This window comes from Olea europaea, unplaced genomic scaffold, assembly GCF_002742605.1.
Source record: "Olea europaea var. sylvestris unplaced genomic scaffold, O_europaea_v1 scaffold307, whole genome shotgun sequence".
Taxonomy (NCBI): Eukaryota; Viridiplantae; Streptophyta; class Magnoliopsida; order Lamiales; family Oleaceae; genus Olea; species Olea europaea.
Window position 1 is genome coordinate 486,316 of NW_019249416.1, and position 72,089 is coordinate 558,404.

Sequence of the window (72,089 nt, forward strand, 5' to 3'; positions counted from 1 at the left end):
TGTCAAATTCAATTTCAAATAGGGATTTAAATGAAATAAATTATTTTATTGGGGATTAATTTATTATGAAAAATAGTTAGAGGTTTAAAATGGATAAAACTTAATTTTAGGGATCTACTTATATATTATTGGAAGTAAAGGACTAGATGTTATATTAAATTGAAGAATAAGGACTTCCTTTGCAAAAATGAGTTAGTGGAGTCCAAATGTCCGAATTTTAATCCCATTGCCTTGATTTTTCATTTGCATACATATGTATAGAAAAATTTGAGATGGCCGAGAAGAAGATCCGAGAGAAAGGAAGAAAAAGAGAAAGAAAAGAAGGGAAAAAAAAAAAAAAAGAGAGGAAGAAGAAAGAATGAAAAATAGAAATTTTTTGCCAAGTTGTTAGAAAATAAGGACTCTATACTATTAGGTTTGGATTTCTCAATTTTGAAAGGTAAGTAAAAAGTTACTTATTGTCAAATTATGTTTAATTTTATAGTTGTTAGATTTTTAGACTAAATTCAATTTTATTAAAGGAGTTAAATATAATAAACTATGAAATTGAGTAAAGTGAAAGAAAACCTAGTTTTAATTATTAAAGAGACTATAGAAATCGTCTAAACGTGAAATGATTAAGTTTGAGTATCACCAGTTTAATTATTGAGATTACTTAAAATAGTTAATTCTTGATTTAAAAGTTATATTATATTATATTATATTTCAGGGGGCGATACGGACATCGGGACATCGTACCATTCGAGTTAATTTTGGTGTAGAAAATTCTGTGAGTGGAAAAATATAAATATTTCTCAAGTATTTATAAATTAAGTCTATTATCAAAGTGGGTGCATTTATCTGTACTTATGTATTCGATTATATGATTATTATGGAAATCTCTTTTATTATGATACATATGGAATTTCACAGATTATTTATTGTACATTTGTAATTTGGTATATGAGACATGTGATATTGAAATTTGTTTGATATGTGAGACGTGATATTGAGATCGATAAGAAAAGTACCCATGATTATGTACTTTTTTTAATTCATAGAGGGGTCTTGGCCATGTTCTATACTATACTGAGGGGTCGACTGGGGATGAAGGGGTCATGAACATGTATATATAATTCACTGAGGGGCTTTGGCCGTGTTTTAGAATTGATTATTAGAGGTCTTGAGACTTGCTTTCGTTCACGGAGGGGCCAAAGGCCCGTGGCGAAAGTTCTTAGCCCAAGGGGCGGATTACAGATTTTAGTCAGAGTGTACATTTTTAGTGAATTTTTCAGTATATTTGATGTGATGAGATTATAGCTTGATTACCAGCATATATTCATTTCATGACTCGAGATGCTATTTTATCACGTTATGTGAATGTATCACGTTTTGGTTATAATTATATGATATTATCTTGTGAATTATTAAATGATATAAACTCGATTTTCGATAAAAATGTCAAAATGAAAAAGTATAATTATTTTCGAACTTCTCCACTCACTGAGCTATCAACTCATATATTTTTCTGTAATTTTCCTATAAGTGGAAATTGATTCTTTTTAACTGGAAGAACCTAATGATTTCCAAATGAGAGCCACACGACATGTTGAATATTATAACTCATATTGATGAAGAATGAAGTAAATATTTTGAGCCCATCGCATTATATTTTACATAAGTATTTGATTTTGTTGCATTTTTTGAAATAACTTATAATTAGCCTTGGTGATAAATTTGACATCTAGTCAGTATCTATCATCAGCACACGTCACGTTTGGGGTCCACTAGGATGATTCGGGACGGGTCTTGTCAAAGTGGTATCAGAGCATGGTTTATAAAGTTTTGAAAGTCTTCATATTTCAAACATTGGCATAGCATGCATCATTCAGTGTGTATGATTACATGTCGTGGTGGCAGAAATCACAGTCTCTCTAGCTCGAATCTATGGAACCAAAAATAATAGAAAAAATATTTTTTAAACAGATTTAGAAACGACTCGCATGTAAGTATGGTAGTTGTAATGATCTGATGATTGGGAATGTTATTAGTTGTTGGGTTGGAACTATGTGTATATGTAACCTATTAAGATTTGAATAGATTGTGATGATTTTGCGGGGCATTCGAAGTTACAAATGTTACAGTTACTTAATTATCAATTTATATGTAGAATTAAATGATTTTTTTTTATATATACACAGGAAATTTTTTTTGTTAAAGCTTGTACAATAAATACAAGGAAATGATATGATGTGTGATTGGTGACAATCATTGGAGAATTTTAATTATTTTTGAAGCCAAATGATCTTTAGTGTTATCAAATTTTGTGGTGATTTGTGGCCACTTATATGGGATGATAATAGAAATCAAGATGGTGTATATTTATGCTATATGATAAGAAATTGTGGAAGACAAAATGATGATTTGTTGATTGATAGATGATAATGTGTTATTGTATATTTTAGGCATCGAGGAAATTAATGGTAATTCCAATTATTTTGATTATTTATGAGTTGTTTGATTTTAAGGAATGTGAGAATAATAGGGATGAACTTCATAATGATTACTTTTTTATGGGGTGATTTGTTGCTTTATAAATAGAATAAAATAGATAAATGCATTTAGGTATGTTTATATAAAAATAAAAAAATAAAAAAATAAATTTAGAGAATGCTAGAGTTGAAATTTATTGAGATTGGGAAATTAACATGCGCTATATTGATGTATGAAATGTTCACGTGATAAATATAAAGATTATTATCCTGTGATATTAAGGAAAATTGACATAATAAAATATTTTAGGTCATACAATGTGACGATAAATGCCAAGGTTACATGTTCATAGCATGATATGGTGGATAGCGTGTAAATGAATATAATGGTTGTCCTATGGCCAAATAATGTGATGATAGATTTGGGTTATTAAGTTAATTAATTTTGTTAAGGCCATTTGTTGGATTATTGTGTTATATTCCATACAATTTGGAAGCGTTGAGTTAAATTTTGAAGTTAAGATGAATTTATTGAAATTTTAATGATGTAATTTCGAGGCCATTTTCAATTGTATAGATCATGAATAAAGTATTCCGTTCTTCTCAAAATCTACACGTTATGGAACAAATGATGATATGTTAGATAGCTTAAAGTCTAAGACGATGATCATGTAAATTTTATTCAATTGTGGAACGGTATGTTTAAGTTATAATCTTAATTGAAGGTCTTTGGGCGATATACAAGAAAGCTTATGCATTGGCGATAGGCTGATGGCCTCTTTATGGAATAAGAGTATAGATTTTCATGAATTAAATGTTATTATTGTCTCTTTATAGAAAGAAAGAACAAAATTTGTATGTGTATAGAAATGTATGTCAAAAGTTTTGCTATTAGGAAATATTGAAAAAATATTTTCTCTTATATCTAAAGATGATAAACAACTGATTCACGATAATGATTTATGTTATGGTTTAGAAAATGTTCTCTAAGTGGAATGATAAAATATGGATTATGTTGTAGATTGATAAAGAGATATGATTAAATCATGATATATGGTTGATTATATTGGGATTGACATTTATAAATTGTGGCGTTATCACATGGTGGGAAGATCAATACTTACGGACCACGTGAGGTTAAGGTATATTTATATTAAAAAAGGAGCCGAACTTGAAGCTGTGTATATATTATCGTTAGGTGATAAAATGAAAATTTAAAAATATCACATATTTATATTAGGATGATATTTAAGGTATCGGTTCAACATGTATTCCGTATGTTCGAGGGTTAGTCAATGGACGTCAAATTTAACTAATGCTATAAGGTCATCAGTGGAGTTGGTTGAAAATCTTACATATGAAGAAAAATCAATTTGGATCTTGGATAGGAAATGAATAAATTTTTTGCAGGAAGTCTATTCCGCTAGTTAAAGTTTGTTGGATAAATCATAAAAAAAAAAAAAAAAAAAAAGAGTTATCATTGGCCAAGTATTCAAATATATGCTCTATATCTTAGTGTTCAAATCCTAGTTGATTGAATTTCGTGGACGAAATTCTTTGAAGGAGGTAAGATTGTTATAACCCATTCACTCATAGTCAAAGTCAAGAAAATTATTTAGTCAAAGTCCAAAATTCAATTGGTTAAAGTCAATGTCAAATAGGAATTTAAATGAAATAAATTATTTTATTGGGGTTTAATTTATTATGAAAAATAGTTAAAGGTTTAAAATGGATAAAACTTAATTTTAGGGATCTACTTATATATTATTGGAAGAAAAGGACTAGATGTTATATTAAATTGAAGAATAAGGACTTCCTTTGCAAAAATGAGTTAGTGGAGTCCAGATGTCCAAATTTTAATTCCATTGCCTTGATTTTTCATTTGCATACATATGTATAGAAAATTTTGAGACGGCCGAGAAGAAGATCTGAGAGAAAGGAAGAAAAAGAGAAGGAAAAGAAGGAAAAAAAAGAGAGGAAGAAGAAAGAAGAAAAAATAGAAATTTTTTGCCAAGTTGTTAGAAAATAAGGGCTCTATACTATTAGGCTTGGATTTCTCAATTTTGAAAGGTAAGTAAAAAGTTACTTATTGTCAAATTATGTTTAATTTTATAGTTGTTAGATTTTTAGACTAAATTCAATTTTATTGAAGGGGTTAAATATAATAAATTATGAAATTGAGTAAAGTAAAAGAAAACCTAGTTTTAGTTATTAAAAAGAGTGTAGAAATTGTCTAAATGTTAAATGATTAAGTTTGGGTATCACCTATTTAATTATTGAGATTACTTAAAATAGTTAATTCTTGATTTAAAAGTTATATTATATTATATTTCAGGAAGCGATACGGACATCGGGATAGCGTACCATTCGAGTTAATTTTGGTGTACAAAATTCTGTGAGTGGAAAAATATAAATATTTCTCAAGTATTTATAAATTAAATCTATTATCAAAGTGGGTGCATTTATCTGTACTTATGTGTTCGATTATATGATTATTATGGAAATCTCTTTTATTATGATATATGTGGAATTTCAAGGATTATTTATTGTACATTTGTGACTTGATATATGAGACATGTGATATTGAGATTTGTTTGGTATATGAGATGTGATATTGAGACCGACAAGAAAAGTACCCGTGATTATGTACTTCTTCTAGTTCATAGAGGGGCCTTGGTTGTGCTCTATACTACACTGAGGGGTCGACTGGGAGATGAAGGGGTCGTGACAACGTATATATAGTTCACTGAGGGGCCTTGACCATGTTCTAGAATTGATTATCAGAGGTCTTGAGACTCGCTTTCGTTCACGGAGGGGCCAAAGGCCGGTGGCGAAAGTTCTTAGCCTGAGGGGTGGATTACATATTTTACATTTTTTGTGGATTTTTCAGTATATTTGATGTGATGAGATTATAGCATGATTACCAAATTATATTCATTTCATGACTTGAGATGCTATTTTATCACGTTATGTGAATATATCATGTTTTGACTCTAATTATATGATGTTATCTTGTGAATTATTAAATGATATGAATTCAATTTTTGATAAAAATGTAAAAATGAAAAAGTATAATTATTTTCGAACTTCTCCACTCACTGAACTATCAATTCATATATTTTCTCGTAATTTTCCTACAGGTGGAAATTGATTCTTTTTAGCTGAAAGAGCCTAATGATTTCCAAATGAGAGCCACACGACATGTTGAATATTCTCATATTGATGAAGCACAAAGTAAATATTTTGGGCTCATCGCATTATATTTTACATAAGTATTTGATTTTGTTGCATTTTTTTTGAAATAAGTCATAATTAGCCTTGGTGATAGATTTGACAACTAGTCAGCATTTATTATCGGCGCACGTCACGTTTCGGGTCCACTAGGGTGATTCGAGATAGGTCGTGTCTGGGAAAAGATAGAAGCTGACCAACCTAATTAAACTTCTACATAAATCTAACAACTTCAATGGAGTGAGAAAATTTGACAATAATCGAGTTCCAAGTTTACATTCTTAGGAGCCTCCAAATAACTGGTCTCTACCTATGGTGACTCTTACATGCATCACATTGCACTTCCCAATGTTTCAAATGACAATGCTAATCAGTTAGTAAGGTGTGTCGGGGAAGGCCTTACCTTTTTAAAACTTATAGATAAAAGCCTAGATAAAAATGGGGATTTGGCAATCATCAGAAATGCAATAGATGTTGTATAGATAGGAGTTGATTTAAATTCCAAGTGGCAAGATAAGGATCTCCGCAAAATATGTCTCCATAGCAGAACCTCCAAAATAACATTAGAAGAGCTTTCGAATGAAGCTAAAAGGACAGTTAAGTAGTTCCTCAGAGAAGTAAAAGATTTCCTAATGGATAACCCTCTAACTTGGCCAGTTAAGATTATGGCTGCTAACTCAATGTACCGGATCGGTCGTACTATTTTGCTGGCTAGAGGCAATAAGGAAATTGATGAGGGACTGTTTGACCATTTATCCGTTATGATTGTGGATATATTGGCAGCTTCACTTACAAATTTACCACATGTCATAACTATGAAATGCCACCATAATTCCCAAAAGAAAAGGCAAAAGAGTGTACATAAAGCTGCCCTCCTTCTTGGTGAAACAAAAGAAATTCTAAAAATTCTCCAACAGCGTGAGATACCAAGCTTGGATCCTGATGAAGCAACTTATATTGATGAGTGGCGTACTTTTATCGAGGAAGATAATGGGAATTCTATGGCCTCAATTTCGAGTATTGGAAGTGAAACTCAACAATCCAATGAAGAACATGTAGCTATTGAACTTCACAGCTGAATGCTAGAACACAAGCGAGTAGGCAAGAAAGTTACATAGGTTATGTGCAAACTCTGCATGATTCTTTCATCCTATATATACACTTTGAGCTGTAATAAGCAACATGTTTTATCTTTATTTCCCTAATTATGTTTTATTTAAATTGTCAATTGTAACTATTTGCTAGAAATAAATTAAATGCTAAGGGGAAATTGATCATAAACTAAAAAATGTGAGGACAAAAATGGGAAACTGAATGTTTAAAACTTATTCCTACATTTTAAATTATATTGGAGATAAGGTAGGTGTCATTGACGTGGTTAAAAGCTCTCCTAATGAATTCTGTCCAAGCTCACCATCTTCGAGCCAAATGCATGTCGATGCAATGTAGGCTATACGACACAAATGTAGAGTGTTGGTACACAAGTATTTGGTAGTTTACAAGTTTGAAATGCTCGATAAAGATTGCTAATTCTAGTTAATGATTGTGATTGAGTTGGACAATTAGGATTTTATCTGATTAATTGTGTGATGATGATAATGTTAAATGTTGGAAACTTAAGAGTTAAAAACATAGCACTGTTTCATTTTTACCATGAAACCTTTTTCTTTTTTTGGTTCCAAGTTTGTCACTAAATTCTCTCTCTCTCTCTCTCTCTCTCTCTTTTATATCTCCCGACTAATGGAAAAGCGTCTTGTTGGAAATCGTACTATCTTTTTAAAAGCATTCAAAAACACGACATATAAATCAATTGGATTAAACTAGTTGTATACACTTGGTGTGCATCAAGTTTGACACTCCAAGTGTTTTCAAAATCTGTGCCATTAATTGTTTAAATTGTTATGATGATCAATGTCAAAAAAAAAGCCACATCACAATAATGTCAAATTTAATGTAAAACTTAGTATACATGTAGCTAGATTGAAATAAATCAGGTAATTGGAGATAAAGTAGAATATGGGACAAAATAATAGTCTACAATACCAAGCACATAATATTTATCGTAAATTTCATCAGCATGCTCACTAAACTTTTTTCCTTCGAAAAAAATTGATTACTAAATCAGGGGCGGACCCAGACCTCTAGTATTATGGGGTCAAGATTTTTAAAATAATTTTTTTAATAAACAACACAATATCAATGAAAAGAAGTTTATATGTATTTTGACACTTTGAAAACGTTATATAATTACATCATTATTAATATTATTAAATAAATTTTGCTACTTGTATAGTTTTGTTTATCATTTCATTGGCAAATACTGAGCTAACATTGAGTAAATTAAATTGAATATAGAAATTAAATGAATTGAAGTAAAATTAAAATTTAGTTCAGGAAGTAAATGAAATTCAAATTTAAAGCAAATATAATTCAGAAGTAATTCAAATTGCATTTAATCCGTAACGACCCTAAAAAATTTACGTCATATTTCATGTAAGACTTCCGAATGAAAGAATACAAATTATATTGAAAAATTTATCGTGCAAAAATAATAATTAATTGAATTTTTTAAAAGAAAAACGAGTTAGACGTCTTTTTTGAGGCTACGTTTGATACATATTTAACTATTTTCGATATCCATTTGGATCATTCGATATGAAAACAACATAGTTTTCGAAACAAACTTTTACATGGCATAGACGATTTGTGGATTCAGATAGCACATAATAGCAAACGAATTTTTAAAGTTAGGATATTATCAAAATTCTCAAAATACTAGTTTCAAACGCTATATTTTAACATGTTATAACTTTTGCTATAGTTGACCACTTCGCATGCGATTAATAAGTGAAAAACTAGGTCACGAGCACTTCAAAATGGTATTAAGAACACAATATTTTGACTTCATTTGACATCCCGACGAGTGTATTAAAAAAGATTGTAAAAAAAAGGGCCAAAATTTTGTGGAGTCATTTGACCCATGTGGGTCTTCCCCTGTACTGAATATTAATTTGTCTCAGTTGAATCAGTGAACTCCAATTTAGTTTCAACTAAATTACTAAAGTGCAATTTTGTTTCAAATTTCGACTTGGAAATTGATGAAATTGCTAAAGTGGTAGTCACATCCCAACAAATTTTTCACGTAATCATCACATAACATATCTACTTAATACAATAGCACATCATAAAAGTGTTAAAACACATAAAACAGACCTTTTTTAAAACTTTTTAATCTAGAAACATTGTTCCGGAATAATGATGAAAAGCTTATTATTTCTATTTATAAAAATACTAAGTTGAGCCGTAGAAAGAAAATATGGAATAATAATGAAAAGCTTAGATTAAAATGGCTTGATTTATGTAAAATGTCTCAGATGTCAATACTATGATTATATTTTTTGTAAACTTGACAATGGAACCTATTTTTTACCACTTCCAAAAGATGAATTGAGCAGTAATTAGTTTTATTCTGCACTTTCTCATGAGGAATAGTTTGACCTTCTAAAGTCATGAACCACACACTATCTTATCTTAATTCTAAGCGGAAAATTTTGTTCTGATGCGATGTCTCTTCAGTGCATCTCTTTCATGATTTATTGTCACAGACCCACAGTCCATTATAGTTACATTTTGGTGAATTGTCTATATCCTTTGCCAGGAAAAATACAGTGCAAAAATTACATTCGGACACTAAAATGTGCATGCAATTATTTTGCAAAATGAAATTGAATAGAATTTTCATTTATAATGATGTAGAAAAATGATAATTTATAAAGAGATAAAATGAAATTAGGTATGCTGAATGCAAATCTTCTTAAGGTATATTTGACCCTTGCACTATTGTTAACAGGATCAAACATAGATGTCTATATCCCAAGATCCAACATTCTTCCAAAATTAATAAAATATAATATTGATTTTGTTTGATGAACTAAAGCTTAACCCTACTCTTCTAAACTTGATGATATCAAATACTAAAATATCAAACACCAAACCTTAAAAAATAAGTTGAAAATTTCTCTGTTGAAATTTGGAGAGAGGAGGAATTTAGAAATCAATTGTTTTGAGATTAATTTGGTGGGTAGAAAATAAAAATAAGGGGATCTAATTCATGGATTTCAATCTGAAACGATTGCATCTTTTGATACAAATACGTTTGGACCATTAGATCACACCATGTGGTGATGGATAGATCGCACCCTACACAAAGGTTTATGACTTTTCTTTATACACATCTTGCACTTGAATAGTCATACCTAATCATAACAAACACAACTCTTCAATATGCACGTGTTGCATTTAAAAAGTTGTATCTAGTAATCACACCCAATAGAAACTTAATCCAATTCACATGTATTAAGATCATTAAACCATTAATTCCAACTGTAAGGAAAATTCTACTTTGGGGAAGACTTATCTCCAGTTGCCTCAAATTTTCATTTTTTCTTCTGCATCACGTATATCGGATGGTTCAGGGAAATTTAAGAGTTTCTTTCTCTGTCTTCTTGAGTAGGATTATTTTATATTTGAAATCTTAACTGTTCCATCCAACTTTAATTTGGTGCAATCACATCTCTCATAGACATTAAATATTGATGGCAGTTTGATGTATCTTTTGTTTTTAGTTAACTAGTCAACACTGAAAGTCCATTGCATGTTAATATAAAATACTGTAAAAGTAATATTTGAATATGCGTGAATGTTAAATAATTTAGACATAATACTAGGAATATATACATGACAATGAATGTAAAATTATTTATTTGATTTCTCGCCCTTGTTCGGTTCAATTATTTTCAAAATACATTTTCCCTCTCTTATTTTCAACCACACACTCTTCAATAAAATAATATTGCACGCAAACATAAAACTTTTTTTATTTCTTAGCCACAAATTCTCCATCAAAATACTATTCAAAAATGCATTATTTCCAATAAAATAAAATAAAATGGAGCTCAAACATGTTCCATTTAAATAAAACTGGATAATAATTAGCATACATGGACGTGAATAATGAAATGCATTTGTAAATGTAAAATTCTACTTAACTTACTATTAGAATTAATAACACTGAAATGCATAAATGAAAATGAATATTAATTAAATCAATGTGAAGTTAATTATTTGAGAATTAATAGTACGGAATCCATACATTAATAAAAGTATACGGGTAAAATGAATCTATCAAATGTACATGTATATTGATGGTAACTAAACGGTTGAATAAATTTAATATATATTGAAAAATGAAAAGTAAGGTATTATTAAAATAATTAAATTATAGTAGGGCTGAAATTGTCTATACACATTGTTGGAAAAATATGGTGCAATTTTTTTTTCGGACACTAAAATGTGGATTCAATTATTTTGCAAAATGAAATTGGACATAATTTTAATTTATTAAAAATGTAGGGAAAAAAAAAAAGGAATTTGTAAAGAGATGAAATGAAGTGAGGTAAGTTAAATGCAAATCTTAAGACATATTTGGTCCCTGCACAAGTGCTAATAGGATCAAACGGACGTTTGTATCCTAAGATACAACACATCTTTCAAAATTAATACAATACAATATAAATTTTGTTCTACGAATTGGGAGGTAGAGGAAGAATTTAGAAATAAATTATTTTGAAATTAATTTGGACGGAAGAAAATGACATCAAGAGGGTTCAATTCATTTTAATGTGTCCGTTCGGAATGACTTCATTTTTTGGTACTAATTCATTTGGATCATTAGATCACACCATGATGTATGGTCTAATTCGCACCATACACAAAAAGGTTTATAACTTCTCATTAGGCACCTCATTTACTTGAATGGTCACACCCAATCAGAAAAATCATGACTCGTCAATATGCACCTGTTGCATTTGAAAACTTGTGCCTAATCATCGCACCAAATATAAACTTAGAGCCGGTTTGTCTCCCTTTATTTTAAAAATTAAAGAGTTTTGAATAATAGTTTTGGAGAACGTATAGTTATAAAGTAATGAAATTTTATTAGTTTGTGTGGAGAATATTTTATTGTATAAATGTGTGGTAGAGAATGATATTGTAGCATACAATTTAAATTTTTTAAGGTTGACAAACGGGGGCTTATTCCAATTCACATTATTAAATCACTAATTTCAAACATCCTGGAGTCTGCAAAAGAAAAATTTTGCACTAGGGAAGACCTGTCTCTTGTTCTCTCAGTTTTTCTATGTTTTCTTCTGTATCACATTTCTAGGATGGTTCAAGAAGACTTATTGTTAATTTCTTGGTCTTCTTGAGTCAGTTAATCTTATTTTTGAAATCTTAATAGAGGTGCAATCAAATCTCACGTAGAGATTAAATATTGATGGTGATGAGATGGTATCTTTCATTACCTAGAAATACACTGCCTAATCAAGTCGTGGTTGCAAAATTTGAAAGTATATGCCACTTGAATAGGATTGGAAGATGACGATTTATTTTCAATTTTGCAACCACGACTAGATTAAATGGCATATTTATCTAGTTGTAAGACACGTCAAATTAACACATTCACACAAGATTGGAATGTAAAATCTCGTAAGAGGACTAATGGAATGTCTAAAATTTCAAGTAAATTATGTTTGGCGATCTGAGTTAGACGAATTAAAGTTGAGTGGTTTGATTGAGATATCTTTGAAAGCTTAGTTACAATAATGAAATTATCATTTCCTAAACTGTTAGAAGACTTGGACTGCCCTTTGAGGACTCAACTGTTTAGAACTTTTTGAGAACCACAAAAAACAAATTTAGAACAATTGAAAGACTTCAAGAAAGCTTAACAAAATCTTTTGATCAAAATATTCAAAAATTTTATATTAAAGACTAATTTAAAATTTATGTTACGACAATTAAGAAGTGGTTACAATTAATGTTAAATAACTTTTTTCTAAAATTAAATATTATAATTATTAAAATTAATTTTTTCTCAAAATGATATATGTTATTGGTAGCGTTGGCTTGATTGTGGATGGTCCTGATAATTGATGAGGAATGGAAAAATTAGTCCATTAAATAGCACGGTGGAAAACTAGAGAGAGCTCAATTTCAACACCCAACCAAGACCATGTGCCGAGTCAACTTGTCATAACATTGCAAGGAAAATTGAAGCGAAGGTCTCTAACTTATTGAATTGGTGGAAACAGATCCTGAATTTTTTTTTTCAATAAACATTAAAACTCAAAATTCAATAAGTAAAAATGACATTCGCGAAGAGAGAGAGGAAAAAGAAGAAGAAGAAGAAGACGATGTAAAAAGCTGTCTACATTCAAAAAAAATATTTTAAATGGAGTGACTCAACAAGATTCCTTATGCATCATTAGATGTGATTTATTTTTAAGGAAATAAAATACATGTATGTTGGAAAATTTTTGGGTACAAACTCATTTGGATCATTAGATAATACCATGATGGTCTAGATTGCATCCTACACAAATGTGACTTTTATTATGCACCTCTTGCATTTGATTAGTCATACACCATTCGAAAAGGATAAAGCCACTTATACATCATAATTGTACATCATCCTTGTTGGCAAGATTTGATTTGAAAAAAAATTTATTTTTTTAAATTGTCCAATGGTATGTTGCCATGTGGCACAATTTTTTTGAAAAAATGATGTACAAGCAGATTGATTCAAAAAATCATGACTCTTAGATATGCACTTATTGTATTTGAAAAATCTCATCTAGTCATCTCATTCAATGGAGACTTCATTCAATTCACACATATTAAGATAATTAAATCACATTTATTAAACCATTAAATTCCAACATCCATGGTGTTTGTGAAATAAAATTTTACATTGTTCTCTCAGTTTTTCTTTGTTTTCATCTGCATCACATCTCTTCTCGGATGGTTCAAGAACACTCGAGTTTCTTTCATTGTTTTCTTCAATATCACATTGTCTGCTTAATTGGTCCACCCAACTTTAATTTGGTGCAATCACATATCATGTGGACATTAAATATTGATAGCAATTCGATGTTTCTTCCATTTTTAGGTAATATACAGCCTAATCAAGTCATGATTGCAAAATCCGAAAGTATTTGCCATTTGAATATAATTTGGAAGAACACGATTTATTTTCAATTTTATAGCCACAACTATAGATTAAGTGACAATAGTTGTAAGACTTGTAAGACACGCTAAGTTAATGTTCACGAAGGATTGAAATTTTAAGTTTAGTAAGAAGACATTAGAACGACTAAAATTTCAAGTAAATTGAAGTTTGATGATCTCATTGAGATAAATTAAAGTATAGTGACTTAATTGAGATCTCAATGAAAGTTTAATGATTTTCTCACATCATTTTAAATTTTAATTGAATTTATCACATAATATCAGCTAGATCAATTTTATAGCAATAGTAATGCAAGATCATATTATTCTTTTGAGAACCATGACAAACGTTCTTAGAAGAAAATTGTAAGGCTTTAAGAAAGCTAAACAAAAACTTTAAAAAAAGTTTGATCAAGATATTCAAAATTTGTATATTAAAAATTGCTTTAAAGTTTATCTCACGAAAATTAAGAAGTTACAAAATGTATCTTTCTAAAATTAAATATTAAATTTATAAAAATAAACCATAATTGGCTTCATTGTGGATGGTCCCAATAAGTATGAGGAATGGACAAATTAGTCCCGCAAAAAGCATGGTAGAAAACTATAAATGGGTCAATTTTCCACACCAAAAACCGTACGCATTAGGAATACCAAGTCTCTATTGGGTTGGTGGAAATAGATTCCAACAAATAGAAAGGACAGAGAAAAAACCAGACGTGAAAAAAAACAGACATTAAGCCCCAGTGTTTTTTCCCTTTTTACCCAAAAAAAAATGCGTTCTTTCTACCAACATAGGGTCCCACATGCTGACACCCATTTGAAATTGACGAGTTTTCCACCTCTCATAATTTTTACTGATAGTAAAGGAACTGGAGTGTAAAAATCTGTCAGTGGAATGGACAGGTAACGGCACTATTTTGTCTAAAATGGGAGTGGAAAGTGGGCAACACATAGGGGCTAAAGTTAAAAAGCAAAAGCCGAGAAATAGAATGGACAGAGGAAAAAACAGACACGTGAAACTTTATGTCCTGATTCAGTCTCGACCCCCATTTTGTAAAAATGAAAATTGGTAGAATAGTATTTTTTTTAAAATGAATTGTTGAAATAAAAGGAAAATTTTTTGGTTTATATGTAATATTATTTTATAGAAGAATATGTGGTTGAAATTAGGAGAGAAACAAGACTTATATTTCCTTATGCACCATTCGATGTGAATGACTAGGACAGATTGATTGGTATGTTTGTGAATCACAAGATTAAAAGTTTTTGGGAGAGAAATAGAATGAATTTCGGAGACAAGTTAATGGATTCAATTCAATGCAGCGCGCTATGTAACAGATTGAATGAATGCAGGGATGCCTGTGACTACGTTTATGATGAAATCGATTATATACAAAACAAATTGGAGACCCCAATGCCATGGATTGGCATGTATATTGCAGCAGCTTCTGTACTCTGCTCCCTTGCAATGGCAGCTGATGCCTTCCATGGTTTTCAAAGTAAAAGGCTATGGTTCCCATGTAAGTTCTTATCTTTCAATGCCATGTCTTTGACACTATTAGCTGTCTCATTGAAACTACCAGTGGATCTTACTACTAATATGTTGGGGCTTCATGAAATCATTGCACGGGTTAGTAGCCTTGTTTTCATGTCAACTGCGATGTCAAATTTTATAACATCTTTGGGATCTATGGACGATAATGAAATGCTAATGTTTGTATCCACCATATTCACATGAGTCATTATGTTTATATTGATGGTACTGGCGAAGAAATTGTGGCAACGGGTTTTATCTTTACTTCACTTGCTATGTTTGGTTCTTCTGCTTTGACCGCTCTAACTACCATAAGTTATACAGAATTAGAGTACCAAGAAATGCTCAAAATAGATTTAGATGAAGAAGAAGTGGTCGGGTCAAAATTTCCAGTTGACAAATTGAGACTAGTGGTAAATAAATATTGGATGATGGTAGTAACTGGATGCCCCCAGTTTGTAATGGCACGTAGTGTGACTTACACTGCTTCAGGATTGATGTGTGTATTAGTTGCTCTCACTTTAGCAGAAGTTCACATTCGGATGTAAATAGTATACCAAGGAGATGAGATGACTTATTCTGCCTACAAATGGTCAATTAAATGGATTCTATATTGTTAGGTCTAAAGGTGTAATTGGCGATTCTATAGACAAAAGGACTAAATTGTAAATTTGTAAAAGTCAGGGACTCAATTGTACAATGTTATAAAATTCAAGGATTTAGGGTACAATTTAGCAAAGTTGTGTGGTAGGGACTAGGGTTTGAGTGTTAGGTTAAAATCAAGAACATGGCGTCGGAGGTTCGTTAGCTGTTCTCTGCCATCGCTCGAGCGAAAAGAAGCAGAATGGACGTCGCTCGCTCTTTGCCCGGACTTCGCTCGAGCGAAGTACTGTTGCTCGCTCTCCACTCGCTTTTCGCTCGAGCAACAATGTTATATGGAAAATCGTATTTTTGATTTTTGGAAAGTTTGACACGGCCTAGAACTCCAAATTGCCCCAAACTATAAATACAAAGGCCGTGAACGAAAATAGGATGTTGCTTCATTGTACTGTCATATTAGAACACTTTCATATCATTGTGAAAAGATCCAAGAACACAACCAACTGGAGAATTTACCAATCTTATTCTTGTGATCTGGCAACCAATATTTTGGGGAAAAACATCAAGTTTGTGAAGACAAAACACCAGTACTTCTTCATCTGTTAAGGAAGGGACTCTCTCAAAGGGGGATTGAGGGAGGTGGACGACAAGCACAGGAATTGGATAAGAATATGAGGTTCTTGGAATTCCACTTGGTGATACAATCAGCTAAAGACCAGGAGGCTGCATTGGACAGCAGATTGGGCTGCAGGTGGTAGATCGGAAAGCTAGCAAGAGACTAATAGGTCTACGGCAGTAGATCGTGAGACTAGAACAGCGGGTCTGACTGGGTACGGAGTTTGACAGAACTTGTACTGACTGAATTGGTATAGTGGAACTTACTGGCTTGGTCCCGGAGTTTTACCCACGTTGGGGTTTCTCCGTCATCATATCGTGAGTTGTGTTTTTTATTATATTATTTACTTTACGCAAACCGACAGTTCAGCATAGGAATTAACTGGACTGTATGTTTAATCACCTAGATAATTAATTATAGTGATGTGTTGCTTTGATTAATCAATTCCACAGTGAGGTCGAATAATAAATTGTTTGGAACATAAACTTGGCAATATTTAAAACTTGAATTTGACGTAACATAACGTTCTTCGTGAATTTCCAAGTGGTTGTAGAACGTTCCCTGAACTTTCATATATGTTCTGTCAATTGGAGTGGCATTCGGTACTATCGCCCCTGCATTCAGATGGTTTAATGCAGCTTGGTATAAATGTTCAGATTTAAGCAGGAAAAGCTTCAAAAATGAGATGAAAATCGAGACTTATTGGATTCAAGGACTTGTGGACTGGAGAGAAAGCTCATTACCTTTACAAGTTCGACACCACAAGTGGAAAAAATTTCTTCATTCCCTAAGAAGACTAGTTCTGAATTGCTACCTTGGAGTACAGATTCTAATGGATTAGGCAAGCAAAATTGTTCTTCTCATTTCCGCCTCATTCTTCCTCCACATCAAGAAGCTGAAGATATATGTTATTGGTGCTTCTAATAATAACGGAGGATCAGAATCTGGTGGCGATGCACAGTTGGACCTTACTCGTTATGTTATTCTACTTCCAGGAGAACCTGGAATTCCCAAAAAGACTCTCAAAAACTTCTGGAATGAGGTGGACAAGATGACGGAGAAAGGGAAAAGACAGAAGCCGATCAACCTAATTGAATTTCTACATAAATCTAAAAACTTCAATGGGGGTAGAATTTGACAACGATCGAGTTCCACGTTTACATTCTCAGGAGCCTCCTAACAGCTGGTGTCTACCTTTGGTGACTCTTACATTCATCGCAATTGCACTTTCCAACTTTTCAGATGACAGTGCCAATCAGTTAGTCAAGTGTGTCGGAGAAGGCCTAACCTTGTTAAAATTTATAGATAAAAGCCTGGATAAAAATGGGGATTTGGAAATCATTAGAAAAGCAGCAGATGTTGTATGGCTAGGAGTTGATTTAGATTGCAAGTGGCAAGATAAGAATCTTCGCAAAATTAGTCTCCAAAGCAGAACCTCCAACGAACCACACTACACCAAAAACAGGTTTTCGCAACAGGCAAAAAATGTTGCGAAAGACTTACGGCAACGTTCAGGCGTGTGCTGCAAACCTTAATGTTGCTGTAGAGTATAAATATACGACAACATTCATTGAACGTTGCCGTAAACCTTTATGGCAACGTTCGTTGAACGTTGCAAAATAAGGATACAACAACATTCTTTGAACATTGCAAATAACCTTTTTGCAACATTCAAAGAACGTTGCCGTAGGTCATTTACAATTTTCTTTTTTTTTTAACGTTGCAAAAAGATTATTTGCAATGTTCAAAGAACGTTGCCGTAGGTCATTTACAATATTTTTTTTTTCCTATTTGTATAGCTATTGACCAAATCAACCACAAAATAAAAAAGAATTTTTTGGCTTGCATAAAACTGATTTAATTTTATTATATCCATACCAAATAGATAAAACATATCATTATAATAAATCGAAGAAAATTTTTTATTTGCATATTGCCCATCAAATAAACATCTTACACTCCTCTTAAACAAAAGAAAATTATTGTATAAAAGAAGATAATTTACAACTTGCTGTTTTCAAACTGTTGGGTTGGCTAGCTCTCAAAAATCCTCCGCGTTGCTTTCTTCTTGGCCTGCATCTTTCATATAGAAAAGAGCCTCCCACCTTGAAGATACTTGATACTTCGCCGTAATGCAATCTTTTTCTTTTAAATCTTCTTCTTTTAATACACATTATGGCAGAGATTCATAACGTTTAATGAACTCCATATCGTTTGCTAAATCAATACCTCAGGTGACCTTCGCTGGCAATGGATGCATCCAGTTTTGGAGTTCCATTACGTGCTGCTTCTTGCTGTTCCAAAGCTTTTGATTCAAAATATTCAAGCCATGCAGCAGCATCCTGCAATTACATGGTATATCAGTTACCCTTTCATAACATTCTTCAAAATTAATTACCTATTGATATGCATCTATTTGTAAATCAAAGCTAGTACATTTATGTATTTGAAGATGCTACTTCCCATAATAATGGGCATAGAAGTGCCTGACGGAAATTTTAGTGAGCATAAATATCTTTGACATGAAGAAGAGTTACTAGTTAAATAACTCTCTGTTATCTTTCAGTAATATAAGCCTCATTCTTTCCCTTTCCCTAGCTTTTCTTGTATCAAATAAGGTATCAAAAGGTATACTTTCCTTAAGAAAACTCTTTATCTTCTCCTTCCACCACATGGACAAGACATAGCTCAAAACAGAAAAACCAGAGTACAAGTGTAGCCTGATGGTTATAGAATTTACTGTAAACCAGTAAAGGTAAACCATGAGAGAGAATTTTGTAATTACCTGACTACAAAGATCCTCTGCTCCCAGTTTATCTTGAAGAATTTGTAATGTAGTTTGTTCATGTTGCACACTGAGGGAATATGCGTCCATTAATGAAAGAGTTATGGCTTATCCATAATGATGACTGGAACATATAAGAGGAACCTATGATATTGATAGAAGATTAAGATAATTAGAAAAGAGAAGAAAGGCTAGTGCTGTTAGAAGACTCTACACAAGGAGTGTAATAACAAACATGATCCGCCAGAATATTGTTTTCTAGTGCTTTTAAAATTTCAATCCGCCAACTTTTCCCCAGCATGTCCAATAAACAAAGCTGGACAGAAACTATTGAGAAAAAGCATAAAAGTAAGTTATCATTTAGCATTCTCCCAAAACCCAACTCAATGAAGTAAAATTTTTAAATTACTGCAAAGATACGATTCGTGATTCTATAGAATGATGGATAGTTAATCCATAAGCATAAAGGAAATAGTTAGGTATTGCACAAAATAAGTGAAACATGTGTCGTGATTCAGTAGTGAGACGGAATAGTTAATGAACCAACATACATTAAATAGTTTAATATGCACTAAAAAAAACAAATCAGCAGGTTTACGAAATCAGCCTCTTTCAGTTCTGTGCCAGTGCGAGGTTCCCCTTCCAAATCACATGGTTGATAGGTCATTGACCCATTCTATTTTGAGCTATGTTGACTGATGAAGGCTAATCCATCATCTAGCAACAAGTTTGCACTCAACCTTATCTATCGCTACATTTATCAAAACATCCAAATTTAAAATAAGGCTCAGTACAAAATTATTGATTAACGTAAATTCAAGAAAAATATTAGTTCATTTTAATATGATATAATATTTTTTTATTTGTTTCTTAGTATCCTACCAGATTTACATAATTAAATGTCTCATATAATGCAACATGAATTATTTTATAATAATAGTAGTAGTTTAAAAGTTAATCAGGTACCATTTTATAATTTTTATTATTGTTGCTTGAATTTTATGAAATCATAATCGTGGCTAATAGCCTAATACCCCTTTCAAAGGACATTAGGGCCTTGCCAGAAAGTTGGTGAAAATAATTAGAAGACAAATCTTTTCGCAGACAAATGAGATTCATTTTTTGAAGAAATTGGGTGACAAATTTTGGCTCTTGAAAGTGGTATAAAATTTTATTAACAGAGAATATACATATATAATGATATTTTATATATACATACACAACAAAAACATACAAATATACATAGCCATTCGAGAGGGCTAATCTCTCTGCACTCTTTACTACTCAATTTTCTCTCCCTTTCCCAGATCCCGCCTTCTCACATTTATAGGAATCCTAAACACTAACACAATGCATGGATGCAACGGGATTGAACCTGGCAGATGGACACCAGATAAGAGGAAGAATCACAATCTTTTGGATGCAATAAGTAGGAACACAATCCATGTATATCCAAAGAGCAGGGTAGCCATTATGACTACACTAGACAATAAATCAGAAACATACTTTGAAACTCAAAATCAAGCAGTGAAAAGGAAAATTATAAGTATCTTAAATTTTTTAGGGTAAAAATCACCAACCAGAAAATTAATGGTATTTTTAAAAGATAAGTTTTGGCGTAAAAATTAAACAAATTACAACAGATAACGCTTCGAGAATTGTCCTTTTCACTCAAATCAACCAGTGAAACAGAAACATCAGCCATTTCAAGTAAATATAATAAACATTAATTTGTAACAATCCGAGAGAGCAATAGACAAATTTTAGACTGTACAGTGCACGAAGTGGAGTAGGTCGGACGATTGCAGTTCAGCGGGGGGTTTGTAACCGGACCGGAGGTGACTGGCGAGAAATAGGCGAGTGAGCCACCGTGTAACGGCGTCTAACAGCAAATTCCGTTCCAGTGAAGCAAGTATCAGTTAGGGCAGTGAAGCGCAGCTATGCAGCAGAGAATGGGGGGAAAGCGTGAGAAAGCGTTGAAGATTTATTACCACGAAATGCTTGTGGCGGCTCCCAGAGACGACGGCATCCACTGCCATTAAGGGGAAAAAGAGTATTGTAAGAGAGGAAGTGATGAGAGACGACTAAGAGGCAGAGACGATGGTGAGGGAAGAAATTAGGTTTGTGGTTGTGTTTTAGACTTTGGAGGCTAAATTTACGTCTTTTAACAAACTAACCGGGTCCGGGTCGGGTCGGGTTCAATGGCAACGTTCAATGAACATTGCTAAAACTGATCAACGACAACATTCATTGAACGTTGCTAAAACTAACAACGGCAACGTTTATGTGAACGTTGCTGAACTTATTAATGGCAACATTCAACGAATGTTGCTAAAACTGATCAATAACAACGTTCAATAAACGTTGCTAAAACTGATCAACGATAACGTTAATTGAACGTTGCTAAAACTATCAATGGCAACGTTCATTGATTGTTTCAAAAACACTATAGCAACACGCATTGCACGTTGCAAAAAAGAAAATAACAGCAACGGTCTGTGAACATTTGCAAAATAGTTTTTTAGCAACATTCATAAAAAAAAAAAAAAAAAAAGACGTTAAATCTTAATTTTGTCAACCAATGGCAACATACATTTGCTGAACGTTGCAATAGACCCTTTTTAGCAATGTGCAATTAATGAATGTTGTCTTTTACATGTTGCAAAAGGCCTTTTTTCTTGTAGTGCCATTAGAAGAGCTTTCCAGTGATGTTGAAAGTACTGTTAAGAGGTTCCTCAGAGGAGAAAACAATTTCCTAATGGATAAACCTCTGAATTGGCCAGCTAAGATTATAGCTACTAACTCAATGTACCGGATTAGTCGAACTATTTTGGTGGCTAGTGGTAATAATGAAACCGATGAGGGACTATTTGACCATTTATCCATTATGATTGCGGATATATTGGCAGCTTCCCTTACCAATTTACCACATGGTATAATTACAAAATGCCACCATAATTCCCTAAAGGAAAGGCAAAAGAGTGTTCGTCAAGCTGCTCTCCTTTTTGGTAAAACAAAAGAAATTCTTCAAATTCTTCAGTAGCGAGAGATACCAAACTTGGATCCTGGTAAAGCAACTTATATTGATGAGTGGCGTACTTTTATTGAGGAAGATAATGGGAATTCCCTGGCCTCAATTTCAAGTATTGGAAGTGAAACCCAACAATCCAATGAAGAACATGTAGCTATTGAACTTGAGAACCTACGCTAGCAGGCAACAAAGTTACTTAGTTTACGTCCAACCTTTGCATGATTATACCATCCTCCTCCTTCTATGATTAGCATTGTTTTTTCAATTATCTTGTTTTATTGTTGTGTTGTTATTCTTGCTTTGTCCCTCGGTTGTTATAGAGTGTGAATGTTATTCATTCTGGATTTTCTTCTGAGGATGAGTTTATCACTTCTTATTTGCACTTTTCATCCATGATATGGATTTCTCTCAGACCTCTTTGAGCTGTAATAAGCAATGGGTTTTATCTTTATTTCCATCATTATGTTTTATTTAAAATATTGATTGCAATTATTTGCTGGAAATAAATTAAATGCTAAGGGGATTTTGATCATAAACTAAAAAATGTGTGGACAAAATGGGAAAACAAATGTTTAACACTTTTTCCTACTTTTTAAATTATATTGGAGATATGGTAGGTGTGATTGACGTGTTTAGAAATGCTCCTAATGAGTTTTGTCCAAGTTAAACATACTCGAGCCACATGCATGGCGATGCAAAGTAAGCTATGGGGCACGAATGGAGAGTGTTGGTACACAAGTATTTGGTGGTTTACAAGTTTGAAGTACTCGATGAAGATTGCTAATTTTAGTTAATAATCGTGATCGACTTGGACAATTGGGATTTTATTTAATTAAACATTGATGATAATAATATTAAATGTTGGAAAATTAGGGTTTAAAACATAGTTCGTTGCCTACTTTATATCAATGTTTCATTTTATTTTTATTTTTTGCCACGAAACAATTTTTTTTCCCAAGTTTGTCACTAAATTTTAATTTTTCTTTTATCTCTCGAGAAATGGAAAAGTGTCTTGTTGGACGTTGTATTGGGAATCTACTTAATAATGCACAGCGGAAAATAAAATAAGTTTTGATTCCCACCAAGAATCTCTTTGTGTTTAGATAGATATTGTACATTTCTTTAATTCTGCAAATTCATTTGCTGTTCTTTTGTTCCAATAATCTTGATCTGTCACCCACAATTGTTCAATTGTCCAGCCTCTAATGAAAATCCACATATGGAACAAGATTGAAAGAGAACCAGTGTTTACTTTTCTTGTACTAACGAGAAGAATGAAGAAGTCTCTCTAATTCCAAACCCTAGCCACTTATTTATATATAAGCCCAAACAGGCTTAACCCATCTCCTGACCCAGTCCAATATTCAATTAACTCATTTAATTTAATTCGGTCCATGAATTAATTAATCTACGTAATTAATTTAGTCAACGCTTGTTAAATTAATTGATCGATAAATCTCAATCTTCTAGTTCTCCTTTTGTTTGTGGCTCATTAGGTTCCCAATTACGATGTCTAACGACGTGAAATATTATTTTGATCTAATCTAAATTGATAAATCAAAACATCCTTTTAGTTTATCACAGATCCACATTCACCGTCGCAGATTAACATTTAACAATGTGTCAAGGCAATACATGTGATGAGAAATGTCACATGGTATGACAAAATCAATCTCGTTCGTTTACTGTGAAGTTATAATCTATTCGTCAATATGATCTAATCAATTACGAGACATGGAAGTATGTTAATCCTGATTATTGATCATAACGTTCATTCCACTATTAAGTAAATATAAATCGAAAACTCATTTTCGACTTCTGAATATACCTTGGCCAAAGATTTCGTTATCGACTTAATTGAATGAAATGTAGATCATAATCTCTTACTATTTAAGAGTGACAAATCCTCTTTTGGTCATTCACAACTTTCATACAATTCTTGATATACTCGAACAATGTAATATTAGCGGCCCTTGGCAAAGCAACATCCAACACCACCAAAGTATAACTGTCCTCATATAAGGCACCATGATGACCTCAAGTCAAATGACCAATTTTACTACCTAACGTTAGAGATTAACCACTGGTGCTCAGATAGTTATCCATGTTGAATCTCTCAACGTGTCTCCAATGTTTTGTTCTATAACTGTAGAATCCCGAATTTTTTTAATTAATTCGTATATATTTTATTTACCATTTAATAGGAATGCAATGTTTGGTTAAGTCCTTATGCAAGTTAATTGATTATCTCTATAGTTGTTTTAGATCTATATGGACATCTTATTAGTTGAGGGACCGAAGTGAAAATAAATATCGAATTCTTTTATACTTTATTAAATGGGCCAAATAGTTAACTATTGAAGAAGTTAGATTACCCTACCAATATTGGGTTCATTTTGAAGCTCATAATAAATGGCGAATTATGGACTCGGGAAGAATTTAATTTGAATAAGTTAAACTCGAGTTATAGCCAATTAAGAAAAACTACTTAGTTAATAAGATTAGTTGCCAATTCGGACTAAATTACTGTATTAATATTAGGCTCACTAGATAGCTCGTAATTAATCATATATATTAGACTCGAGAAAAATTTGTTTTGGATAAGTCGGGGCCAAGAAATTATCGTTTAAAGAAGTTGATGGAAGAAAAAGAAAATTAGTTTTCAATTTAATTAAAGTCTTCGAATGAAATCGTGTTGTTGCCAAATTTTTTTTTTTTTTTTATCTTGTAATTGTGTATCTTTGTAGGCATGGTAGGTAAGGTAGGCTTTATTTTAATATTAGTTTGCTTTGATTTTGGAGAAAGAAAATGGTAGGTTTTACGTCTTTGCCTTGATTTTGGTGAGTTGTCAATTAGTTGTAATTTAATATCAATTAAATACTTAGTTTTTTGAGAATTTATAAGAGGAGCATATCACGTGGAATTTGAACTTTTTAATTGATAGGAATTATGCATGCAATTTATACACTTTTTTTCACGTGTCCATAGAATTATGCAATCATTGTGTCTCTTGCCAAAAATCTAATAAGGAATCTCCTAATTAGTTTATATCAATTAGGGAATTGGACCAAATTCTGGGAAACTTTGGACGAAATTTTTGGGGTAATTAACCGAAATTTTTGTGATTTGTTCTAAAGTGATCACACCACACCACTTTTGTTCTACTATATATATGACATAAGACCTAAAGCGTTTTACAATTAATTCCTCATTCTGCAGTACGCTTCAGTCGTCCATTATCTCTCCCTCTTTAAAATATTCCTCCATATTATTAAGATTTTTTTTAAGGCTTTGGAATTGCAATCACGTTTTTTGCAATTTTGTCCTCCACTTTCATCTTCAAAAGGTGAGATGCTCAGTGCTATTAGTGGTTTTTCCACATCTTTTCAAATGTGTTATTATGTATGAATTTAATTACTTATATTCAGGCTCCTAGGGGAGAAATCATGATATATTTTAAGGCACAATTTAGCCTTCACGTTATTTTGCAGCGCTTGCTAGAATTATCATTTGTCATGGTATGATAATTCTCATTGTATATTGATAAGAGAATTTATTCGTAATTTCATATTTGACTTGAATATGGAGTAGCAATTATCTCATTGAGTATAATTCATTATATTCATCCCCTTTATTTACAATTTTCAGGTAAGAATTAGTATACTGGACGGCGGTGAATGGATTTGCTATTGGACCAACGACTCATCGTTCATGAAGTACTTTAACTTTCAGAAACACTAGAATTTTAATAATAGTGGGTTTTTTTTTTGACTCAATTGTGAGTACTTTAAAAATTTCAATTAGTTCTAATTGTTCTAATAATGTTTGATGAATGATATGTTTTCAAACATTCCGCATATTTTAAATTTATCTTTTGATTAAACGTTATTCAAATTATTTTTTTTTACAGAATTTTTTGTTATATTAAAACTATTTATTTCAAGCCCTCTGATATATTTATGTTTCGAAACGTTTCAGGTTATTAGAATTCGGGGCGTTACAATAACAAAACATCTATGCGTTCATTTAAGTATTATCACACTTTAGTTTATGAGATCAGCTACTTACTTTACAAATAATAAATGCCACACGTGGTGATCCATCCTAAATAACGATATTCGTTTCTCGTTATTACTTACGACCACGGACAATTTAAGATTCAATCATATATAATTTGTATCTCATAATCACAACTCCTTATGATTAACAAATTATCAATATTTGAATTTATGGACTCTATTATTTAATTTAATTGAATATTAATTAAATAATAGATCTGTCATAAGATTACATCAATTATATATTAAAAGTGATTATGTCCAAAGTTGATTGGACCTAGGCATAACACTTACACATTGTACTATCATTTTGAAAGTATTCGAAAGCACAACATAGAAATCGATTGGATTAAACTAGTTGTATACACTTGGCGTACATAAAATTTGACACTTCAAGTGTTGCCAAAATCCGTGTAATTGATTATTTAAAGTGTTGTGATGATCAATGTCTAAAAAAATGCCATCTCATAAGAATGCAAAAACTTTGTGTACATGTAACTAGATTGAAATCAATTGGATAATTAGGGATAAAATAGAATATTGGACTAAATAATGGTGTACGATACCACCAACATAATATTTATTGCAAATTTCATTAGTGATACTCACTAAATTGATTACCGAATTTTAATTTCTCTCAATTAAATAAGTGAAGTCCAATTTAGTTTCAACTAAATCACTAAAGTGCAATTTTCTTTCAAATTTCGACTTGGAAAGTGATGAAATTGCTTAACTAGTAGTCACATCCCAACAATGTTTTCACGTATTCATCACATAACATGCCAACTTAACACAATAGCACGTCATAAAAGTCTTAAAAACACATAAAAAAGACCTATTTTAAACTTTTTAATCTAGAAACATTATTACGGAATAATGATGAAAAGCTTATTATTTCTGTTTATAAAAATACTAAGTTGAGCTGTAGAAAGAAAATATGGAATAATAATGAAAAGCTTTAATTAAAATGGCTTAATTTATGTAAAATGTCTCAAATGTCGATATTATGAAAGATCAAAGACGGATATAGGGAGGGCTAGGCTGGGCTGGGCTGTAGCCCCCCCCTCTCAGGTCCAAGAATTTTTTTTAAGGAATTTTTTATTTTTTTTGGGGTAAAAAATCAGTTTTTTATGTGTAAAAATTTTTTTTCCACATGGTAGCCCGATTTAAAATTTTGTAGTCCGGTCGTAAATCCAATCCTGGATCTGTCCCTGTGAAAGATCATATATTTTTTTTGTAAACTTCACGATGGAACCTATTTTTTACCACTTTCAAGAGATGAATTGAGCAATAATTAGTTTTATTCTGCACTTTCTCATAAATGAGGAATAATTTGACCTTCTAAATTCATGAACCACGCACTATCTTATCTTAATTCTAAGTGAAAAAATTTGTTCTGATGCAATGTCTTCTTCTGTGCATGACCCATAGTCCATTATAGTTACATTTTGGTGAATTGTCTATATCCTTTGTTTTATGTATATATATATGCACTAAAATGTGCATGCAATTATTTTGCAAAATGAAATTGAATAGAATTTTCATTTACTAAAAATGTAGAAGAATGATAATTTATGAAGAGATAAAAATGAAATGAGGTATGCTGAATGCAAATCTTCTGAAGGCATATTTGACCCTCGCACTATTGTTAATAGGATCAAACACAAACGTCTATATCCCAAGATACAACACTTCTTCCTAAATTAATAAAATATAATATTAATTTTGTTTGATGGACTAAAGCTTAACCCTACTCTTCCAAACTGGATGATATCTGTTATTATTTGGGTTGCCTCGCTATTTCTAAAGAATTGGGCCTTTCTAATTGGTTTAGTACCCGGCCCATTACCAAAAACGTGTCCTTGCAAATAACGCTTTGGCCTCCCTCAAGTGACGCCATCTGCCGTACATGTGGCTTCTTGGCCGCCCTTGATCTGTGATGATTGGTTTTGAGTATTTAACTCTGGGCTCTTCATTTTTCGGCTGTGCAGTTCTTTCTTTCTCTCTCGAATGTTCTATCTGTGTGTATGAACTAGGGTTCTTTCAAATTGGTAACCATTCATCTTCGTGATGATTTCTCTGCAATTTAGTGTTTAGAGTTGTATACAAAGTCTTTGTGTAAGGTTTAGTGTTACCATATTTCAAATAGAGAGGCTAGAAGGAAATTGAAGAAATCTGTAATTTCTTCATACATTTGTACGGTTCTTGGTGATTTAGTGGATCTAGAGCTTAATCGCGCAGTCGATGCTCAACGGGTGAGTAGGTTTTTTTGACCGAACATCCGGACCCTTTATAGGTGAAAAATTCTCTGTGTTCTTGTTTCTATTTTCTGAAATCCGTTTTAAATTTCTCAAAATCGAACAAACACGTTGATGAAATACCAACAAGTGGTATCAGAACTGGTTTCGAAAAATCTTTCTTCTAAATCTATTGAAATCTCATTTTCTGAAAACCCTAGTTCTTCGATCTGCTAAGAACCAACTGCTGGTTGGATTATCCTTTTAAAGGAAGGGTTATTTTTGTGGGAAATTGTTTCTCCCTTACTCGGTACTCTAGGGTTTGTACAAATTTTTTAAAAAAAGGGGGATAACTGTTAAATTTTTTAAAAACTCGTACTTGACTCGGTCAGATCTACTATCCCTGATGAGTTTTTTGGTTAACTCTGTTTTGAACTCATACTGAGTCTTGTCGAGCTGAGTCAACTCGTTTCGATTTTTACCGAGTTTTCTAACTCATTGCTGAGTGCTACTGAGTCTCTGTGACTCGTTGATTGGCTGACCTGTGCTGACGTTCTTGAATCATTTCTGGTAATCTGACAGTATTTTCACTCTGAAATCTTGAGATTTCAGATTCCGGTAACATTTGAAACACCCTTCTTAATTCTGAAATCTATTTTTCGGTTAACTTGAACACGGTCATTAAAGTCAGTAACCTGCCATTGCTTTCCTTTGTCCAAGAACCCTTGAGGATCTGGGAATCTGAGGGAGCCGCGAACTCTAGGGTTATAACTCCTTAGACCAAAGTTCCAACTAACTCCTGTATAAAGAAGATTTGATTCTCTGTAATCTTTAATAATTGCATGATAAGCAGAAAAATTAAATATCTAATTTGTACTGTTTTTCATGCACTGCAATTGTATTATATAACTGTCTGCATTCATCTTGTGTATTGTACAACTGTTATTTTGTGAGTTTATTTGTCAATATGTCTACTATACAAAAATTTGAAGTGCAAACTTGGAATGGTACTGGGGATGTTAGCCTTTGGCGTCAAAAAATGAGAGCATTATTATTGCAACATAGGTGTGCTAGGGCTTTAGATGGCATCTGGGTTGCTGAAATCAGTGCCTATAGAAGGCAAGAACTTGATGAAATAGCCTGGAGTACTATTTTTCTACATCTCTCTGATAGTGTAATCAGAAAGGTTGGGAAAACCACTGACACTCAGGCTCTATGGACTAAATTGGAAACCTTGTACTTAACTAGGACTATGCCTAATAAATGCTATCTACTTAGGCACTTTTATAACTTCAGATTTGATAATACATTGAATCTAGAAGAAAATATTGATAAATATACCAAACTAATCCAAGATTTAGATAATTGTTATGAGAAAATCTCAGATGATCAACAGGCTGTTGGTCTATTAAATTCACTTAGTGAAAGATACAGAGATATCAGAAATACTTTAGAATATGGGAGGGAAAGCCTTACTGTTGATATTATCACAACTGCCCTTAGAAATAAGGAACTTGAACTAAAGTCAAAGTTCAAAGATACAAAAATTGGTGAGGGACTCTACATAAAAGAGAAACAAATCCAAAATAAAAAGAAGAATGTATGTAATTACACTTCTTCTAATAAGGGCAGATTTCAGAAACCAAGATATAAAGATAAAAATAAAGGTCAGAATAAAACCAAAAACCAAGTCAGGAAATGTTACTATTGTGGAAAGACAGGACATCTAATCAAAGACTGTTTTAAGAAAATCTTTGACTCAAAAGGAAGAAACAGTCCTGATGATACTGCAGCTCTAGCCTGCAATAATGAACTTGATATTCAGGGTGTTGTTCTTGCGAACACACCTATGAGAGACCCAAATGAATGGGTTCTTGATTTTGGATGCACATTCCACATGTGTCCTGTTAAGGAATGGTTTGCTAAATTTATTGAACTCAATGGAGGTCAAATTCAAATGGGTAATGACATGAGCTGTCAAATTAAAGGCATTGGAAAGTTGAAACTCAAGTTAACTAATAACTATTTACTTGAGTTAAATAACATAAGATATGTACCTGATTTGAAAAGAAATCTAATATCCCTAGGGGAATTAGATGACAAATATCATATTATGATTCATAAAGGGCTTATAAGTATAAATAATGACCATGAGGAAGTCATCACCTCTCATAAGACACATGGTATTTACACTATTATTGGTGAACCTATTTTAGGTTCCACCTCCACAGCTGTAAATCCTAAAACAAATCAATCTCTAATCTGGCATAAAAGACTTGGTCACATTTCAGAAAAGGTCTTCTTCTCTTAAATAAACTTGGCTGTTTTGGAAAAGATAACATTGAAAGGTTAGATTTTTGTGAAGACTGTATCTTTGGAAAACACCAAAAACAATCTTTCAAACCTGGAATTCATAAAACATCATCCATTTTAGAATATTTACATGCTGATCTCTGGGGACCAGCCTCTGTAAATACACTGAGTGGTTTTAGATTTTATCTACTAATTGTAGATGATTTTTCAAGAAAAACATGGACCTTTCTGTTGAAACAAAAATCTGATACCTTTCAAATCTTTAAACAATGGAAGTTGATTATTGAAAATCAAACCAATAGGAAAATTAAAGCACTTAGAACTGACAATGGACTCAAATTTTGTAATACTGAATTTGATTTCTTTTGTAAAGAAAATGGTATATTAAGGCACAGAACTGTGACATACACTCCGCAACAGAATGGTGTTGTTGAAAGAATGAATAGGACCTTATTAGAAAAGGTCAGATGTATGTTACACAGTTCTGGCTTACCAAAATTTTTCTGAGGAGAAGCCCTCAAAACTGCAACCTATCTTATAAATAAAAGTCCATCAAGTGCTATTAACTTTCAAATACCTGAAAAATTGTGGTCATGAACTATACCAGATTACAAAAAATTAAGAGTATTTGGCTGTGTTGCCTATGCTCATCAAAATGAAGGGAAATTGGAACCTAGATCGCAAAAATATGTCTTTCTTGGTTATGGAGAGGAAACCAAAGGATATAGACTTTGGGTGAAGGAACAGAATGGTTTCAAAGTTATTATAAGCAGAAATGTCATATTCAATGAAAGGGATATGCCATGCTTAAATTCATCTGGACCAAAATCAAATGAATCTACAATCATAAAAGAAACTGTTCTAAAAAATCAAATTGATAGCCCCATTGATCATAATGATCAGATTGAGGTGGAGACCACTCAATCTGAAGCTGAAAGTGATCTACGTGAACCTGTATTTGAATCTGAAAATACATCTCTTACTGATTATCAACTAACAACAGATAGGGAGAGGAGAAATAGAATACCCTCTACCAGATTTAATACTGATGAATTTGTCACCTTATTTTCTGGTCTAGATACTTTGAATTCAGAACCAAACACCTATGAAGAAGCTGTTAGTTGTCCTGATTCAAGTTTCTGGAAGGAAGCTATGGATGATGAAATGAATTCTCTGATAAAAAATGAAACTTGGGTCTTGGTAAATAAACCAAAAGACAAAAGGATAGTTAATTGTAAGTGGATCTTCAAAATAAAACAAGGTGACTCTAACTCAGAACATAAGAGGTATAAAGCTAGATTAGTAGCAAAAGGCTTTATCCAAAAAGAAGGTGTAGATTACAATGAAATTTTCTCTCCAGTTGCTAAATACACCTCAATCAGAATCCTTCTTGCATTAACTGCACATTTTAACTGGGAATTAGAACAATTGGATGTCAAGACAGCTTTTCTTGATGGAGAACTTGATGAAGAAATATACATGAACCAACCAAAGGGGTATCAAATAAAATCAAAAACTCAACAGGTTTGTTTATTGAAAAAATCACATTATGGGCTTAAGCAAGCTCCTAGGCAGTGGTATATTAAATTTTACTCTTATGTGAAAACCTTGGGGTTCATGAAAAGTAATTATGATTCCTGTTTCTTCTTCAAGGGATCTGGTAGTCCTGAATTCATTTATTTGCTATTGTATGTTGATGATATGTTACTTGCATACCATGATAAATCTGAAATAGAATCTGTCAAGTTTAAATTGAAATCAAAATTTGGAATGAAAGATCTAGGTAAAGCTAAAAGAATTCTAGGAATGGATATAGAAAGGGACAGAAATAATTACATGCTATGTTTAAAACAAGAAAACTATGTAAAGAAAATTCTAGATAAGTTTTCTATGATTGAATGTAAATCTGTATCCCTACCCCTTGCACATCATTTCAAAATATCATGTGATCAGTCACCAAAAACTGAAGAAGAAATTGATAGAATGAAAAATGTTCCATATGCTAATGCAATAGGATCTATAATGTATCTTATGGTATGCACTAGACCAGATCTAGCTCATGGAATAAGTATTTTGAGTAGATTCATGGCAAATCCAGGTGAAACTCATTGGCTAGCAGTTAAATGGATGCTTAGATATCTAAAAGGATCGTGTCAACTAGGAATAAATTTTAAAAGATGTAATGTAGGAATAATTCTGAAGAGTTATTGTGATTCAGACTTTGCTGGAGATTTAGACAAAAGAAGATCTACTTCATCTTATATTTTTACTTTGTGTGATAGCTGTATCAGTTGGAAATCACAACTGCAGAAATTAGTTGCATTATCCTCAAAGGAGGCAGAATATATTGCTGTATGTGATGTTGTTAAAGAATGTATTTGGCTAAAAGGGTTATTAAATGAAATTAGTTTTCAAAATGATTCTGTAAAAATATATACTGATAACCAAAGTGCTATACATTTGAGCAGAAATCCAGTATATCATGATAGAACAAAGCATGTTGACATAAAATTCCACTTCGTGAGAAACATGGTTGAAAAAGGTATGATTTCTTTAGTCAAAATCCCTACTGACTATAATCCCTCTGATGTAGGTACTAAGATACTTCCTTTAAACAAGTTCAAAAATTGCTTAATGATTTTGAATATCTCATAAGATTGACAGTTAGTCATAAACTAGAATCTTAAGTCATGTATAGAATTCAAACTAATTTCAATTTTTTTTTTTACAGGTTATGAGAGCAAATGAAGCTAGTGCGATCTCTAGATCCATTAATTAAACAAGAAATAGCTCATCAAGGTGGATTTTGTTATTATTTGGGCTGCCTCGCTATTTCTAAAGAATTGGGCCTATCTAATTGGTTTAGTACTCGGCCCATTACCAAAAACGTGTCATTGCAAATAACGTTTTTGGCCTCCCTCAAGTGAAGCCATCTGCCGTACACATGGCTTCTTGGCTGTCCTTGATCTATGATGATTGGTTTTGAGTATTTAACTCTGGGCTCTTCATTTTTCGGCTGTGCAGTTCTTTTTTTCTCTCTCGAATGTTCTATCTGTGTGTATGAACTAGGGTTCTTTCAAATTGGTAACCATTCATCTTCGTGATGATTTCTCTGCAATTTAGTGTTTAGAGTTGTATACAAAATCTTTGTGTAAGGTTTAGTGTTACCATATTTCAAATAGAGAGGCTAGAGGGAAATTGAAGAAATCTGTAATTTCTTCATACATATGTACATTTCTTCGTGATTTAGTGGATCTAGAACTTAATCGCGCAGTCGATGCTCAACGGGTGAGTAGGTTTTTGTGACCGAACATCCAGACCCTTTATGGGTGAAAAATTCTCTGTGTTCTTGTTTCTATTTTCTGAAATCCGTTTTAAATTTCTCAAAATCGAACAAACACGTTGATGAAATACCAACAATATCAAATACTAAACTATCAAACACTAAAACTTAAAAATAATTTGAAAATTTCTCTATCGAAATTTGGAGAGAGGAGGAATTTAGAAATCAATTATTTTGAGATTAATTTGGAGGGTAGAAGATTAAATTAAGAGGATACAATTCATGGATTTCAATGTGTCTATTTGAAAATGGTTGCATCTTTTGATAGAAATACATTTGGACCATTAGATCACACCATGTTGTGACGGATACATCACACCCTACACAAAGGTTCATGACTTTTCATTATGCACATCTTACACTTGAATAGACACATCTAATCAGAACAAATATGATTCTTCAATATGCACATGTTGCATTTAAAAAGTTGTGTCTAGTAATCACACCCACTAGAAACTTAATCCAATTCGCATGTATTAAGATCATTATACCATTAATTCCAACTGTAAGGAAAATTCTACTTTGGGGAAGACTTATTTCTTCCTGCCTCAATTTTTCCATTTTCTTCTGCATTATATTTCTCAGATGGTTCGGGGAAACTTAAAGAGTTTCTTTCTCTCTTCTTGAGCAGGATTATTTTACATTTGAAATCTTAGCCCTTGTTTGAGCTACATTATTTTAGAAAAATTGATGAAAAATGTATGGTTAAAATATAAGAAAAAGTTTTGGATTTGCGTGTAATATTATTTTATTGAAGAATGTGTAGTTAAAAAAAATGTCAAATCACTATTTAAGAATATATTTTTTCCAAATAATGTGGATCAAACAGGGCCTTAATTGGCCCATCCAACTTTAATTTGGTGCAATCACATCTCTCATGGACATAAAATATTGATGGCAATTTGATTTATCTTTCGTTTTTTGGTAAATAGTCAACATTGAGTGTGCGTTTCATGCTATTATGAAAAAAAATAAAAAGTAAAAATAATATTTGTATATGCGTGAATGTTAAATAATTTATAATTTACACTAAGAAATATATAGGTGACAATGAATATAAAACTATTTATTTAATTTCTAGTCCTTCTTTGGTCCCAATTATTTTCAAAATATATTTCTCTCTTTTATTTTCAGTACACATTCTTCAATAAAAGAATATTACACGTAAATCCAAAGTTTTTTTTTAAACCACACATTCTCTATCAAAATACTATTAGAAATTTCATTTTCCAAAAAAAATAAAAAAAAATGGAGCTCAAACATGCTCTAATGAAGTAAAATCGGATGTCAATTAGCATATATGTACGTGAATAATAAAATGTATTTTTGAATGTAAAATTCTAATTATAAGTTAATTAGAATTAATAACACTAAAGTGCATAAATGAATATGAATATTAATTAAATGAATGTGAATGTTAATTAATTGAGAATTAATAATACGAAATCCTTACAATAATAAAAGTATACATGTGAAATGAATCTATCAAATATACAAGTACATTGATAATAACTTAATGGTTAAATAAATTAAATGCATACTGAAAAATAAAAAACAAGGTATTATTTAAATAATTGAATTATAATAGGGCTAAAATCGTCCAAAAATAATTCTTACTTGATGTGATATTTAATTCCAAATTAAGTAAAAGTGGGAGTAAATTTATATACATGGACGTGAATAATCAAATATATTCTTGAATGTAAAATTCTAATTATTAGAATTAAGAACACTGAAATGTATAAATGAAGATGAATATTTAATTAATTGAGAATTAATAATAGGGAATTCACATATTAATGAAACGATATAGGTGAAATAAACCTTCCAAATGAACATGTACATTGATAGTAACTTAATGGTTAAATAAATTAAATACATATTAAAAAAAAAGTAAGGTATTATTGAAATAATTGAATTATTATATGTTGAAATCGTCCAAAAAATTATTTTCACTTGATGTAATATTTAATATATTATAGATATGTTACCTAATCAGGTCATAGTTGCAAAATTTAAAAGTATACACCACTTCAATATAATTTGGAACACGACAAATTATTATAAATTTTGTAACCATGAAAAATGGTATTGACTCATTAGTCACATAAAGAGTAGGTAGAAGTAGGTCAATCGGAATAGAGTCATGGTAGATAACTAGAAATAGGTCAAGTTTCAACACCCGAGACTGCGTACCAAGTCAACTTGTCCTAACATTGATGGGTAAATTGAAGTGAAGGTCTCTAACTTTTTGAATTGGTGGAAACAGATCCCAACTTTTTATTTTCGATTGACATTAAAAGTCAAAAGTCAATCAATAAAAAGGAAATTCATAGAGAAATACAACCAACAGTATGAAGAGCTCTGCTTAGATTCAGAAGCAGCAGATTTGTTAAAATCAAGCCCTTGTTTGAGCCCCAGTTTGGGGAAAAAAATACATTTTTAATAGTGTATTGATGGAAAATGTGCAGTTAAAAAATAAGAAAAATTTTTGGATTTACGCATAATATTATTTTATTGAGGAATGCGTGGTTGAAATGATGTCAAAATACTGTTTGAAAATGCAATTTTTTTTTTTTCAAAGAATGGGGCTCAAACAAGGACTAAGGATTAAAATTTGTTATATAACAAAAATGAACCCAACTATCCTTAATAAAAATTCAGTGGAAAATAGAAAAGAATGGCAAATAAGTACTTAACAAATGGGTTGTAGATGGATTGCATGAAAAATTTGGTGCAGTATTTTGATATTCGGCTCTTGTTTGGTCATCTTTATTTCCAAACTACATTTTTCTATATCTTATTTTCAATCACGCATTGTTCAATAAAATAATATTACACGCAAACTTAGAACTTTTATTTCTTTTTTGAGCACATATTTTCCATCAAAATATTATTCAAAAATGCATTTTGGGCAAAAAAATTAGGCTCGCTCGGATATGGGTTGTAGTCTGCTCCCTTGCAATGGCAGCTACGCTTTCCACAGTTTTCGTAGTAAAATGCTGTATTTCTCATGTAAATACTTCTCTTTCAATGCCATTTCTTTGACACTATTAGCTGTCACATTGAAACTACCAGTGGAAGTTATTGTTAATATGTTGGGGATTTATAAAAACCTTCCTCGGATTAGTAGACTCGTTTTGATGTCAACTGCAATGGCAACTTTTATGACATCTTCGGGATCTGTGGACAATGATGAGATGGTATTAAACCTAGCTGCTTTAGGCATTACGATAATTACAGTCATTGGCAATGTTTATGTCCCTGCATTCAGATTGTTTACCGCAATCCAGTTAAAGTGATCGGATATAGGCAGGAAAAGCTTCAAAAACGAGTTAAGAATCAAAACTTATTGGAATCGAAGACTTAGGGACTGGAAAGAAAGCTCACTACCTTTACATGTTCGACACTACAGTGGAAAAAAATTCTTCATGCTGTAAGAAGACAACTTCTGAAGCATTCTTGGAGTACAGATTCTAATTGTTTGGGCAAGCAAACTCGTTCTTCTCATTTCTGCCTCATTATTCCACCGCATCAAGAAGCTGAAGATATTTGTTATTAGTGCTTCTAATAATAACGGAGGATTGAATTCTGGTGGCGATGCATAGTTGGATCTTACTCGTTATGTTTTTCTACTTCAAAGAGAGCTTAGAATTCCCAAAGAGACCCTCAAAAACATCTAGAATGAGGTGGACATGATGACAGAGAGAGAGAAAAGATAGAAGCCGATCAACCTAATCGAACTTCTACATAAATTTAACAACTTCAACAGGGTGAGAGAATTTGACAATAATTGAGTTCCAAGTTTACATTCCCAGGAGCATCCTAATAGCAAGTCTCTACCTGTGGTGACTCTTACATGCATCGCAATTGTACTTTCCAACATTTCAAAATTACAATGATAATCAGTTAGTGAGGTGTGTCGAGAAAGGCCTTACACTGTTAAAATTGATAGAGGAAAACTGGATAAAAACGGGGCTTTAGCAATCATCAGAAATGCTGCAGATTATGTATAGTAGGAGTTGATTTATATTTCACGTGTCAAGATAAGGATCTCAACAAAACAAGTCTCCACGGCAGAACCTCCAAGGAACATTAGAAGAGCTTTCGAATGAAGCTGAAAGAACTGTTAAGCAGTTCCTCAGAGAAGTAAATGATTTCCTAATGGATAACCTCTAAATTGGCCAGCTAAGATTATAGCTGCTAACTCAATGTACTGGACCAATAGAACTATTTTGCTGACCAGTGGCAATAAGGAAATAGATGAGGGACTGTTTGACCATTTATCCGTATGATTGCGGTTAGATTGGCAGATTCGCTTACTAATTTACCACATGTCATAACTTTGAAATGCTACCATAATTCCCTAAAGGAAAGGCAAAAGAATGTTCGTTAAGCTGCCCTCCTTCTTGATGAAACAGAAGAACAAATTCTTCAGCAGCGTGTGATACCAAGCTTGGATCCTGATAAAGCAGATTGCATGGATGAGTGGCTTATTTTCATCGAGGAAGATAATGGGAATTCTCTGGCCTCAATTTTGAGTATTGGAAGTGAATCTCTACAATCCAATGAAGAATATGTAGCTATTGAAGTTCAAGGCTGAGTGCAAGAACACAAGCAAGCATGAAAGAAAGTTAAATAGGTTATGTCCAACCTTTGCATGATTATCCCATCCTTCCCCTTCTATGATTAGCATTGTTATTGCAATTATCGCATTTTATTGTTGTGGTGTTGCTCTTGTATTGTCCCTCAATTGTTATAGAGTGTGAACATTATTCATTATGGATGATCTTCCAAGGATGAATTTATCACTTCTTAAGTGCACTTTTTATCTATGATATGGATTTCTCTTGGACCTCTTCGAGCTGTAATAAGCTTGATGGTTGTATCTTTTTCCATGCATGTGCTTCATATAAAATGAAAGAGCTGTGACACAAATCTTATAAAAATATAGGATAAATTATATTACGATACGAAAAATTAATTATGATTATTATTATTATTATTGTTGTTGTTGTTGTTGTTGTTGTTGTTGTTGTTCTTCGTTATCAAATTTGATTGTTTTATTGAAAATGTTGATTGTATTATCTATTGGAAATAAACTAAATGTTAAGCGGTTACAAACTAAAAAATATGAGGACAAAATGGAAAATCGAATGTTTACCACCTATTCCTATGCTTTAATAATGTAGATAAGGTAAGTATCATCGATGTCATTAGAATGCTCCTAATGAGATTTGTCCAAGCTTGACCCTACTCGAGCCAAATGCATGTCAATTTAGGGTTATGGGGCACGAATGGGAAGTGTTGGTACACTAGCATTTTGTAGTTTGCAAGTTTGAAATACTCAATGAAGATTGTTAATTTTAGTTAATAATCATGATCAAGTAGGATAATTGAGATTTAATCTAATTAATCATGTCATGATAATAATGTTAAATGTTTGAAATTTAGGGTTAAAAACATCATCAGTCGCCAATTTTTATAGCATTATTTCATTTTAGCCACGAAACTTTTTTTGTTCCTAGTTTGTCATTAATTTGGTAAAACATAAAATTAAGATTTAATCTAAGTCAAACTAAATAACTAAATTTAATTACACATTTTATGGGACCGACAACTTTTCAACCGCATTTTTGCCCTTGTTTGAGCCCCATTTTGAGAGGGAAAAAAATACATTTTTGAATAGCAATTTTCGAAGAATGTGTGATTAAAAATAAAGAAAAAGTTTTCCATCTGTAGATAATATTATTTAATTGAAAAATATGTGGTTAAAAAATGAGTTTTGAAAAAACAAATGATTTTTTGATAAAATGGGGCTCAAACAAGGGCTAAAATTAAATTTTAATTCCGACCAATACAGAGTCTAAATTTTAATTTTTATATAAGTTATGTTTCGTCTCCCGACTAATGGAAAAGCATCTTCTTGGATGTTATTCTTTCGTTTCACATTTTCCTTTCATTTTTTTATTCCTTTATCAAAGGCCAACCTAATTCTATAGCCAACATAGAAATCAATTGAGTAAGGATAAAGTAGAATATAGGACAAAAATAAGTGTCAAGATGAATAAAGCTAAGTGTATAACACTGGTTGACAACCATGTGTTGTCGTAGAAATAGTTTTTTAAATGGATGAATATGATGATGTCAATTAGGATGTTTTCAACCATTTTTGTACATATAACATAATTTGTGAAAAGATATCATGCACATAATGCTTTAGTATAAATTTAATCATCAATTAGATTACTAAATTTCAATTTATCTCATTTAGTTATTGATCTTCAATTTAGTTACAACTAAATTACTAAAGTGTAATTTTGTTTCAATTTTCATGACTTGTTCACAATAGATCTGTTAAGTAAATATTGCATAGAATACCCACTAACCATAATGTCACGTCATAAAGTGTTAGAAAAACACACAGACACACACTTTTTGAAAATTTTAAACTAAAATCATCTCATAATCGTCGTTCTATCATAGTACTAGATTTTGCCAACAACCTTTCTTCAAGAACCCAATAGATATTGTTGACCTGTGGTTGATTATAACTTTAAAGTTTTGATTATAACAAACAAACTAATCTCATTCGCTAACAAGTTGAATTCAAGTGATTATAGTTTTTCAAAGCATTCTATGAAAAAATGATTGATGATTGTCAAAAGATCAAAAGCTATCATCACAAATCGGACTCAAGAAGGAAGTCAAGACCGAAGTCACACATTCAAGAATCTAAAAGCCAAACTTAGGAGGAAGATCAAAGACTTGATTTCTTAGATAAAATGTAAATGTACTAAAACTTTGATATTTGACAATAAATGTTGAAGCTCAATACATTAGAAATAATTTTTTGTGCATTCAAACTCATTTGAATGCAACGTTTTGATCAAATATAAAAATGACTTTTAAAAAGATATTTTGACTTGAAAAATATATTTTTATCTTGAAAAATTAGTTAAAAATATCTTCCAAAGGTCCATGCCTTTCAAAACCTTCAAATCGGATCAAACGGGGCCAAAACTCAAAAATGCCGAAATTATCAGCGAACGATGGGCGGCCCTTCCAGACGGTCGACCCAAAAATTCCAACGGTCCAAAATTTTACCATTCTACTTCCAATTTTTATTGTGTAAATGATTATATTGATCATCCAGGCGAGATGTGGTCGACCGGATGAGTCATCCACAATTACAGATTTTTTTGACATTTTGAACTCTACAAATACCCCCCACTTCTTGCATTCATTACAATATTATTAGAGAGCATTGAAGTGAAAAATATGCTAGAAAAACTCTTGAACTTAATTTAATTCCTCAAACATTCATCTTGAAAACTTTTGATTGATCGAATCAACCTTTGAAAATCAAAGTTTTCTTACCCAACATTTTAACTTCATTCATTGCTATTTATTAAAGCTTTAGCTCTTTTTCTCTCTTGTACTTAACTTTGATTGTGTAATTTATTGAGAGAGAAGTTCAAACTGTAAACTTATTACTTTTTGAATTTGTGGGTCATATAAAGGTCCCGTAAAGCTCTATATTGTATAAGGATCAATATTTCTTAATTGTAAGTCATCGGGATTGTTGTAAAAGGTTGGATTGTTCTCTAAGTCAATCAATATAGTTAAAAAAGCTTTGCTCGTGACAGAGAGCTTAGTAACGGAGACATAAATCATTGCTTTGGATCGAATATTCACATCCTCTTTAACGTTTACTCATCATCACCTTGTTTATATTTATTATTTGATTGATCAACTTGCCTTTACTTGCTTATGATTATTAATTGATCAACGTATTCTTTACTTAATTGATTTAAGTTTATTTTTTGAAAAAAATTTAAAAACCAATTCACCCTCCTCTTGGTCTATTCTCGGGTTATCAGATATACCTACCAAAAGTACAAGAACACCTAAAAAGCCGTGATGGGAATTCTTCTTCTTCACTTTTCTTTTCTTTTTCTTCTTTCTCTTTTCATTTCTTTTTCTTTCCTTTTTCTTTTGATTTTCTTGTAACTTTTTGGGGGCAAAACCAAAAGGACAAGGAGAATACATCCAAGGAAGGTCGAGAAATATTTAGGAAAATCAAGACCAAGTTTCAAAAATGGGTTTTATCTACGATCTTATATTTTCTCCATTACTTTGCCAAACTAGTAATGTGTTGTTATAAAGATTCTCCTTTTTATCATTTAAAAAAAAAGAACTTTAAATCACAAAACTTTAATTAATTTAATTATAACAATGAAAAACAAACTCACAATAAATATTTGATTTTGGAAAATAAAAAAATTAAATAAAAATCAACAAAAATAAGAAAACATAAATACTTGGAATTTCTGAAGGAAAACGTGGTTGGAATTCATGATCTTGCTTAACCATCACTGAATTAATTTCTGCACAAGTCAATTAATAAATCACTCATTTATGATATTAGATCCGATCTTCAAATTTTAGTTAATTACCTCTATCGATCGAAATTAAGCCTAATTAATTAGTTTAATATACTATATCTCTATGTCAATTAAAACCAAACAACTGTATTAAATCTTTGTGAAAATAGCTCATTAAGACACCTAGGGTTAGGGGTATATCTCTATCCCATAGACAAATTTAGAATTTTTACTATTTGGTCTAAAATGCACAATCTTCTCTCGAACAATGTACAAATTACTTAACACAATTATTCATTGGCCACATAAATGAAAATGCAATAATAATATTAGTAAAAACACATGAAAAAAGCATTTTAATATTAAAAAGTAAATATTGAAATTAATTAAGGTTAGGTTAAATTTCAATCATAAATCTCAACACAAATATTTAGCCCATATTATATAAATAATAAAAAGGAGAATTTTTATAACAATACATTAATAATTTGGCAAAATAATGGAGAAAATAAAAGATTATTGATAAAACCATTTTTGTCTGCTTGGTCTTGATTTTCTCCAAATATTTCTCCACCTTCCTTGGATGTATTCTGCTTGTACTTTTGGTTTTGCCCCCAAAAAATTTACAAGTAAATCAAAAGAAAAAAGAAAGAAAAATAAATGAAAAGAGAAAGAAGAAAATGAAAAGAAAATTGGGAAAGAAGAAGAATGACCAGTGGCTATCCCATTTTAAATTTTAAAACCCTAAAAAATTTGCAGCCAAAACCCTAGAAATTCAAAAAGTGGACAAAACGATCCTCGGGCCTGAAGGTGGCTCCTAGGCGCTAACTTTCTGCCATGACCAAACATTTTGTCCTTTTTTTTTTGCACTCAATGTCTTCAACTTTAATCTTGTACAATTTGGTCTCAAATTTTGTCTTTTATTTCAATTATGCCCTCCATAAATTGCATTCAAGGTCTTTCAGCTTTCTATACTAGTTCATTTTGGTCCCCAAATTCACAATTTCGCACATTTTTGGTCATTTTCTCCTCCTTTTGCCTTGTTTTATTTCCTTGGGTAACTTTTTACCTAAAAAAAACAATAATTACGTAATTGTGAGTAGAAATTTGTTCCATTAATCAATATTTAAACTTATTTAGGTATTAAATAAGTGTCCAAAAGTACATTTATCAAATATCCTCAAATTTAAGTTCTTGATCGTCCTGAGCAAGATTATCTACAACACAATCAAGCAAACGTGATAATAATCAACACATTAAATAACTTGCCAAAAATATCAAAGAGTGAAAATTTTTATAATCAGCTCACAAATATGCTTTAAACAATACTAACGAAAATAATTTAAGTTTATCCAATGTTTGATTGGTGTATGTTGCACAGTTACTTTCAATTATCATCTAAATTAGGAAGAAATTGTCTAGATGAAAAAATCTTCGAATTGGTCCCAACCCGACCCTTTGTGGTCAAATATTCATTTTCCGCTCATAAGATTTACACTACTCAAATAGATAATCGTTCTCTTTCACAGGGTGTAAATCTAAAGGTTGCTCTCAATTCACTCTTTTTTCTTTTTTCTTTTTTGTACTCTAGTTCGGTTGGTTGTAACCAGCAATATTAACCTCTATTCATGTGATGATTCTATAGTAATGAGTGCTTTTATATTTAAGTTTATACTAAGTGATTCAAATACACTAGTTATATAAGCCCAAATATCAAATATAGTTGCACAATAACAATTTTTTTTCATGTTTTACCTCACTCTTTTAAGCTTTCTTTTTGACCTTTGTAATGAGCTTTAGATCGATAGCTCCCCAATTGTTTAGATCAAAGGGTAACGGATTTTGAGATACCCCAACAGACTTAATAACTCAAGTCAAAAAGGCTACGAAGCTAGGCCTATGATCCAACAGGTGCAATATCATTTGTTAAACCCAACAAAACAAGATAAGACTTAGATTCTTAGCATATGGTCATTACATAACTTATACTTGACAAAAAACACTTCACACAAATATTTTCAACATACATAGAATCAACACATTTCTAGATAATATCCTCTTGTAGCTCAATCACCCCCAAAACTTATATCACAATATGGTTAAGTGAAAGAGAAGTGGATATATGTTGATATAAATTTTCAATCAACTCACAACCTAGTTCTACCAATTCAAAACTTTCTCCATGAATCAAAAATTTTCACATCTAGAAAACAATTAATTTTGACTATTGTGCTCAAAGTAACTTGGGATCTCACATGGAGAAGCAAAATTTTAGAAAATTTTAGGCACAAAAAACATATTGGGTCACATATCATGAATCAACAACAATTTTAAACATCAAACAATCCTCAACTGGCAAGACTATCCAGCGTTTCAGCACAAAATCACCAATATAAGCATAATCACCCCCAAACATAAATCACACATTGTCCTCAATGTGCAAAGAACAAGATAAAAAGAAGAGAGGATAATGAAACTTTCCCAATTGGACATTCGGCGAAGGGGTACCAATGCTTGATTTAGACTTGTGATGCTTTCAATGAACTTGGCAAAGTGACATTCTTGTACACCAATTTATCCCCAAACTTGTCTTGGAACCATGGATAAACGAAACTTGAAAAATTTCCTACAAAACAATGATAGCTAATCAAATAAAAACAAGAAAATGCATAAAAGTAAATAAAAAGATTAAAAGTTAAAAAATTGCATTGCCTCCCAATAAGCGCCTTTTATAGTCATAGCTCAACTTTGACAATTAAATCACCAGCATCTAAAGAAGGCTTTGGATGCCTAGCCCATTTTTCGCCTTTTGGCTTTGTTCCACTCTTCATTTGATCTCCAAAACTCAACATCGCCTCTTTCCATATAATAGGACTTGCCTAATCCATCCACTTCAAACTCCACTATGACGACTTCTATTTCCTCATTGGGTTTAATCATAAAATCAATTTCTTGGCAATCAACTAAATTGGACAAGTGTAAGTTGATTTTCTCTTCATTGATTGCCACATCATCGTTTAGTCCTATTGTAGCTAATTTATCATTCTCTTCAAGTTCTTCAATAGTTGACTCATCTTCAGATTGAATGACTGGTCCACCATCAAACTCCACGAGCAATGGCAAGTATTTCCTATCAAATTTGTCAAGTGTATTATGCCCCCACTTTTGAAATCTCTCCCAATATTTGTTATCTTCCACAAGCATATTTTATTTATCCAACTTGGCAAGTTCATTGTAATACTTTGAAAGTACATTCTCGTTCAAAAAATGAAGGATTATCTCTCGGATGAAGTCTCCATCCCAATCTTCAAGTACATAATCACCCGCAGACATGTAACTACCATCAAAATTGTCCAATGCTTGTTTTCAACACTTCAAATATTGTCTAAACTAAAGAAGGTTCGACATTGAAATATCGGTGCACAAATACAAATATTGCCCTATACAATGAATCGCTTGACAAATTTCACATTTTGGACCTCCAAGCATATATCCATAGTCAATGTAGAGATTAGACATTGCAAATATTGCAAGTGAACAGGCTGCGTTCAAGTAATAAGATGAACTTTTTGAATCTGAGTTGTCAATCCTTTGAGTAATGTTCAATTTAGATTACACAACTTTAATCAATTTAATTTTAACAATAAAAACAAACACACAATAAAGATTTAGTTTTGGAAAATAAGGAAAATAAAATAAAAATCAGCAAACATAAATATTTGGAAATTTTGGAGGAAAACATAGTTGGGATTCATGGTTTCACTTAACCTCGCTTAATTAATTTCTCCACAATTTCAATTAATAAATTATTCATTTACGATGTTAGACCCAATCTTTCAATTTTAGTTAATCACCTCTCTTGAGTGAAATTAATCCAAATTGATTGATTTAATTTACTATATCTCTATATCGAAAAAAACTAAACAGCCGCATTAAATAGCTCATTAGGTCACTTAGGGTTAGAGGTATATTTCTATTCCTTCCACAAACTTAGGGTTTCTAATATTTGTTCTAAAATGCACGATATCTATCAAACAATGTACAAATCATTAAACACAATTGTTCATTGGCCATATAAATGAGAATGCAATAATAACAATAGTAAAAACACATAAAAATAAGCATTTTAATATTAAAAGGCAAATATTAAAATTAATTAAGGTTCGGTTAAATTTCAACCATATATCCCAACATAAGTATTTAGCCCATGTTATATAAATAATAAAAGGGAGAATATTTATAATAATACATTACAAGTTCGGGCAAATAATGGACAAAATAAAAGATTATAGGTAAAACCCTTTTTTAAAGCTTGGTCTTAACTTTCCCCAAATATTTCTCCAGTTTCCTTGGACGCATTTTCCTTGCGCTCTTGGTTTTGCCACAAAAAATTACAACTAAATCAAAAGAAAAAGAAATGGAAAAGAAAGGAAAAGAGAAAGAAGAAAATGAAAAGAAAAGCGAAGAAGAAGAAGAAGAAGAAGAAGAAGAAGAAGAAGAATGACCAGCAACTGCCATCGTTTTCATTTTTAAAACCCACAAAAATTTACAATCATGACCCTTATAAATTCAAAAAGTGGACAAAACGGTCCCTGAGCTTGAATCTGCATTGATTGAGAATAAAAAATCTCTAAAATCTAAATAAATCATGGCATCAAAATCTATAGTTGTTGACCTTAATAAAGATGATAAGCTAAATGCAATAACATTTGGTATATATGATAAGATTTTGAGTGTACTAGAAAAATATGATGCTTTAGAGAGCATCAAACACGCAATAGTCGACCTGATACTCTACAGAATTGACAGGACTCGTCCCGAATCACCCTAGTGGACCCGAAACGTGACATGCGCCAATAATAGATGCTGACTAAACTATCACCAAGGCTAACTAAGAGTTATTTCAAAAAAAATGCAATAAAATTAAATGCTTATGTAAAACATATTGCGATGGACCCAAAATATTTACTTCGTGCTTCATCAATATGAGTTATAATATTCAACATGTCATGTGACTCTTATTCCGAAATCATTAGGCTCTTCCAGCTAAGAATGATCAATTTTCACCTGTAGGAAAAATTGTGGAAAAATATATGAGTTGATAACTCAGTGAGTGGAGCAGTTCAAAAATAATTATACTTTTTCAATTTTACATTTTTATCGAAAATGGAGTTCATATCATTTAATAATTCAGAAGATAACATCATGAAATATCAACAAAAAGTGAAATATTCACATAAGGTCGTAAAATATCATCTCAAAATCATGATATAGACATCAGCTGATAACCATGCTATAATCTCATCACATCAAACGTACTAAAAAATTCACCAAAAATGTACCCTCTGACTGAAATATATAATCCGTCCCTCGGCCTAAGAACTTTCGTCACGTGCCTTTGGCCCCTCCATGAACGAGAGCAGTCTCAAAGACCTCTCACAATCAATTCTAGAACACAGCCAATGCCTCTCTGTGAACTATATGTACATGATCGAGACCAATGTCAGGTCAAGACCCTCCGTGTAGGATAAAACACGGTCAAAGCCCCTCTGTGAACTAGAAGAAGTATTTAATCATGGGTACTTTTCTTTCCGATCTCAATATTACGTCTCACATACCAAACAAATCTCAATATCACATGTCTCACATACCAAGTCACAGACGTACAATAAACAAGAAATTTCACATGTATTATAATAAAAGATATTTCCATAATAACCATGTGATTCGAACACATAATTGCATATAATTGCACATACTTTAACAATAAACTTAATTTATAAATATTTAAAAAAATATTTATATTTTTCCACTCACAATACTATGTTCACAAAATCAACCTAGTTGGTAAGTTATTCTGATGTCAGTATCGTCGCTTGAAATACGATATAATTTTTAAATAAATAATTAATTATTTTAAATAATTTCAATAATTAAATAGGCGACACCCAAACTTAATCATTTCACGTTTAAGTGATTTCTAAAGTCTCTTTAATCACTAAAACTAGTTTTTCTTTCATCTTACTCAATTTCATAGTTTATTATACTTAACCCCTTCAATAAAATTGAATTTAATATAACAATCTTACAACTATATAATCAAACATAACTTGACAATAAGTAACTTTTTACTTACCTTTCAAAATAGAGGAATTCAAGTCTAATAATGTAGACCATTTATTTTCTAACAATATAGGCGAACTTTCCTATTTTTTCTTCCTCTTCGCCTTTTTTTTCCCTTCTTTTTCCTTTCTTTTCCCTCTCTTTTTCTCTTTCTTGTTTCTTCACTGTTTGTATAAAGGTTGTGTGTAAATGGATTGTATATAAATGGATTGATATGAAAATGAAATGGATTTGGATTATTATAATCAACCACCGCTTGACATTTTAAAAATTTTGTTTGCTATTTGTTTGTTTTTTTTTTTTTAAACTTTTGACTTTTCTTTTATTTAGTGAAAGTATTACAAGAATAAAGATCAAAACTTTGTCAAGTACGAGAAAAGATAGATTCTAGTGCTTGAGCATTTGAATTATTAAGTTTTGTTATAGATAATCTTTTTTCTCGAATGTGATTTAGTTGAGTTGGTTAACATAGTATTGATATTTTTGTTGGTCACATTTTTTTAGAGTAAGTTCAAACTGGTCTCTTCTTAATAGATGAAAACTTTGAATTGAAGCATTAATTTTCTCTATTAGCACTACCTACTATGTAAGTTGAAAGACGTGTGACTTGATGTTGTTAAGTCACAAAACATGCTCATGTAGCAATGTTCTAGTTTGCGTAAGACTTCGAAACTTAAGTATTAAATTATCTAGAACAAATGCGAGAGATGAGAAGACTAGAAAGGAACCAAGAAGAACATAACTGATAGTAAGTACATGAAAATGGTTTTGGTAGATGACCAATATTAAAAAGTTCAAGTGTTTAAACCATATGATTTGAATCTCTTAGCTTGAAAGTAGTTAAGCTAAAATGTATTGCACTTGAAGATGTTCTTCTTAGTGTTATATACGTGTCAATACTATACATATTGGACATTATCTTAGGTTGATAATTAATTCAAGAGTTAGAAACCCACTTTCTATGAGATCAAGAAGTGTCTTTAGTATATTGGTGTAGACTTTGACTTGATATAAAATAAATACATACAAATACTGAAGATAGAGTAGAGGTTGATGTGACTGATACTGCAATTTATTGTCAAAACGTGGAGAAATTGGCGTCCTATTTGATATTAAGATAGTATCAAAGACTCCACTAAACTTTATCTCAGTTGTTGTTCTTTTAAGAGCGGTCTCTTACTTGAATTTATATGTGACAGTTCTATTCGTATTCACAGTGGTGATATTTATTATGATTTTGAATATTTGTGCAATGGTTTGAAGTTTTAAGTTGAGTTGAAGAGTTGGAAAATAATTATACTTTCTCATTTAAACATTTTTACCAAAAATTGAGTTGACATCATTAAATAGTTCACATAATAATAATAATAATAATAATAATAATAATGATGATGATGATGATGTGAGACATTCTCATAACACTGTAAAATATCATCTCATAATGATGATGTAATCATCAACTGATATCGATACTATAATCCCATCACTTTAAATGTACTGGAAAATCCATCAAAAATATACACTCTGATTGAAATCTATAATCTAATCATACGCGCATAGACTACCTATCGAGCTAAGCACTCCTGACACGGGCCTCAAGTCTCCTCTGTAAATAGAAATGGGTCTCAAAAAACCTCTCATAGTCAATTATAGAACACGGCTAAGGCTCCTCAATGAACTATATAAAGACTGTCAAAAGCCCTTCATCCACGATCAAGACCCCTTAGTGTAGTATGGAACACAGCCATGACCCCTCAGTAAACTAGAAGAAGTATATATAATCATGGATACTTTCTAGTAGATCTCAATATTACACATGTCTCACATTTCAATCCACAAATGTGTCATATACAATCTTTGAAATTCCACATGTATCATAGTAAAAAAAATCCATAATAATCATGTAATCAAACATATAATTGCACATAATATAATAGTATAATTAATATATCAATAATTGAAAATATTTATGTTTTTTCACTAACAAATCTATGGATAGCAACCTGATTATATTAACGAGCATTTCCAAACTTTCATATCACTACTTGAAATAATGGTATAATAACTCATATTATAACCTAACAAGTAAACTAATGCAAATCCACCACATAATTCCTCAACTTATATATTTATTCTTGCATCCCTATTTCTCGAACTTTCCTCTTGTTAATTATTTACCAACAAATCACAACATGATCAAATCTATCAAATCACTATAATTTCTTAAAATAACTACGTTATACATAAACAACCCCAATACATGATTTAATCTAATACCTAGACTTCAATATTTATCATTTAACTTTATTCAAACTTGTAAAATCTGAGAAAACAAAGGTTTTGACAAAAACAACACTAAAATCCCAGAGTACTGAGTCTGGCACCTATTTCTACATATTATAAACTCTCACTGAAACCATTGATAGGAATAGCACTTTCTAGGATTCACTTCAGAAATAGCACTTGCATAGGATTTTGTCTGAAAATTGCTTATAATAGTTGCTTAACAATGAAGAAATTAAACTCAATTCCTTAAATTTATTGTTTGACATCATATAATCACAAGAAGTCAAAGAAAAAGTATATATTTCATAAATCCATTTTCAAAGTTTTATTATCTTCATTATATTTTTAACTTCAATATTCATTTCCCCCTTCTAAATCCTTGAACATAAGCAATTGTCCATAAACCTAAAAATCAAATATCGTTCCTAAATAAGTAAATATTTTGCTTGCATCTAGAAATTGAAGAACCATAACTCAATTAGTGTTTTATCATCCATTCTTTCTTCTTCTTCTCATTTTCTTTCCTTCCTTTCTTCTTTCCCTTCTTTTATTTCCCTTTCTTTTTCCTGTTTCTCCATTCTTCTGTGCTTTCTGTTCTTGTCCCCCAAAATGATAAGGATAAGTGGATTGATAAGTTTAAGGTTTAAGGGATAACTACTAAATAATTGAAAGTCAAGTCACCCTCCTTCATATAACATAACATTTTGTCCTTAAACTTTCAATAATAGAAATTAAATCCCTAGATTCATTTCTTATATCATTTTGCCCACAAATACTTCTAATTACAAATTATACCCTTGAAAATCATTTATTCAACTTAGGTCCTTATTTGGCTTTGATTTTGACCAGTTGAATTACTTGACTTTGACTAAATAATTTTTTTGACTTTGACTATAAATGAGAGTGGTGTATCAACTTCATATTTTCATTACATTTATAAATAGATTCATGTATTTCAATTGTGCCTCTGATTTTCATAAGCTAAAGATATTGTGTTGATTTAGATTTTTTTAAAGTGGAGTAAAAAATCAGATTGTGGAAATGAAGGCTTTGAGAACTATTTGAGAGCGTGAATCCCTATCACAAGAGTTCAATGATCTATGCAATGAAAGATAAATTCTTATTGGATTGACTATACCTTGTTCACCAACTTGTTCACAAAAACTATATGGTGTATTGGGTAAAAGGAATGGAGAATTGCTGAATATGATGGGGCTTGAGATAACGCAGTCCAATTTTTATTTAGTTTTGGAAATATGGTTGGTTAAGTACAACCAGTCACTTAATGGAGTTTTCTCTATATCATGCATTCATATTATATAAGTTTTGGACACGTAGATAATCAAATATGGGTTATCTTAGACTCATAAATTGATTATATAAGTTATTGATAATGAGTTTGAGAACATGAGTCTATTTAAGAGCAAGATGTATCTTTGAAATATACATGACAGTCCAAAAAAGTAACTAAGTGAGATTTTTTCTGGATATTCGATCACAATATGTGACATTTGACTTTTTTCTAGTAAGGGAGAATTTCGGAGAATATTACTAAACTTGATATTGAGTATTGATGAATCAGTTTTGAACACATAAGAGTTTCTTAACCAGTGGAGAAATTTGAGAAAAGTGATGTAATTATATATAGAGTACGGAATTTCAATCTAATTTTAGATATGGTAAAAGTCCTAAATGGACATTATGTTTATTGAGACATTCAAGTTCTTAAAAAATAATGGAAGACTGGTAAGCTTATGATAGGTGAAGCTCATTTTTTGGAAAAATGTTGCACTCAATATGAGTTTATTGAGTAAAATAAGTTTTTTCCTTACTAGTGGGATTCACTTATGTACGGTCGATGTTAGCCATGATAGTACGTTTAAAATTTAGAATTACACCAAATAGGTCTAGAGACTGTATTTTTATCCTCAATTGAGAATTGAGTAAAGAGATCCATATTAATTGAATTGTAGATTTCATATTAAAGGCCTTTAAATAGTGTGGTAACTTTATAGTTATACTTGTAGCGTAATGCAGACATGTTGACAATGATACTTAAGTTTTAACAGGGTTTAAATCTCGTATAAAATTTCATCATGTGGATTAAGATCCCTAGATCTATGTAAAGGTCGGAGGATAGGTTATAATTCTAATTTGGATGTTGGTGAACTGTCTAAGCATGTGAAGGAGTGTATTGAGACCATTTTGAAATGTTGTTCTCAATCTTTGCAAGTGGCAAGATAAGGATCTCCGCAAAATAAGTCTCCAAAGCAGAATGTCCCAGGAGCCATTAGAAGAGCTTTCCAATAATGCTGAAAGGACTTTTATAAAGTTCCTCAGCGAAGTAAATGATTTCATAATGGATAACCCTTTGAATTGGATGGTTAACATTGTTGCTGCTAATTCAATGTACCAGATCAAACGAGTTATTTTGCCGGCCAGTGGCAATATGGAAACAGATGAGAGATTGTTTGACCATTTATCCTTTATGATTGCGGATATATTGGCAGCTTCCCTTACCAATTTACCACATGTCATAACTATTATATGCCACCATAATTTCCAAAAGGAAAGGCGAAAGAGCGTTCGTCAAGCTGCTCTCCTTCTTGATGAAGCAGAGGAAATACTACAAATTCTTGAGATACCAAGTTTGGATCCTGATAAAGCAGCTTACATTGATTAATAGCGTACTTTTATTGAGGAAGATAATGGGAGTTCTCTAGCCTCATCTTCGAGTATTGGAAGTGAAACTGAACAATCAAATGAAGTACATGTAGCTATTGAATTTCACAATTGAGTCGAGAACATAAGCAAGCAGACGAGAAAATTACATAGGTTATCTCCAAACTCTACTTGATTATCCCATCCTCCCCCTTCTATGATTAGCATTGTTATTACAATTATCTCATTTTATTGTTGTGATGTTCTTCTTGCATTGTCCCTCAGTTGTTATAAAGTGTGAACATTAATATTCATTCCGGATCATTTTCCAAGGATGAGTCTATCACTTCAATCTGCACTTTTTATCCATGATATGGATTTATCTCAGACCTCTTCGAGTTGTAATAAGCTTGATGGTAGTATCTTTCTCCTATGTGTATACTTCTTAGAAAATGAAAGAGTACTCTTTTGTATTTCGTACATGACACGAAAATCTCAGGATCGGCCTTCTCGCATGAACATATGCTAGTAAGATTATATAAATGATCAAGATAGATGATGAAAAAAAAACTATTTGATATGAACCGAACTAATATATTGATCACAAACCTCAGTAGAGTCCAGTTCAATTTTCCTAGCAATGTTTCGACGTCCTTGGTATAATCCCCAAATTACGTTGATTTAGACTTTGCTGCCACTACATTAAAATAAACAAACATGAATCTTATGAAAATATAGGACAAACTATATTACAATAAAAAAATTGATGATTATTCTTAGTCATCAAATTTGAATGTTTTATTGAAAATGTTGATAGTAATTATCTAATGGAAATAAACTAAATGTTTTGGGGTATTGTTGACTATAAACTAAAAAAATGTGAGGACAAAATGGGAAACGGAATGTTTAAAACCTATTCCTCCACTTTAAATATTGTAGATAAGGTAAGTATCATTGACATAATTAGAAATGCTCCTAATGAGATTTGTCCAAGCTCGACCCTACTCAAGCCAAATGCATGTCAATGCAATGTAGGCTATAGGGCACAAATGGACAATGTTGGTACACAAGTATATTGTAGTTTACAAGCTTGAAATACTCGATGAGGATTCTTAATTTAAGTTAATAATCATGATATAGTAGGATTATTGTGATTTGATCTAATTAATCATGTCATGATATAATAATGCTAAAGATTTGAAATTTGGGGTTGAAAACATGGTTAGTCACCGACTTTTTTAGCATTATTACATTTTAGTCATGAAACTTTTTTGGTTCCTAGTTTGTCATTAAATTTTAATTTTTACGTAAGTTAAGTTTCGTTTCCCGACTAATGGAAAAGTTTCTTTTTGGATGTTGTTCTTTCTTTTTACATTTTCCTTTTATTTTTATTTTTATTTTTTTTGGGTAACTGAGAAAGAGGAATATAGGATAAAATAATAGTGCGAAGATACCACGCATATAATACTTCGAGTTTTGCTATTTGTACACGTCCTTTGACCGAAGGGTTGACGGATGAAAAAAATAATTTGACAAAAAAAGTAGTTTGACGATGGAAAAAATAATTTGACAAAAAGTAGTTTGACAGGGATTATTTTTTTCCCTTTTTTTTTTTTTTTTTTTTTTGCATGTACATGTAGCACATCTCTAGTACTTTAGCATAAATTTCATCAACGATCATTGAACATCTAAAAAAAGTTTAATTAGATTACTAAATTTTAATTTTTCTCAATTGATCATTGAACTTCAATTTAGTTTCTGAATCACTAAATTGCAATTTTATTTCAATTTTCATGACTTGGTCATATGTCGTGTCTCTAAATTGATGAAAGTTGATAATTGGTAGTTTTATCCCAATAGATCTTTTAAGTAATCATCACATAGTGTGTCAACTTAACATAATGTTGCGTCATAAAGTGTTAAAAAGTATGGAAAATACTACTTGTCCAGGGCCACATGGGCCATGGTGCCCCCCTATAGGGGGTGCCTATTCCAACAGCACCCAATGGCGCCCTAGCTACAGGTGGGGGATAGGGGACTCCTATTCCGATGCCACCGAGTCTGTCTAGGGCGCATGTGACCTTGGACATATAGCAGACCTAAAAAAATTCACACTTTAATTTTTTAAACTAAAAACATTGTCATAACCCTCTTTCTACCACAGCACTGACTTTTGCCTACAACCTTTCTTTAAGAACCCAATAGACATACCTAGCAAAAGTCGTGGAACACCTAAAAAGGCATGAAGAGACAATGGCTTGAAATATTAAGAGGAAATAGAAAAATTCGAATAAAGAGGTACTCAATCCTATGGTCAGTAGATTTGGAAGGAACGTTTGTAGCGATAAAAATGGGGTGGGAGGTGATAGGGCGGCCATTACCATTCTTTGCCCATTGGGAATTTTCAGGAGGTGAGTCAGCAATTAAAAAATCCTCAGTAACCGTCTCGTTTAATTAATATTTTTCTAATATTACTTTTTATTTTTTGAATACACTTTAAAGTGAAAAATACAAAAATAAAATAAAAAGATTCAACTCTAGTTTGAAAAATTGGGGGCAAGGACCATGCTGCATCCCCATCTCGTTTACCATTCAGGAAGGGCAATGCCGGATAGGTTGGAGTAGGAAAATTTGTAATCCTGAAACGTGCTCACGACAATAACTACAGCTTGCACTGCTAAATGACATACAATATGAAGAAACCTTCTGTTTTCAGGGTGCCATGAAGCGATATTGTGAAAGATGAGTTATAGCATAAAGCAATTTCTATTAGTTATAGTGAATTTTTATTCTTTTTTGAGGCTCAGCTAAACAAGCTCTAATTCCTTGTACAATCTTTGTCCTTATATAATTCATCATACATCCTATGCAGCCATAAGAAGATTGCTATACACTGTTAATTACAATGTTAATATGATTTTAAGTAGATCAGATGCAAGCAACAAAATGGCAGCTTCTTTTTTGATCAGCAGATCAAAATTACTGAATTCTGTACAGTTGAATCTCTTTGCTAAATGAAACTGTCCTAAATAGTATGAAATCACAATCTATATCCTTGTTTTATATCCACAATATGAGAAGCAAACACGTAAACAGAATGGAAAAAATTTTACATACCACCAAGATAACAATTGAGATTAAAGAAAATCAAATGTAAAACTCAAACCACGGGATTTTTAGTGCTTTCTGTGCTCAATTTCAGGTGAAAAATGCATGCTGAATTAGACATTTGCTTGTCTTGTGATGGTAGAAGTGCCATTGTATTGACATTCCAATACTCATCACTCTTCATTTCTTCTCCATAAACCCATTCCTCTACTTTCTTGGGCTCAGATTTACCAGTTTCTGAACATGCAACGGAAACTTTTCTCCATTTCCACCACATTTTCAGCATTATGTAAAGCAAACCCAAGCATATCAATGTGGACGTAAAGACAATGGCCACTATGATTCCTGCAACTGATGACTCAGATAGCCACTTTCTTTCATGTCGTGTTGATTCCGAACAGGATGCTAATAGTGGGCCGCATAGCTTTCCATTACCCTGGAAAGAGCTCAGTAGGAACCCTGAAAAGGTTAAAGGAAGCCGACCATTCGGATGATTGCTTGACGGGTTTAGCCTGTGGAGACTTCATAATTTTCCAAGTGAAGGTGGGACTTTTCCTTCAAGTTGATTGAATGAAAGGTTCAATCTTTCTAATTTCTCGAGATTCCCAAGAGATGAAGGGATTTCACCTGAAAGTTTATTGAAACTCAGGTCTAAGATTACTTGTAGTTCAGTAAGTGTGCCTATCTCAGGTGGTATGGTACCGGTTAGGCCGTTTACGGAAAGCCTGAGCTCGTACAGCTTCTTGCATTGCTGAAGTGTTTGAGGAATCGTCCCAGAGAGGTTGTTCTTCTGAAGATTTAGAACATTTAAGGAATTGAGGTTTCCAATCTGAGGAGGGATGGTTCCTGACAATCTGTTGGTGTGGAGAGAGAGCTTCAGTAATTTTGAACAGTTTCCTAGTTCTGCCGGCACTGTTCCATTGAAATTATTGGATGAAAGATCTAATTCACCTAGTTCGTGAATGCTCCCTAACCATGTAGGAATCGATCCAGAGAATTGATTATTATTGAGGAGAAGATGACTAAGTTTTTCCATTCCAGAAATCTCAGGTGCAAGCTCTCCTGTCAAATTGTTGAACGACAAATCGAGAAGATTAAGCACCATCAGCTGGCCAAACTCGGAAGGAACGTGACCAGAAAGAAGATTTTGGGCTAGTCGAAGACGCTTCAGGTTCTTTGACATGGCAAGTCTCAAAGGAATGTTACCCGAGAAGCTATTGTTGGTCAAGTCTAGAACAGTTAAAGAATTTGAACCCAAGAGGGGAGAAATGCTACCGCTGAATTTATTATGAGAGAAGTTGACAATGCTAAGGTTTTTGAGAAGGAAGAGGACTTCAGGAAGTGGACCCTCGAATGAGTTGTTGTAAAGAGTGATGAGAAACAGGTCCGAAAGGAAACGAAATGTGGGTGGCAAAGGTCCAGAGAATTTGTTATCTGCCAAGACGAGCCGTAATAGTTTTCTGCAATAGCCCAAGCTGGATGGGATTGGACCAGACAAGTCATTCTGCCTCAGTTGAAGGAGAACCAGATTTTCGAGCTTTCCAATTGTTGGAGGAATAGCCCCCGAAAATTGATTTCCAAAGAAATCAATTTCTGTCAAGCTGGAGCAGTTTGTTAACTCGTTTGGAATGCTCCCAGACATTTGGTTGTCGTAGAGGTATAGCACGCTTAATCTTTGAAGCTTCCCTATTTCCGCTGGAATTCCTCCCGTGATCATGTTATCAAAGAGGAAAAGAGTTTCTAATCTGCTCATATTTCCAATATCCGGGGACAGAATTCCACTAAAACTGTTGTTGTTGAGCAGGAGATCTTTGAGGCTCTCTAGCTTGTGTAGGTTAGGTGGAAGAGCTCCATCGAAGTTGTTATCGGAGAGATCTAGCTGTTCGAGTGATGAGCAATTTAACAGATCCACCGGGATTTTTCCGGATAGATTGTTGTTAGCCAGGAAAAGTTGTCTTATATTCAAATTTCTGATGCAGAGATTAGCTGGAAGGCTACCTATCAAAAAGTTCTCAGATAGTACTAAAGCTTCAAGATTCTTCAGTTGAGTGTTGAAAAGGTTTATTGGCCCTGAGAGATTATTTTTCGACAAGTCCAGCTTCTCAAGCTGCACCAATTGATTAAGCTCTGAAGGGATTTTGCCTTCTAATCTATTTCCATGCAAGTTCAAGTACTTCAAATTCAAGACCTGGCTGAACTCAACAGGAATTGATCCAGAGAGGCTGTTGTTGGCCAAGTTTAGGATTTGAAGTGATTCTAGCTTTCCGAATGAACCTGGAATTTTCCCTTCAAGACCATTGTTTGATGCTGCAAAATTTTGAAGCTCTATGCAGCTGCCAATCTCTTTCGGTATTAGGCCACTGAGGCTGTTCATCTGCAAGTCAAGAAATTGTAGATTCTTCAAATTTCCGATCTCTTTTGGTATACTTCCATTAAGCTGGCAATAAGAAAGGCCTAATACTTTCAACTCTGTCAGGTTACCAATGGTAGGCTCGACTTGGCCTGTTAATAAATTGTCTCCTATTCTAAGAACTTGCAACTTCTTCAAATAGCCAATATCCGAAGGAATCGTCCCGACTAGAGAATTAGAAAAGAGAAGCAATTCCCTCAGATTTTGAAGCATTCCGATATCGGGATGGATAGAGCCAGTGAGGGAATTCTTCGATAAATCGAGTGCTTCAAGAAAAGTGAGGTGTGAAAAATCAGCAGATATTGAACCTTTTAACTCACAACTTGACAGATTTAGAGACAAAATGTGGTTTTGATCATCTGAACATGTGACTCCATTCCAGACACAGAAACTAGTTTCTGTGGACCAGTTATCAAGAACTTGAAAGGGATCGACGAATTCCGACTTTATTCTTAGGAGCCAGTAGGAATCAGATGAAATATTTCCAAGATTTTCTGCAAGAACAGCTCCAAGAATTGACAAGAGAAGCATCAGATGATGATAAAGATGAAGGCTTCCCATTTTCGAGTTTGTAAATGGAATAAATTTTAAGTGGAAGTATCACATACATGAATCAAAAAAAAGATGGCCAACTCTTTGGTGTTGAAGGATAAAGACTGATTAGAAATAACATAGTTTTGAACTGACAGATTTGGAAAAGTTTGGATGCTTTATAGTGTTAAGGAAGTTGTCTGCCTAATTATCTTTTTCTAGAAAGTAAATTGTAATATGAAGGAAAAAGTTACAGTATAACTTAATTATTAAATTTAAGCTAATTCTTTATAAATATTTTCACCTTTTACCTTTCTCTTGTTTCTGCATAAAGGCGGGATACTTTTCTAGTTTCCTCAAGGCAGAGGTGGGGGCTGCAGGAAGTGGCATGGGAGTTGGGACTGAGAAAGATGATATATTTTTTTTTCTTTATTATTTTTCTCTTTAGGTTTTTGATGTTAATTGTAGCTTGAGGGTAAATTCATCTTTTATGGGTGTCTAAAAAATAAAAAGGTCGGTGATAACAATGCTAAGAAAATAAAAGTTGAGAACAAAAAGTTAAATATGACTAGTAGCTATTACGAATGTCTGAAAATAGAAGATCGATAATATTACGAAATAAAGTTAAAAACAAATAGTATAAAATGTTACTAAGAAACAAAGGTTGAGAACAAAAATTAAAAAACGTCAGCCTCAAATTAGCCATCATAGAATTATGAGAGCATCGAACATGTCTTAGTAGCTTATGATGTGCAGAGGTGTGTGTGGATAAGATAGTATTATGGTTGTGAAGAAAAAAGAGCAATGGAGAGACCCACTAGGCCATGTTACAAAAAAATCCAGAAATTAGGTGGGGCTGTACCTATACTTGGTGTCATTCTCAGATTGGATCTTCTCCATACTAACAAAAAATTCCAATATACACTGAATAAAGTTGATGAAAATCTATAGAATCTAAAAAGATTAGATTAATTCTGACTTGTAAGGGATGACAACTTCAGCATTTGTCAACTTAATAGTAAGAAACCATTATCCTTCTAATTCATTTACCGGATAACAATGATGCAACCTCTGTAGAACAAATTAGAAGAATAACAAAGTTTGCTATAATTGCTAAAGATCTTGTTATTTTAATTTTTTCAATAAATTTAACTGTTAATGAGACGTAAATCTTGAACCATAGTAAATCTCAAATCATTGTAGATCTGTAACTTTTTTAAAGAGTTTTACTGGATAGTTAATAGAAAATTTCATATTTTCATGCGGGCGTAAATCCAGTTGAGACTTAAATAATGAAAAGAATAATATAACGAGTATAGTTATTGTGTCAAGGAATTAGAGAGATAAAACCCATTTTCTATTATTATAATTAACTAGAAAATGAGATAATTTTATTTACCGTGTTATCAAAACTCATAATGAATATTAAATTTTAGATGATTGCATCTTTAACACCTCTAATAGCGTCATAACTAACCGACAAAGGTTAAAAATCCTTTTTTTACCACTCCATCCGCCTCATTAATATGTCCATTTTCTTTGTGGGTATCAATGTACGAGCAAACTCTTGTTCCCTGACCTGCTGAAACACATCCTGCGATTTACCTCCTTCACGATATTCCAAGGGCGAGATGGTGGGGGCCCTCAAGGTTGGAGTTCAATCTTTTTTTGAATATGTCCATTTCATCCAAGCTAGTCAAAAGATACTCTATGTGATTTTTATTCAACCTACTGATTTAAGATTTGAAAAATAATCCTCTCCCTCAACCAAAATACCACCTAATACAAAATTTAATAAAGGAAAACAACATAATAGCCAAAACAACCACATTTTACTATAATTCTTCACAAGACAGACTAATTTCATAACCTAAAGATGGAACCAAAAGAACGTGTGATGTTTATTATTTGTATATTTAGAGAGGAATTTCTCATCCAACTCGGCCTACCATAAATCTAGTTGGAAATAAAGCAATGTTTTTAGGAGGATTCCTTTCGCAATTAGAAACCAAGCATGTGAAGACAAATCGTTGGCCTCATAGTGAAATTTCCTTTGATAGTGAACATTCATCAATTGCAATATGCATCTTTTAGTTAAATGTGTGTACCTTTCGTGGTTGCTTAGAAATCCAGGATCAAGCCGAGGCAACCAATTGGAATGGAGACTTTGAAGCATGGACATTCTTTTTAGGGTAGCGTGTCTTGATACTATTGGGACGTTGACACTCAATGACATGTGCTAGCCAAGTTACGCCCTAGTTTGACAAATACTAAAATGAGTGTTTTTTTTTTTTTTTTTTTTTGTGTGTGGAGGAAATGAATATTGGAATAGTATTTTTTTAGAGGATATGTAGTTAAAAGTATGTACAAAATATTACAAAAATATGTAGATAAAAATGAGTTTAAGAAAAAAATTATTTTGATAATTGTCAAACAGAGGCTATGTGGAACATTTTTCACGGACCTTGGACATGTGTCCGATGCTCCCAAGTGTTATTTCCTATATTTTTATTTGTTTAAAATTTTTGACATACAAGTTCATGTCCACAGCACGTCCAAGACGCAAAAATCCCCATTTTTCTTTTTGTAAAATTTGGAATATGAAATTAGAGGGAAAAAAATATTAGTAAACTATATATTTAAAAAATATATATATTAGTAAGTTCTTGTTGTTTATATCACTACATGAAATCTTCGATAGATGAACATTTTTATTTCGTTTCCACTAATAATTCGAACTTATATTCAGAAGACTGTACTTGCAGAATTCAAAAGAAAGCTAAAAAGAGCATTAATTTTATTGAAAGATAAAGATATTGCACATATAAATGTAGAATTTAGTTAGATATGTCACTTGTGTCAATATCATAGTTTTTGTTTTTGTTTTTGTTTTTTTTTTTTTTTTTTTTTTTTAAATTAAGTGCATTAACATGTCAATATCGAGTCAGGTCCATGTCCCAAACCCGTGCGCATGCTTGCAGGAAAAAGATACAATGGTCTTTGTCCTAACAAAATCCCGTGACAAGGGAACCATGAATTGCCCAATGTCTCCATATTGTTTGATGTTTTACCTATCATTCTCTAACATTTAGCACAAACAAAATTAGCAAAACACCCCTAGTGAATGTGGACAAAAAAATTGAAAAAAGTATTCTTATTTTTATATCACGAGTAATTGATTTTCCTACTCAATCCTCAGTCATTGCCTCCAAAATATTCAAGATATATAAAGATAAATAGACACAAACACATGCGGGTTTGTGTCAATCGAGATTTTATGCCTCGATCTAGATAACATATGGGGAGTTTGGCCTTGATTCTTACTTAGTATATTGAAAGAGAACACATACAAAAGGAAAGGGGACATGTCAATCCTACCTTGCCTTCGGAATTACAACGAAAGGAGGGGGAAAAATACTAGCAAGTTTGTAAATTTTGAAGTATTTCTTTACACGTGCACTTTAAAAAATGACGAGAGTTGAACTCAAGATATTTTCTGACGCCGGGTAGGATAGTGATTATCCTATTGGCTTGTTATAGCAGATGATTCACAAGAAAAGAACGACAGAAAACGCTCAAAAAATCAGAGGAAATACTCTGAATTCAACTCAATATTATTAATAATGCAAAATGATAAAAACTAATCCACAAGTCGGGTTAAATAGCTGCGAAATACGAAATTATGGAAAAATTACCAAAAATGGCAAAATCCCAAAATTATACCAAAATAAAATATTAAGCAAAAGAAGTAAGTTGCCAAAAATTTGGCTCAATTCGAGTTTTCTAACATATGGAAAAAAGGAAACGAAATATTACCATAAATAGTAAAAAATAACTTAAAATTGAATTTTGGAAAGGAAAAACAGTGAATTTTGGGCTTGAAATTGACGTTCACCAAGCATAGCTAGGTGGCCACGACGTGCGCGCCGAAGAGAGCTTTCCGAATTGCGGTCATAATAGCGATTCCGATAACCGTAGCCAAAGTTATGGCCAAATTACCAAAGACGCATCAAATTCTCCCAATTAAGGAAATAATGGTGATTCACTTTTCATCTTTGCGCCGATCCGCCATCTCATGGTATCTCAGCGTCATAATCGTGCTATCTGACAAATCAGCATCACTCGACTCGAATCCTCCTGCATCATTTTCCTTCTCTAACAACATGTTGAATCATCTCATCTAAAAATTTAAATTATTAGAGAGAAAACAAATTTTACGACATAGTGTTTAAGGAAAGGAAAATTATTTATCATATGTTCATTGAAGTCTGCTTATTAATCATACCCTTAAGCCCCTATTTGGCGAAGCTTTTTTTTAGATTATAATTTGATCAGATTTCATTTTCAACTACATATTTTATTGAATCTATAATTTATATCCACTTCCTTGGAAAAACAATTCAGGATTTCTGCTAATCACCAAACTTTATTTTATTTCAAAATGGTCACTGAAAGTTTGCCACGTCAAACATTTTGTTAGAAAAGCTAACAGATTTAATTTGAGAAACCATACTAAAACAAAAACAAAAACAAAACGTAAAACTTCAATAACCACTTCAAGACAGTATAAAGTTGAGTGGCTATCCGTGTTTCTAATCCGATTTTTAACTGTCTGGTAGAGTGCAGAAATTTAAAAAAAAAAAAGGGAATTAGATTTGTTGTTTGGGATGCAACAAGAAGCGACATTTGGGCCTTATTCTGGAGAATAATTTTTCTCTACCTAATCTAGGAATTTTGTGCAATATTGTTCTTTTGTAGTAAAACCAACAGAATGTAGACAGGGTGAATACCAACTCTAAAATTAAGAATTATATGAGAGCATTATTGAGATTGACTTATGCTTAATAAATAAATCAAGGAATTATAGAGTACATAAATCCAAAGGAGAAGGTACATTATTGATAATCAAAAATATTTTTAATGTTTATATGAATAAATTATGAGACAAAATATTATATGGCAAAAAAAAAAAAAAAAGGTTATTCCTACCTTTGGAGCAATCTTTTAATAATAGTAATTTGTTTAAAAAAAAAAAAAAGAATGAAAAAAGACGTCTGCTGACGAGTCGGGCTCGGCTCGGCCCACGAGCTGCCCACGAGCCGAGCTCTCCCAATTTTGGACGAGCGGAGCTCGGCTCGGCTCGGCTTGTTTCAAAACGAGCATGAGTTCTGCTCGTGATGAGCCCGAGCCGAGCTCCTGCTTTCAAGGACCGAGCCGAAGCCCATTGACAACCCTACCTACTCACACTTTATCAATTTCCCTTTTTTGCTTTCGGAGTTTTTCCTAAGGAAATCTTTGGTACATTACAATTTGGAAGAAGTGAATAATATAATCAATAAAAATTTTAAATTTTAAATCCCCCCCCCATATTGGTCCACCCTATAATTATTACACAATTGACATTCAGTTGAACCTCTTTTCATTTTGCCAGCAACATAATCTAACTGCTACATCTTAATTTAAGCATTAATTATTATAAGATTTTGACTCCACATCCATAAGAATTTGACTCAATTGAACAACTTCACCATAAGAGTTTATATATGATTGTTTTGTCCAAAATCTATGACTGAATTTATGCATGGTCATTAGACAATGCAAAGAAATGGATAAATACAAAAACTTTTAAAAGTTTGATACGTGCCGCACTTTCAGCTTGAATTTTGAATGTGTATATGATATTTTATAAATGACTTGAATTCAGGGGCATTTGTGATATGTTCTAATACGATGTTTAATCCATTTATTTAAAAGCTTAAACTATTGCATAGAAAATACATTTATTTATTTTAGATATAAAATTAAAAAATAATAAAAACATGATAATTGACATAACAATGTGAAATCTTGCCCACAATATATCATCAAGTGTACTAATTCCACTGTTTCATTTTTATTTTTATTTTTTCCAAAAGAACTCCACCTTATTTTTTGAAATCGTGATAAAGAAATTCCCAAATAAAATATTAATTACTAGTTATCTTCGAGACACAATTAACAAGACGCAATACAAATTTTTGAAATAATTTTTTTGGGTATGTGAAATAGATACTTCGAAATTACAGAAATGTGTTATGAATAAAAGTTCACCATCAAAAAGTATTATCTATCAGCAAGAATAAGAGATATTTTATGCGTGAATAAGAAAATGATCTGTACCATTTTGGAACTCATATTTTCGTAAGGCTCCAAAATTTTGGAAAATTTCAAACCCAAATTTGGTCGGTTTCAATCAAACAAACTTATTTTGATAATTTCAATTTATAGATAGAATTTTTGTAAAGAGTGATAAAAACAAATTAGTAGTACTGAAGGAAAGACTCATTATTAACAAAATGACATTTACAAATTTTAATAACAGCTAGAAATTCTGCCGGAAGATAAAGCAATAAATAATTGTTGAATATTTGTTCGAAATCAGTGAAATGATAATGGACTGATTTTTGGGCTCAATTGTGGAATTAAAAGAAATTGATAAATGGAAACTTTGGTTTGCATAGACTTAATTTTGTGTACACTCAAGATGTGTTTTGGCCAAATCAAAGACAAATTTGTTTCTATTGTGCGTACACAAGATTTATACTATGCATACGCATAGTATTAAAAAAAATCGTTGGCTGGTTTTTCAATTTGAAACTTGGTGACTGTTTTGGATGAAAAAATTGCTACTTTTTATCATATTTTAGCACCATTTTGTGGAGTATTGACTAAGGCCTATAAATAAGCAATGTATGATCAATACAAACACATGGAAAATATATTGAAGATCAAATTCATTCCATTAGTGAAGATCACAACCTCTCCTATTCAAAATCTTTTTGTGTTCTGGAAGTTTTAATAGAAAAAACACTATGTGCTTAAGTGTTTATCTATTACAAAGCTTGATTAATCCTTTAAATCATTTGCCAAAAGTCCCTTTAAGCATCTAATTCAATTCTAGATAGGTCAAATATCGTTTGAGGACACCGATTTTCGTGTTTGAGCTTTCATTGGGATTCCGATGATTTCTTTATCGTTTTTTCATTCTTGATTTTTTGTTTCATCTCCTTCCCCTTGTGAAAATATTCCCCAACAATAACAAATTGATTGAAGGCTATGAACAATTTTTTAGTTAGTAATATTATACACATATATATTTTAATAAATTTAATTTACTAGAAAAAAAATTGGTATTAAATAAAACTAACAAAAATATTTTGAATTATATACTAATGAAATTGTTTAATTCAAAATACTGTCCAGAAAAATTAGGAATTAAAAAAAAAATCATCAATAGATAATATCTTAAAAAATATATATTTTTTAAACTTATTTGTTAGTAATTTATAAAAATATTTAAAATATGTAGGTGGAATAAAATTCTACCAGTGATATCAAAGACTTGTGATGAATGATACGAGCACTATCAATGATTGTTGACAATTTTGCTATTGATAATTATTGAAGGAGGTGCTTTGGTATTAACCGATGGTTCAATATCAGTAATCATCATACATTGATTTTTATTATAATTGTAGATTTTCTCTAGTCAATTTTTTTTACAATTTTTTGAGATGTCCCCTCAATGATTTTGAGTTGCCTCTGACGGAGAGGAAATAATTAAATTATAGCGTAAGATTAAATTTTTCATAAAGTAATATCAATTAGTGTATAAAGACAATTTCTCTAAACTAAACAAAAATTGAAAATAAAGTCAACAAATAAATAAAACATAAATTATTGGGAAAATGTCTCTTTTCTATCCAAATTTCTACTTTTTGATTAATATTTTTTTCCATGAAAAATATTTTTCTACTTTTGGTCAAGTGATCGTATTTTCCTTGAAAATAAGGAAAATACTTTCTTTAAGAGGGCTTTAAAATGATGACATATTCAATCAGTTTAAGAAGATTCAAAATGTTGTCGTATGCCCGTGCAATGCATAGACTTTGGTTTTTTTTTTTTTTTTAAAGTAATAGTGTATCTAGCGTTAAAGAGTTGATGTACATTAGATTAGATCGGCATAAAAAACTTAATGCAATGAGGTAAATTTATATATAATGTTATCAATAAAGTACGGTCGTAAAGCATCTAAAGAGCATAACGAAATAAAGGTAAACTTTGATTCCAACAAAAAATAATTAGCAAACAAGAGTTAAGTGTACAAGGGGACTTGAACAACATGCTAGCATCCTGACCGGAGATGGCACTTTCTCATGAATCCCTTTGATACAATATTAGATGCTTAACCAGTAGATAACTTAGACTCTTTACATTCTTCCATTGTTAATTATAATCACAAAATTATATGTATATAAAGCAGAACTATCCACGATGTGCTTCGATCAGCGACATCAACAAAGAAGTCGTTGGTGTCATCAACATAAGCTTATTCTTTGCTTCATATAATTTGTTTTTTATTAATTAGCGATGGAGTTACATAGTTAACTTATGATATCTTTTATTTATAATACTAAAGTCAAATAAGTTATTATTTTGAATGTTATTTCATTATCAATTAAATTTTCTGACAACATATTTGATTTTTATATTTTTTATTACTTTATTTATAGACAAAATTTTCTTCGATAAATGATATTTATGAAAATAACAATTTTTAATATTACAAACTAAAAATTGCTTCTTATATCTGAAATTATTTTTTAACCATTATTCAATTCTAATAAAATTCTTTGAAAATAATCTTTAATTTGTTTTATAATTTTATTTGAAGACTGAAGTTTTATTGATACATTAACTAATATTAAAAAAAAAAAAATTGTTGCAGAAGAAAACATGGTTGTTAATCTATAATATTATTTTCTTACCTATAGACTATTTTGTTGATAATATTTGTTTTCTAATTTTTATTGCATCATTTTGTGACATAGTTTATGTTGGTAAATTAAATTTATGAGGTAAGTGTTTTTAGTTGTTACATAAGGAAAACCCTGACTCGAAAATTTTTATAGTAAAACTATTGAGAAATAAATTTCTTAAAATTTAGGGGTTTTACTTAAATGTGGCGTTTTAAATGACAATTTGAGTGAGATTCTCTCTTTTAATAATGTGTTGGGAGAGAGAGAGTGTGTGTAGTGGAGGAACCGGTTTGGAACCAACCTAGTGTGAAAATGGCCCACAAATTAATAGTAATACTCCATCCTCTCTTTTATAGTAAGTAGGATTAACTTTTAAACCAGACGCAGAGACATCAGACTTCATAATCTCTTTTTCATTCAGTCCTGTAGTTTGGAAAACTTTTGCCAAGAAAAGAAAAATATCTTAATTTTCTCCCTTTCAGATTCTCATTTTCACCCCTTCTGTGAACCCTAGAGTCATTATCAATTGCCAACCTTTTCTATGAAAAAGAATACCACTATTTTTCTCTCTTCAAAGTTCCATGTTCAAATGGTGATTTTCCTTTTTCTCAATATTCTCTTTCTATTTTTATTATCTCCCTTTTTTTCATTCTTTTCCCTTTATTTTTAAGGAAAAGAAGATCAAATCGTAACTAAATTCTTCTAATAGTATCTAGATAGATTTCATCATTTTTCTAATTAAATTCTTTTATAATGGTTGATTAATAGTTTAATGAATTTCAACAAAGTTAGGTAATGATAAATAGTAATCATTTTTGAAAGTTTAAATTTACCAAATAGTTTATACCTAAATGCGGAATTAAAACAATAACAAACAACAAACTTATTAATATCTCTAAATGATTAAGGTAATTAATTCAATTAATTCCTATATTTAAACAATCACAAACATTCAAATCAAAAGCGATAAAAAGTAAATAATACCGAATATGATCACAAAGTTAAATCCCTAACTGGATAAACAACCTCCAAGCAAACTTGCCAATAAAATTCATTAGAAAAGTTAACTTACAATTAGTCCAAATACTGCTAAACTTTAGCTAACTCTAACCACCCAACTTGTAAATCACTAAGGAATTTCTTCGGTTGTGCACTTTGCACTTCTCAGAACTCTAAGCTAATTTTCTCTCTGTGTGGATCAACAAGAACGAACCTCGTTCTCAAGCACCCAAATTCCAAGCTTCTCTTTCCAATCTCCAAAACTCTAAGGGTATGTTTGATTACATTTATTTTCCACGGAAAATATCAGTTTTCCACCCAAATTCCTACTTAGAGTGTTTGATTGCTATTTTTTTCTATGAAAAATATTTTCCAACTTTTGAAAATATGCCTAATTTTCCTTGTTTATAAGGAAAATATTTTCCTTGTTTTTAAGGAAAACATTTTCCTTGGGTAGAGGTGATTTTTATTTTCTACAAAAGACGGAAAATATTTTCTTTTCTAGGTGATATTTTCCATGTCAATCAAACACACTCTAAAAGCTAATTGGCAAATGTAAGATTTTGTTTTAGCGTTTGATCAAAGGATCTTTTATGTTTTCTGATACAAGGGATATTATAATATTTATATGGCTTTCAAATAACAAACTTTTGACTTACAACAGGGATGTACTAATGAAGGATCAATATATGGATTGAATAATGAACAAATAATATTGCGATTGAATAAGGAATCAATGAAAATATATTTGGATCTTCAAAGAATGATCTCTATAATCAAAATATTGTTCAATCACACTTTCAGATGTCTCATAGGATGTATATTTATAATGAGTAATGTTTGGAATGAAAAGTAACTCAAAATCAGTTTGAAAATCGAACTTTATTTTTTCTCGAATAACCACGCTGTTCAAGTTGCAGCTGAGCAAGGATCAATATTTTCATCATAATTCTCTCTCTCTCCCTCCCTCCCTCCTAATATCCAACTGAGGTGATTTAAAGTGAGTTGAAAAACTAACTTAAATTAATACAATTCTTCAAGAAATAGCATTTTTCAAATTCGAAATTTTTCTATATGAAAAATGTGTCGCAACTTGTGACTGGAAAGTTAGAGCAAAACTTGTGCAACATTTTGCCCCTCATTTGACATTTAATTGCATTGTATTGATCATATGTGATCTTCTTGGACATATTTAACTCCTCCAATGGCTATACTATCAACCCTTTAATTACAATTTCATTACTCATATTTTGATTTTGATCACAACACAATTAACTTCTAGTACAATTAAAGTAAAACCTGATTTTGACTAATAAAATTGTCAATTACAAATTTAGAAATTTCCAAATATATAATTTGGACTTAAAATTTTTGTGTTGGTCTATTAGAAGAAAGTTATTTTTCTTTTATCATGATGAGCACGAGTGCCATTTTTTTGTGTACAGTTTGTTTTCTTCTGAATATGACTTCAATTATTTTTTTGCTTTGAGGAGGGACCTTTTCGACTTTATGCTTAATAGTCCTACCGTAATGCCATTTTTTAAGTTCTTCCATGTGGATCATCATGGCACGAACCTTGTCAATTGATTCCTAACTTCTTATTGATAAAAAATCTTCCTAAAAAAAAAAAAAGGAGGCTATGAAAGTAATTGGAAGTTTTAAAATTAAATACAATCACCTAAGCATTTTCCCTAACAAAATTGGGATCAATTGCAAGAATAATTTTTCGCCATCTTGTTCTATTCATTGCTAGAAAAACTCACTTAATACGAGTGACCACCAAATAGTGCGAAATGAAAACCGACTCATAAGCAAGAACCAAATCATCTAAAACATTGTATAGGGTTTGGTATAATGCGATTGGAAACAACATACATAATATCCAAGCCAATATTTTAAGTTAGTTTAAAACGCACATGATTTAGGAGAAAAAGGGAAAAAAGCCTTCCTTTTTTCTTCTTCTTTTTTTTTTTGTTTTTTTGTTTTTTTTGTTTTTTGTTTTAAGGACACATGACGCAACAATAACCAAGAAATTATTTACAATGACGTAAAGCAAACCAATGGCCGACACTAAATTCGGACAGATCATCACATCACATGGTCAAAAATGGACTAGGTTGATACCATACCACAGAATTTCACGGAAGTTTTGGACCCGTTTGTATGTACAAACAAAGATAGATAGATAGATAGATAGACGGATGGAAAGAGTGATATCAGGTGAAATGAGAAATTCAGGGGTGCTGTAAATATTCCTCGGGTTACAAATAGCAACAAGATTACTGATATCCAAGTCAGCTACTACAGTAGTAAAATGTAGATATTGTCACATCATATTTCCTGGCATTAACACACAACCTGCCATAATGGTATTAGTCAACAGATTAAACAAGTGCGTGGCCAAACTAAAGCATAGCATAAATCTACACTGGCAAATACCTGAATACTTGATTAATCAAACTATTCCAATATTAGGAAGATTAGCTTCACAAAA

General features: G+C 31.7%; 1 protein-coding gene, 1 long non-coding RNA gene and 1 pseudogene across 3 annotated transcripts; 1 reads left to right on the plus strand and 2 right to left on the minus strand.

Annotated features, from left to right (window-relative positions):
• The first annotated feature begins 14,946 nt into the window (after positions 1-14,946).
• Positions 14,947-26,191, plus strand: LOC111385023. Of its 2 annotated transcripts, none has more exons than XM_023009387.1 (2): positions 14,947-15,295; positions 25,990-26,191. In XM_023009387.1, exons 1-2 carry the CDS (start codon positions 15,013-15,015, stop codon positions 25,998-26,000), a joined length of 294 nt encoding a protein of 97 aa, XP_022865155.1. In that variant the 5' UTR covers positions 14,947-15,012; the 3' UTR covers positions 26,001-26,191. The 2 variants fall into 2 exon arrangements, with proteins under 2 accessions (XP_022865155.1, XP_022865154.1); XM_023009386.1 differs by lacking the exon at positions 25,990-26,191 and adding an exon at positions 18,760-19,304.
• LOC111385024 lies at positions 18,424-21,431 on the minus strand. The gene is made up of 3 exons (XR_002700997.1): positions 21,085-21,431; positions 19,311-19,454; positions 18,424-18,867 (listed from the first exon to the last, which is right to left on the minus strand). It is a non-coding gene; the product is annotated as an uncharacterized LOC111385024 (long non-coding RNA).
• A 30,588-nt stretch (positions 26,192-56,779) lies between the features above and the next one.
• On the minus strand, positions 56,780-60,034 carry LOC111385014 (annotated as a pseudogene).
• Between the last annotated feature and the right edge of the window lie 12,055 nt (positions 60,035-72,089).

Coding starts and splice junctions, on each gene's coding strand:
- LOC111385023 (XM_023009386.1), top strand. CDS start 15,013: ATGTTTGTGAATCACAAGATTAAAAGTTTTTGGGAGAGAAATAGAATG. Junction 15,296..18,759: donor TAAAAGGCTATGGTTCCCAT/GTAAGTTCTTAT, acceptor TCAATACCTCAG/GTGACCTTCGCTGGCAATGG.